Here is a 71,714-nt window from a genome sequence, read left to right as displayed (position 1 = left end):
ATTTGGGATTTTTTAATCTTGATTTGCAATTGTACATGAACCAACACAGTTTTGGGTAGGGGTGCACATTGGATTGGGTAAATCCGAGAACCGAACCAATTCGAAGCCTTTTGGATTGGATTGATTCAGATTGAGCATGGTTTAGTTCGGGTGCAGATTGTATATAAAAAAATCCGATTGATTTGGTTCGGTTCCGGATTAGGGGTATAATAGAATCGAACCAATCCGAGAACCGAACTAATCCGAAGTATATATATATATGTTTATTTATTTAAAAATAAAATCCTTTCTAAGTTTCGTTCTTCTATTATCTATTTCTCTCTTCTTCAACTTCATCTCCTCTATTTTTTTTTGACAAAAACTCATAAAAAAAATGTACACAAATCCTTCTCTCAACTCTCAAATGGATCAACCGATTCATAGAAAAACTTTTTTAAAAAGTTTGATTCCTTATTTTTTTACGAGAACTTTTATGCCGTGTTTGTTAGATGAAATATACTAGACAAACCAAGACTTAGATTCGTTAATCTACTATTGATGGATTAGTTTCCTCACTAATCCATCCAAAATATCAATTTTAAAATTGTAATTTTTCTTTTAGTCTTATTGAGTTTCTTCTAATATTCAATTTATACAGATTTCAGTCAAAATTTAATCATAAAATCATTTTCATTTTAAAAATAGGCATTATTTATGATCTGATCCAAAGGGTTCTTCTTTTTAAAGAAAAAATACTAGTTTTTCTATTTTGAAAGTATGAGAACCGAGAACCGATCCAAACCAATCCGAATCAAGGTTGGTTTGGATTGGTTTGGTTCGGTTCCAATTTTCCAAAAATCCGAACCATGTGCACCCCTAGTTTTGGGATCTTGGTACTCTTGAAGATATTATGAAAATGTGCTTTATTTTGCACAGTATGATCGTCAAAGATGACAAGATGGCTTTAGGGATTTTGATTGTAAGACATCGGACCATAATTTGTCAATAGTAGTTTTGTGAGAGTGTAACAATGAGTTTGGATATTCCGTGTCTCATCATCTAAGAATTGGAGATAGGAATGCCTATCACACCCTTTGCAATAACTTAGTTGAGCATATTTGGCAATATCATGGAGAAATATAGTTTTTTTTTTCTTAATGATTGTAGCTTTTAAATTTAGTTGGAACAAGCTGTTGCAGTATTAGAATTTCCAGTATTTCATTTATTGAATGATAGAACATTACATTCATTAATTAAGAAAAATATTAAATTAGTGGAAAAAATAAGACAAGATATTTCTAAACATATGTTTTTTGAAACTTATTGTTTGTTTATCACTATTTAGAACAATGATTCGTCATTGGAGCTCCTTTTAGTGGGATCTCTACTTAGGAGTTAAAATTGTTTATGTCCATTGACATGATTTTATAATTCTTATTTCTTAGTTCTCTCTCATTCATCATCACTAACATCTGCAGTTATGTCGTTCCCTATTCAATCAGACTTCGATGATCTGCAATATTTTGTTAATCTCGTTCAATGCTATGGGAGTGGGTGGATATACTTGTCAACACTACAACAATTTTAGTCTGGTTGACTGCCAAACCATCAAACCTAACATCATGAATCACCTTCTTCATTTGTGAACTTTTTTTTTCAGCCTTATTACCAATTATTTCGTTTTGATTTCTCTCTTGAAGACTTTTCGTCCATATCTATGTTGGAGTTGAGGGAGTCGAAGGTTATGCAGTTTGGACTACAGGTTTCTTGACGTGTGTTCTAATTTCATCTCACTTATAACTAAGACACAATATTTCCGTAACATGTATCATATGTGAAATATCTTTTTGAATAGCAAGATATATGAATATGGTCTCACCAATCTGAAAATCAACCTGCCCCCCCCCCCAAAAAAAAAAAAAAAAAAAAAAAAAAACAAAACAGAAATGAATATCTAAAATTTGTAATATTTTTTACCTTGTTTGCTTGTCAAATTCCACTTTGTTGCCTCATATGTTCTTAGTTAAAATAGTTAGAAAACTTATTGACCGCCTTTGGAATCATAGACCAATGGTGAGACAAATAAATGTTAGTTTTATTTTGTTGGGAAGAGAAATAAAAGCAAACATGATCCAAGAACACCGCCATAATCTAGTATTGCCTATAATTGGTCTTGGGAGATGGCCAACCAAGCTCTACAAAGTGCTTCCTCTTCGTCCATACTAGAGTATTTCTACTTTGTGAGGTTCCTTTAAGCTTTGAGAATCCTCAAACATCATAATCATCCATTGTTAAAAGTGAGAAGATTTAAAAATAACAAGAAAAAAGAAAGAATTTAGGACTCCACAAAATATAGAGCTAAAATAAATCAAATTTTGGGAGGAAGAATGCTAAGAAAGTGTAAAAGAGTGGAGCTTATGGAGTTCAAAAAAATCTTCGAATATATGACCGTTGCACATTCGAGACTAAGAGAAGGTCTCCCTTCACTTGAATAAATGATGATAAATAGTTTTGCTTTATTTTTTATGACGGAACTTTCTTTTTTCCCTTTCTTTTTTATTCTTTTTCCCATGTTCCAAATTACAGTGCGTGGTTCACACTAACTCAATTTGTTGTGCTGTTTTCTTATTATGGATTTTTTGTGGATGTGTTTCTCTTTTTTGGTAATTTGCTTATTGATGTTAAACCCCACCTTCACATCGACACCTTTGGAAAAAATATGCTTATTTATGTTTATTTGTCTCAGGCAGACCTACTTTTGTCATATGGCTACGAAGATGACCTGAAAGCGCTTACTCCTCATGTATCTCGGCGTTGTCAATGCCTTCTTATGTCTGCAACCTCAAGGTAAAATTATTTTCATGCCCTTCTACACATTATTAATAGCACTTGTTATTATTTTTACAGTTTTTAGCTCTGCCAATAGTATCATGGCCCTTTTGGCAACTCTAAGCATTTGTGGCTGCCATTCCAGGGCATGCCTATCAGTGTATCTTTGTTCTCTATCTGATACCCGAGAAACATAGGGCCTGTTACCATAAATTTATCGTAGATAATAGAGAGCTAAAATTCTCTTGAGAATGCTTAACATCTCACCCCACCAACTATAGTATTGGATGTATATTGATTGTTCCCTTTCAATTGTAATCTTGTTATCCATTTCCCTGTCTCTATTGTATTAAGTGAAGAGGGGTTGGTATTACTTCGGCCATGTAGTTTTCATATGTGTCTACCTTTCTATGCTTGCATTTGTCTAACACCACTGGTTTTTATTCCTGTAGCTGTCACTCCAGCCTGCCACTGCAGTGTGTTTGTTGGAACTCCCTTCCCTTTTTGGTTCAATTATGGACTGCAGTTGTGGGTGCTGTAATGTAGAATTCCTAATGGATCCAATATAGCGACATGGGAGTAATATAAATAGTTGATTATAACTTCAACTTTGAGGTTATTGTGGATTGAAGATGTGGACTTGACATTATCAGAATTGTTAGTGGACCTGTGAAGTTTCTTGTGTCCATAATAACCTCCATCAATCTTGAGTAGCTTCCCATCCCTAGGATTGTCCTTGTTTAATACAATGCAGCGTGCACATATTCTATTTTGGTCCAACTTTTCTTAAAGCCCTTAGTTTGTAAGGGCATAGTTCTAGCTTTGAATTCACTCTCTCACCAGTTTCATCGACCAATGTTGGTATAATGAAAGTAGTTTGGTGATGGGTAGACAATATTAATCAGACACTTGCACCTTTTTCGATTACTTCTTAAAAAAGAATGAACACCTTAACAGGCTTGAGATTTAGTTATAAAATTGTTTTGCAAAGTTTTAACTTCATTGCATTCTTTCTTTCTAAGGTTGATTTGTACCAATTTCTTCATATTGTTTTGGCAGTGCTGATGTTGAGAAGTTGAAGAAACTTGTGCTACACAACCCATTCATTTTGACTTTACCAGAAGTAGGAGATGTTAAGGATGAGATTGTTCCCAAAAATGTTCAACAATTTTGGGTAAGAGTCACTATCTAATATTTACTTAGTCAAGAAATTGTGAAGTGTTAATGCAGGTGTTTTTTCCTCTCTTGTACTTTTCCTCTTTCAATAAATTTTATTATTACCTGTAAAAAAAGCAAATGCGTACTTCCACGTTGTTCTGGCTTAATTGTGCATAGATATCTATCCTCCAAGAAATTTCTCTTGTGATGGTAGTTACTTTGTCTCCCATAAAATAGTGATGCTGCCCATCTTTTGTGTGCAAACTCACTAGTTTATGGAATATTATGTGATCGACATTTACTGATCAACTCAAAAGAAAAATATTATGAAAGGACAATACGAGCAGCCATGTTATGGAATTGAATGTTGGGCGGTCAAGAAACATGTCCATGGAATGAACATGGACATATTTAAGATTAGGATGGTGAGTTTGGGTGTTGAAATGGTGCATCTTTCTCTCACACCGTCATCTCTATGATAAACAAGACACCGTTTCCCTTACATCATAATAAGCTATCAACATCAGGCCCACCTACCTACATTTGGCCCCAACCCACGACAAGCAATAACCTATGCACAAATCACAACAACAGGACAAATGAGGCTTGCGGCTCTCCATAAAACATACAGTTGTGAGGAGAGAAAAAAACATTTTATAGATCGGCACTAGAGGAAGGTTCTAGTTTCCTAAGGATCAGTCAGGTTTTCTAAAGATACATTTTTTCTTGGGAAATCTCTACGAGTATACTCCCATCTCAGCTGCTTGTTTAATCTCACCTCCATTCTGTGTTATGTTCAGATTTCCTGCAGTTCTCGTGATAAGCTACTTTATGTCCTCGCTCTCTTGAAGTTGGAGCTTGTTCAGAAAAAAGTGCTGATATTTGTTAATACTATTGACATGGGTTTCAGATTGAAACTCTTTCTGGAACAGGTATGGTTACATCTAATACATCTTTTGTGTACTGCATTCTCCTGTTGTTTTCTAGTGGGTTTACCCAATTAGTCTCTTTGTATGCTTATTTATCTTTTATCCTAATTGTTGTTTCTATAGCCGTACAAAACCATAAATAGTATAAAATAGAAACTTGATCTTATAACAGATATAGCAGTTGTAGATGCAGTACATTTTACCCTGATTATAATAGTTGCACTGGATCTTTTGGTGCGTCTAATTTTGAGCTCAATGTTGTTTTAGGTGCTCCAGTCAAGTGCCTAATCTGATACTCATTTGCAAAATTTCTAAATATGTCAAGTACTGATCCTTTCATTTGATCCTATACAAGTGATTTATGCTTGTTGGGACCATGAAAAAGTGAAAAGAAAAGAAAAATAGAGTTCAAAGTTTTTGAGCAACACGAGGATTAATATGAACCTAGTTTATTGGGCGTGGAATGAAAGTGACATGGTATAACATTTAAACTTGAAACCAAGTGTCGATGATGAGTACATTATCTATTTTTAAGTATCTTGATAGACATATATGTGGATATTCACACATAAGGCAATTAGGTAAGATACTCAACTTTCTGGTAGGGTAAAAATATCTCACCTAGATTTGAGAGAACTGGGTTTCAAAATCTATCTAGTCATTCCAGATGAGTTTATTCTATCAAAAATAAAAAGATATATTCATGGTAACCTTTTATCTATGCAAGATGGGTCTTTAGACATTGAAGCAGAGGCACCTAGTTGTATGTTTCTCTAGAAAGGTTTTGTTGAACTCCTGTATTGGTTTATGCATATTTCATTTGTGTGTACTATCATTCATTCCTAAATAATTTGCAGAAATTGAGGTCTGAACTTAAACCGTAATCATAATTTACCACTACTGAAAATTCGATCAGGCAGTCTAGTTTAGTTTAGTTTTGGGATGACAAGATATTTCTTAGGTAGTAAGCAAGAAAATGTTATGCCATATGAACAAGAAAACTTACAGGTTGTGTATCATGTATTTGTTTCACATCTTAGTGTTGGAGTTTCTCCATTTCCCCCAATAATTGACATGACCATTTATTTATGGCAGTTTGGAATAAGATCAGCTGTTTTAAATGCTGAGTTGCCGCAAAACTCACGTCTCCATATCCTTGAGGTATGCCATTTTTTATTGGTAAATTTGACGTTTTAAAACCTTTTAGGTGTGTTATTTAGTGATTCTAATTCCATATTTTTTATGATCGAGAAAGAATTATTTATTAAAACACACTGTTTTTGATAGATTTGTAAGGAATGTATTAATGAGAGAAAGAAAGGAATACAGCCTAATGGACAAGAACTTCCTCAAAGAAACTATACAAAGATGCGGGTTCTCTTACATAGCCATTCACCGAAAAACAAAATAATTTAAACTAAGCCTTTTACAATCCTTTAAGATTTATGATTCTAGACCATCAAAACAACACTTTGATCTTTGGGACCAACAAATCAAAAGACTTCAATTTCTTCAAAAACCCTCTTATTTCTGTCTATGAATTCCCCAACAAATTTTGAAGGGGAAAAGTTGCTACAGAGCCTTTCCAAGAAAGAGGATGCATGACATGACTAACTGCAAAAGGTATCTTCCACACTCCTTACATGATCCAATTTTTTTTATAGGTATGGATTAGTGGTTAGCAAATGAAGCTGGGTTCAAGTGGTTTGAGCCTAAGATGTGAGAAATGATTTGTTGACTCCCTGCTTCATTTGCACATTCCATAATAATAGAAAATAATTTTCTTTCAAGAAATGAGTGTCGATAACTCCATATTCCCTATTTTCTCCAAGGAAGCCGTCCAAGCAAAAAAAGGGCCTTATAGGGGATTGTGAGAACCCCAAACATGGAACTAGTACCATCAATTGGCCTGCGCTATGGTTGAATTGAATGATCTATCTCCCAAAGGCCCAAGGTATCAAACTTCCAAACGTTCTTATACACAAAAGGAACAGTTGTGGAATCTCCAATGGTAACAAGAAGACTCAGAAATATGTCCCACCTTTTAATTGTTCAATTTAAAAAAAAAAAAAGAAGCAAATCCAGTATGATTCTTCTTCCCCTGATTCACAAAAATATTTTACAAGGAAGCTTTCTTTACTCGACAAAGCATACATGGAAGGCTCGACTTCCGTTTTGATTAATGAAGTTACCTTTACCTATCGAAAAAAAGCATACATGGAAGGGAAAGAGACCTTCAAAGGAAGATTGTTGCACCGAAGAGAGGATTCCTCTTCTAAATTAATTTCCCGCATTTGAGATCCTTTCATAAGCAAAAGTGGATCTAGTACATATATATATTTTGATAATTCAAAGATCTTTATTAATAACATGGTTGAGGAAAAGGAAAGCACAAAAGAAGACGAAGCTCTAAGCAAACTACACAATGATGCTACACACCCAGTCCCATTTGGCTATGAAGTCTTCAAAAAAGACCCCCTTAGACTCGACGAAAATCTTGCCCAACAAAACGATTGACCCCAAAATAGAACAAATAATGTTTTGAACTGAGGATTCCTTTCCCTCCAAATTTCCCAACAAATGGCAAAGGGGGTAATGCTCCAAAGTTTTCTCTTAAATGCTGAGAAGCCAACCCCTATGGCAAACCTTTCTTCCACTAAATTCTGAAAAGGAACCTGGAGCCCACAACAACTCCACCCCCAAAACGTCTTAGAAAGTAGTACCAAATCTCGAAGGCCACCTTGCAATGAATGAACAAGTGATCTATAATATCTTCACTATACCTCATCATACATTACTCCCATAGTTAACCCGACACCATCCTCTGCCAAATAGTCTGCAAACTGTTGTAACAAGATCCTTGGCATCATGATTCTAACTACCCTACCAAGGATGCTTCAGCAACTAGTTTCAAAGTTGACCTGGTATTATGGATTGAAAATGTTAGTATTTGCACATTTTCATCATGTTGAGATTTGATGTGTATAAATTAAATGTTCGATGCTTACGGTCTTATTCACATTATGGTATCTCCGTAGAAATAGGAGTTATGTTAATGTTTTTTTTGTTTGGTTTTGTTTTTGGTGGGTAAGCTGGACTTGAACCCACGACATCAAAGTTGCTTTGCAAAGTGTCAAAACAAATGAGCTATGAGTTATGTTAATGTTATTTATTAGCTTGTGATGTTTGATGTTTCCTTTGTTCAGTCCCATTTTGATTCTTATTTGATGATAGAATTTTCTGGCTCTGGTTTTTCATGGTGATTACAAATATAATTCCTTGTACATAACTGGTTTTCATCAGGAATTCAATGTGGGACTGTTTGACTATTTAATAGCAACTGATGACAGCCAAATAAAAGATGAGCAAGTCAATGAGGAGAGTCATGTTGCAAGTAAGAAATCTAAAAAGCATCTCAGGCAAAAGTTGGACTCGGAATTTGGAGTTGTGAGAGGAATCGACTTCAAAAATGTGTACACGGTATGTAAATAATTTGGAATTTTCGTTTTTGCTGGAAATCTTTTTGGTTATCTGACGTTGGAAGTATTTGAGGTAGTTGGAGTGAACCTGGGAATATGTTGGATTCCATATGATCAAATAGCGAAGCATCAGTTATACAAACAAATAGGCCAGTTCTAGACTAGGAGTTTAGGCTGAAAGTAATATCCTGACATATTCTTGAGTTTCAAAATTTTCTTAACCAGTATGTTGATGATATTACCTCTATTTTAAATCAGCGAAACAACATTCCTTCAATGTCCGATGTTAGCTTCCTGCATATAAAGCCATAAAGCCAGATTGATTAGTAGGGGTGTCGATTGAGCCTGCTAGCTCAGCTTGGTTCACCTGACAAAACAAAGGTTAGGGCCTAAGTATTGAGGCTTAAAGGTAGGGCCTCAATAATTTTCAGCCCATCAAATTTGGGTTGGGCTAGGGCTTAATAGTGCCCGGCCCGGCCTGCTACAATATCTTATAGATATATTCATAATATATTTAATTTGATGAATATTTTTTGGTAAAACTTATAAAAACATTAAATAATTGTATATTTACAATTTAACTCTCATCTATAACCATTATAGGTTAAATAAGACATTACTATCAAATTCAATTGGGTAACCTTGCAACACACAAAAAAATTATTTTAAAAGTACATTTTTTCGTTAAAAATATTAAATTGTAATACTTTTATTTGGCTCGAACCTGGCCCGAGCCTGTTAGGGCCATACTAGGACTTAGTTGACTTAGGCCTGATGGGGGTATAGGGGTAATCTAGGTAGAACCTGCCTCTTTAGGACCCAGTTAGGGCTCAATCAAACCCCGCTTGAACATGCTCATTGACGGCCCTATTGATTAGTGAGATGGGAGTACTTAAACCAGGTTCTACTTTTGGTGTCATTTAAGTCTCAGTTCTTCATATGCTAAAATGTTTCATTCCTGTTCTTTTATATTATCAATTATCTTACGTTTAAAGAAGTACTAGTGTACATTATCTCAAGTGTGCAATGGCATGACACAGGTTCATGTTACCAAGGTGTGTTTGGACTATTTTGTTTGACTTGGCTGTTATCCAAGCCAATTAAATTCAACTACAAAACTCTCGGACCTTTTTCTCTTTTTTCTTGACAAGTAACCAAACTCTAGGATGTTTGTATTGCCTTGCAAGATATTTTCCACTATTTGTCGTACATTCTATGTTTTGGTGCTCTAAGCATAAAATGGGCAGACTTGACCCGAAAACTGTCTTTAGCAGGTTTGTATTCTTGAAGTAGTTCAGAATTTAAAAAAATGGGCTGAATATGGCTTAAAGTCCTTAGACCCACCTGGATCTGAATCTATATTTTGCTTTGTAAACTATATTTTTAAGTTTTTCAATATATCCTTTTCTATTACTTTTGTACAAGAAGAATTTTTCTAAAATGAAATAGTATAATGGTAAAATAGAATACTATTATGAGCTTGCAAAGAAGTAAAATAAGTTAAAAAAAGGGCAAACATTCAGAACTTATCCAACCCAACCGGAGTCGGATCTCGATCTGAATCAGTATAATAATATCTGGATCTGAGTGTGGATTTACTTAGATCCAACACGGGGTTGACCCATTTTATGCCCTAAATTTTTTTGACAGGAATTACTGAGAACTGGGAAGGTTTCCCGTCAGGAACCTAGATGGGAACCTAGATGATACTTGGGAAGCGTTAAGTTCTACAGATCACCAACAAATAAGATACACAAATATGCAAACCTATTAAGGAAAAAGATAACACAAATCAGTGAATCTCGAGTGATTTATATGGGGACATGAGATGTTTCAACACCTGTGTGTTTGATAACTGTGGGGATGGTATAGTATTCCTGAAGCATATTACCACTAGAATTTGTTTCGGAGAAACTATTCCTGACCGGAGTTTTTTTTTCTTTTGCCATTTATAGTGTACCCATTTCTTTTACTTGCTACTTGTTGTCTACTCGAAATTGAATCTCTCTTTTTTTTTTCCTGACTGTATGTTAGTACTATATTTAACAAAACTTGCTCACATCTTTTTGACAGGTTTTAAATTTCGACATGCCTAAGAATGCTGCTGGATATGTACATCGAATTGGACGTACTGGGAGAGCATATAATACTGGTGCATCTGTTTCTCTTGTAAGTTGTATACAATTAACTTACTATACATTTAATTCGTGCTCAAGTAAAGATTATCCACACAACAAAGATTTTAATATCTTAAATATCAAAATTTTCACTGGGAAGAAAATCTTTACTGTATCAAGTATTCTTAAAATATATTTAGCATCGACTTCTTTTTGTCTTGAAGTACTTATTTGTAAAAAAATTGATAATGCTGGATCTTTGATAATATAAGGGGAAATTTGACTTAGATATATATTTGTAAAATATGTTTTAGTTTGTATTTTTACCTTCTGTTAAAATAATAAAGTATCTGCTTTGATTTTTTATTTTTTTTAACAGAAGACAGAATTTTCATTCTTCTTTTATTGGTAATTGTCTATTGTAGCATTCACATTAAGTGATTGGTGATAATATTTGTTATCAGGTTTCTCCAGATGAGATGGAAGTTTTTGATGAAATCAAAACCACTTTGGGGGATGACAAGGACCGGGCATCCTCAAATTTCATCGCACCATTTCCTTTACTTACTAAAAATGCAGTAGAGTCATTAAGATATAGAGCTGAGGTAAATGTTTTGTTATTATCATACAGATAAATTCTATTTTATTTATCTAATACTTAATTATGGGAATGGAGTTATTGGACTCTCATTATACATGTATATGGTATGCTTTTACGTAAGGTAGATAATGAACTTCTGAGCTTCTATAGATTAAGTTCCTTATTCTTCTTGGATTAAGAAATACATATTTTCACCCCTGAGCTAATTTTACAATTTCCAGTGAGATGGTGGCTACTTTTTATTTCTTTCTTTCTTTGGGTGGGTAAGGTGGACTTGAGCCCATGATCTCATAGTTGCATTGCAATATGTCAACTGAGCTATGATGGCTTCTTGGAATCAAGTTTGTGTTGAGATACATTGTTCTACTTATATAAATGTGATTCTGTTCTGTAGCTTCCTTCCAACTAACTAGGATGCCATCTTAAGATGTTGTGATCTCCAGTCCCCTGGTTTGTGTTTACAAACTTGCCACATAATCAGTCTTTGTACACTCTCAACCAAGCCCGATCCATCCATCCTACCCTATGTAATAGTTTCACTAGGACCTTTAAGAGAGAATTATGTAGTTAATTTTGAGTATGCCATTGTATTTGTATGCAAGTTCCTGTGTATGATTCTTAGAAAATGTGAATTATCTTCTAGTGTTTTTAATTTTTAATAAGTCAGATTCATTAACTAAAAGAAAGGAAAAGGACATCGGGGAGACTCGCCTAAGGTACAGCTCTATGTTTTCCTTTAAACAAGCTCCTAACTAAAAATAAAATCCTCGAAAAAGTGGTTCTTGCACTCATCAAAGAATTTTCACCAATACAAAATAAAGCCTTAAATGGTAATACCGGCCTTGTGGTTCGGATACTCCTTCCCATGGAAAACATGCCGATTTCTCATTTTCCAAATATCCCAATAACCTACTAAGATGGTCAAACCCCATAAGACCCTTTTTCTCAAATTAAAAACTGTCAACTTGCTAATTTTGAAAATGATATAAAATCAGTCGAGGAAAGATCCAGTAATACCAAAGAGAGTTTTGCAATGAGACTAAATATCACAGGAGAAATTGTAAGATTCTCCACTAACTTCACATAAAGAGCAAAAGTCAAATAATTATACCACAGAGAAACATTGTAGATTTGTAAGTTCATGATTCTATGCCCTGCTAGCGTGCTTGTTTTTCTCATCCTAAATTTCAAAGCTTTAGAATATATATCTACTTTAAGCGAGCAATCTTGAGACTGTGATATAGTGAATAGTGTACTATTTGTGAACTCACAAATCATTGATGACTGGCTTTGCATTTTACAGGATGTTGCGAAGAGTGTAACAAAAATTTTAGTACGAGAAGCACGGGCTCGGGATCTAAGGAATGAAATTCTGAACTCTCAAAAGTTAGTATTATTTCTCAGCCTATTGATTATTTTTTGGGACTACAACTGTTACATTGTCAGTTCCTTGTCCTGCTATCCATCCATTTTCTTAAGTAAGTATGAGTGTTTCACTGACCAATATAGTCACCATTGTCCAGGTTGAAATCTCATTTCGAAGATAATCCGAGAGACCTTGGTAATGGAGTTTATTGATTGGATTTTTTTTTTTAGGTCTTTAAAATGCTATGTTTTGCACATTTTTTCTAGCTTCTACTTGTGAATTTCATTTATTGAGTCGTGCTGGTGATTGAATAGATCTACTGAAGCATGACAAGGTACTGAGCAAGAAGGCTCCTCCCACGCACTTACGTGCTGTGCCTGAGTACCTCTTGGACCCAACAACACAGGAAGCCAGTAAGATCATTAAGATTGCTAGGGCTGCAATGGGGAACACTAAATCAACTCACCGCCTGGGATCTAAGGGGGGATTTAGAAAAAGTAAAGACCCTCTCAAGACTTTTTCTGCTGAGGTGTGCAGCTCTTATCTTTCCTTTTTCTTCCTGGTAGTGAAGATTTGTTACAGTTGAAGTGTGAATTTAATACACAATTTTTTTTTGGGTGATTAATATACTGTATGATCTGTAGAAACTTCTTGTTTTATGGTTTTGCATGATGTTTGGTTCAGGCATCAAAGAGATCTTTCAAGAATGGTAGAAGGAAAGGCAAAGACACAGGAGATGACAGCCATAAACATAAGAAGAGAAGGTTTAAGGATGCTAACTGAGTCGTGTCATATACTGTAAATCTTTTCTTTGATAATCTATGAACTGGGGATGGCAATTGCCCCAACAGTTTTGTTCTAAGTTACCTGTGATAAATGTCCAGATTCTAGAGTTCACTTCATTGTTAGTTACACCAAAAAGTTTTGTTTATTGCTAAGAACCACAGCTTAGTTCTTTTAGGTGTAATTTTATGTGCTTTTTTTGGCTTGATTCACAACTGTCAAATTGCCCCCATTGAATGTATTTTCATTTCATTTGCCCCAACTCTTTAGTGAACCCTTGGTTTCCAGATTTGAAGCAACCCCCTATCCACAAAAGCCATGCTTAATGATTCCCCATTTAGGGCATCAAACTGATTGAATTGATACAGGACTAGTGAATAAGTCTTGGCAGCCACTTTCAAATGTACCGTGCCATTATGAGATCTGCTCTTGTGGATTGTTGGAAAACTTGGTTTTGACCAACATATGCCAGTGGGCTTGGGAGATGCACAAGGCCAACAAATATCATCAACCATTTTCTCTGTGGCAATTCCATTAGAATCCCAGCATTAATTAAATTGAACCATCATAATAGACAGCTTTACCTCAGAGCAATAACAGCAGGAAAAATGAATTGTAAACACTTGTGCCTATCAGAGCAGCCACAATGATGACGGTGAAGGATCGATCTTTGGTTCTCAAACGTGCTGTGGTGGAGATGGGGTAGAGGAAAAGTAGACGATAATGGAGTGAAAAGAAGACGGTGAAGAATCGAAGTGGTGGGGATGATGGAGTGAAAAGAAGATGATTGAGGTTGGACAGCTTGTAGTTGACTCTCACAATTCACCAAGTCATTAAGTAAACCATGGACTAAATGTGGGTCGCCTATTACATCATCCGTTGGGTCTAGGAATCTGAAGAATTTGGTCATTTTATGTTTATTAAGTTGCATTGGTGTGCACCATGTGGTGGACACGAATGCAACATGTGGGGATGTCTTTCTAAATGCACTGAGTTTTGGGTTTGTATCTTAACGACCTATTCCGTTAAATCTTTCTCACCTTGACAACTCAAATCATCAATCTCAGCATTTGAATGTTGATCTCCATGATTCATGTTCGAACATCAGGATTGATCTCTCTGATTTGAATTGTGGATCTTCACGATTTGAATCATCCGTCTCACCCAATGAATGGAAGGGGCATTAAAAAAGAAAAAAATTTATTAAATGGACTATCAAGTTATTGGAAAAAAAAAATTGGACATTTAGAGAGAAATCCCTCCATCAGGGTATTTTAAGTACTTCTACCTTAAATAAAAGAATTTTGTGTGTGTGTGTGTGTGTGTGTGTGTGGAGTGGGTGTGGGTGTGGTGAAGGGAGAGGAAGTTGTCATTGAACAACTAATTAAATGCACTAATGTGAAGATGGATGTTGTCAACAGATCCAAACAAAACATTTATTTGAAAAAAAAATAAATAAAAAATAAAAAATAGAAGATTGGGATCAAATGCTACAATTAGCACAACAACAAAAGTGCACAACAACAAAAGTGCAAATATATGTAAGTAAAGAGATAAATAAAACCAACCCTAGATTTGGAATATAGATTCTAGGTGAATGTGAGATACTATTTCAATGGATATTTTTCAAATTATCAGAGGCAGTAACTATGACCTTATAATGATAAATAAATCAATGGAACAGAAGCTAAACTGAAGGGGGAGGGGAAAAAAAAAGACACCAAGAAGGCATCTTTCTTTAAAAAAATCATCATGAAAGTATATTTCTTAAAATTAGACACACATAACCATGATATAATTTAGATAATAATATTGTTTGGATCTCTGGATCTTGGCTTGTAATGAAATAATAATAAAATAATTAATAAACATAAAATTTACGTGATTCAATAAGATTGGATATATCCCTAGGTTGCTCATGGTGGCAAGTTTGTCGGGAATAATTCACTATTTCACTTAAAGCTCATAACACAATAGTTATTCAGTAAATGACATCGATGATGTACAATAGCATAACTTGAGATAAGAATGATTAGTTTAAGACACATAGGTTATCCAAGATAATTATGCAACTATTTAAATTTGAGAAATACTATTGCCACTGCAACTTTTACTAATGCCACACCAATTCTTTTATAAATCACCAAAAAGTGCACATAGTTGGTGTCATTAATAAAAACTGGTGTGTCAATAGCAACTCTATTAATTTTCCCTATTATTTTAATCTATCAAGACTATAATGACCAACGTGCCCTGACATTTATTTGAATAGCTATGTTGTTATGTAATGTGCGCTTTCTACTTGACGAAGATGGAAGAAAATGAAATACTAGGAAAGACTTCATCATTGGATAATAATCGTGTTAGACGATTTCACATTATTATGACCTAAACTTAATTAGTATCAACTCAAATCCATTAATTTCATATCGTTTTCGAGTCGGATTCACTGGTCGAGTTAAGATTGCCACCCATATTGCGCCAAGTGATGGTCCACCACCATAGAAAACAATGTTTGAGGCTCTCCATCAAGCAACGGGTTGAGATAGAATATACTCTTAGATATTGTTGATAAATACGTATCTCAAGAAAACATGTACTGATATCTAATAAACAGCTATTGGTGTCTTAAAAATGTATTTGTTTTTTCCTCTAATCTAAACAGTAGAGGCTAGAAATATCTTTTTATGATAATAAGTGAGAATATTTATGGTATAAGAGTTGGGTGAGTCTGTATGAGAACCCTACAAATTACAAAGTGTAGCAGTGATACCTGGCAGCACAAAATTTTAGGTCTTGGAGAGAACTTTAAAAAATAAAATAAAAAACAATAAAATTGGTGCCATTATAATAAGAAAACAAACAACAGGTACGACAAGCCATATGACTCCAATAATAATCTATTGTTCTTGGATTCACCCACATTTTTCATGTGTTAATAAATGGATTGGGCTTAGGTAACTGTAGGCCCGATTGAAAGAAAATTTGTTTTAAGGCCAGACCTAACATCACCTCGTCTAGGCCAGCCCATCTGACAGATTCCTTATTCATAATATTTGATGTGTGGGGTGGGGGTGGGGGTGGGGGTGCGGGGGACTCTAATCTCTTATATATACTGGACCAGATCCCTTGAATTAACTTTTTTTTTTTTTTAATCTGTTGGTCAGGAGAATGCCACATCGACAAAATCATAAAATCATTCTATTTAAATTTGTAGAGATTCTACTGCCACACTAAACATATCTTATCTTGGGGTTTCGTAGTTCAGTGACCATTCATTTTCGAAGGCTTTGATTTTTTTTTTTTTTAAGTAATTAATTTTTAAAATCTTATATCTGCCATGAAGACTAAAGGTGATATTTGGTTCAACGTGGCAACCTCTCCACTGTGGAAAAATAAGTACAAAGGATCTATTCGCCACAACAACATACGATGAACCTTTCTGATAAAAATAATGCTGAAGTGACGACAAGATTGTACCTCACATCGCACATCTTAATGTGAAAGTGTGTAGGAACCATATATGTTTTTTGACTTGTATATTGATGAAAAGCATCTATGATTCCTACAAATTTTTACGTTCAGTCCAGTCCAGATATATGATATGAGATAAAATCTTGAGGTCACTCCAACACAACTCTTTGAAATAATATCATTCAAATAACATAACATTTCATTCCAAAATGACACTCATATTATAAACATTTTAATATCACACTTACTATTTATAATAGCGTTTGGACCACAACATTACCTTGAAATTAGATTTCTTGTGACAAACAATATATTGTATTCAAAATTGCTGATACAATTATTTTATCTGCGGATGTATTATACAAGAGTCATGATAATCGAACTACCCCACATGGCACACTCAATCACTCTCCTCTCCTCTCTTGATGCGACAAGTTCAAGAATTGTAGATTTGTTTGTTTTGTATCTCAAAATGTACAGATCTATGATTCCCAAACTTTTCACGTCAACAGATTTGATTGAGTGTGCCATGTGGTGTAGTCAGATTATGATAAATCATTATACAATTTTTAGTTAAAATTGTTTTTTTTTTTTCTTTTTAAATCTGATCTAAGTCATGAAACGTGGGAGGCCAAGGTGTCTTTTTTCTTCCTTTCTTTCTTTTTCATTACCAGTGTGAAAACTATTACAGATGATATGCTCCCCACTACTTTATATGACAGTCTTTTGTGAAATCATGATTCAAATCACTGTCCATTAATCCAAAATGACTAATACCATGAACTTCTAATATTACTATTCTTTATGAGTAAGATTTCAAAAATCTGTTTGACGTCGCGCCGTGTCTCGTTCACAATCAAGACCGATTTGTCTCATATGAGTCTTCTCGACTTGGATGAGACAATGCATTTAACTCGGTTTTCAAATATTTATATAAAATAATGATAAATATTTTTATGAAATAGGTTAGATTAGAAGATGTTTGATCACAAATTCATATTTTATTACTAGATAATACATATTAAAATTCTATAAAAAAATAATTATTTTAATAAAAATATACAAAATCCCAATTGACTCGGTCAAGTTATACTGATTCCACCGAGATTTTGAGCCATATCATTCATCTAGTGAGAGATATGTGAATCCTGAGGTGTCGTATAAATATGGCTCGTTAGTACACAATACTGAGATGACTCAAGTGAGATTTAAAACCTGTTTATGAGAGTTTTATTATTTGGTGTAGACCACAATCTGTCGTTCCTTGGATTCGAGTCCTCCTCCGAAGATAATACCGACCATCACACAACAAAGTTACCTATTTCTTTTTTCTTTATTTATAATTTCATGTCGTTATATGTAAATTAACCTTATTTACTCACTAAACATCTATCTTTTCCTCACTATTTCAAGTATAATATTTTATTTTAAAATCTTATAATTTTTTGCTTAGCTAAGCAAATGATATTAATGATAAAAAAATTAGAGGTGAAGGCGGTGACCTACCAACCTCAATACTGTAACTTAAAATTGTTAGTTGGTACGTCATTAAAATAAAAAGAATAATGATGAATACACATGGTAAATCTTACGCCATTTGTACGGGGCTGAAGTGGCAAGGGCACAGATCATTTTCTTTGTGTATCCCAAAGAAAAAGATCTATGATTTTATGTCCTTACCACGTCAATCATGTATGATTTATCGCATGCATTCATCTTGACTCTAAACAAAATTTGTTATAAATTTCTTGGCGAATTCTTTAGATCCATACAATTCATAAATATTCTACTTAGTAAAAACATTATCAATTATATGGCAGAATTTTTTTTTTATAATACCTTTAAATTTCACTTCTTAAGACAAATAATATCGATTCAAAACTATTAATACATTTATTTTATCTGTGGATTATTATACAAATTTTGTTACTTTTATTAAAATAAATATTATAAACAAAAAAAAAAAACTCATACTAAATATATTATTTAAATTATAGAAATTATGCGTTTTTAAATCCCTAATTGTAGAAGATGAAAGGATAATAGTGATCTAATGAGATTTCTTGGAATATGATGGTGGTTGGTAGCTTTATAATCGCCACGTGAGGATCCAATACATCGCTCTCAAGTCTCAATTATATGAGAAAACGGTACCTACCAACCCACTTTTCCAATTGGCTGAACACCTCTCACACAACCTACCCCTTCGTAATTAATGACAAAAATAAAAAATAAAATAAAGGACAGAAAGAGAAAGACATCAGGTATTGCTCTTGTCATCCGCATGTGGCCGACAAGGACTCGCGTGACGTAATTCTAAAGTCAAAATATTTTTACCCTTCTACTAGAGAGATTTGGGTATCCGGTTCTAGTAGAACCTCTGAACCAAAATAAGCCTGCAACATCACCCCCCCTCCCTTTTCAATTTTTTAGCTTTATCACCCTCTATAAAATTGTAGAATTAGGGGTAATCCCCACAAAATGCTTTAAATTTTCAAAATATTTCTCCTAAAAATAATTTTCAAAAATGAAAAAATACACTCTTTTTTATTTTTAAATGATAGATAATATATATATATATATATATATATGAAAAAATAGCACGTTTAATTGGTAAAATCTTTGGGTGATAATCCCAAAGACCTTAGTATGAAAATATCGAAATAGCAAAAATAACACAATCGTACAAAACACAAAGATTTATGTGGTTCAGTAGTGTGCCTATGTCCACGAAATTGAACAAGAACAATCACTATTTTCTCATAAGTTTTACAACCCTAAAGATCTTTATTTATATAGCCAAGAATTATTAAAATATGTAAAACTCCCTAAAATAGAAAATTCTTTAAGAAAATAATATATGATTGTTCTTTTTAAAAGAACTCCCACAACTCTTCGTAGCGCAACAGAATACAAAACATTTACACAACATTGGGCTTATATCCCACCAGCACCGAGTTATTGAATACATTAAAAACAGGCTTATCGATAAATAAATAAATAAATAACTTTTATCATTGGATTAGATCGAGTTCTCCAATCTTTATCATATTCTTCAACGAATAAAATTATCTTTTCCTTATCATAGTCAATAGAAATGATAACCCCAAGGGGTTGGCTCAATGAGAATTCCAAACCGATACGTGGTTAATATTTGTAGGTTGTGAGTTTGATGCCCAACATGAGCATTAATTCATCAAAGGCCATCAGTGAGGGTGCACTCTCATTTACTTGGTGCGTGTGATGTGTGAGCATTGCACGTTGTTCGTCCATAGATTGATTGTAGTGATGATGAAGATCGCTTGTAGCTCTTATGGTTTTCTGAACAAACAAATTATAAACCTTAACTTGATAGGGCAAGTAAGGGTCGGTCCACAAGGAAAAGATGACATAATTTCTAACATAGGGATGAATATCCAAAACCTTTTTGAAGTAACTAATTTTCTGGAAAAAAAAATGGTTGAAAACTAAGATTTTAAAACAAAAACTAATGAAAACTAGTAAATAATTAAAAACTCTGAATTGAAAAATGTTTAAGGAGATTGAATCCATCAAGGATAATTAATTAAAATCAATTATGTTCTTAAGTTCTTTTTTGGATAACTCAAATCAATAAATCAACAAACGTTTTTAATTCAAAAGTTTTGACAATAAAAATTTAGTTTTTATATCTACTAATTGGCTAAGATTTCCTTCACCTAAATGGTATTATAACCCAACAATCCTACATCACAGCGAGCATCCGATATAATGAATTTCTCCAATAGTAATGGATCACACCCGAGATGAAGGATAAGGAGATATAATTAAATTATTTTAAGAAACAAAGTATTAATAAGAGAAATCTATTAAACGTAAAACTTTCAAGAACATTAAAACCACTAAAATAATTAACAAATCTTAATTTTTTTCAATCTCCTTAAATTGGGAGATTAGCCAAGAATTATTCTAAATAATAAAGAGAAAAAAAAATATGAAATTGATATTTAACTTTATTGAGTTTGAATGAATCTTAAGACAATATTGTTGTAGATACCCAAATTTTATAACAAACCCAAATTTCCAAAATCTCAAGTTGATTTCGACTAAAGGTTCAAAATCCTTCAACGGGTCCACATTGCATAAAAATTGCCCCTTTGGCATATTTTGTCATGCATACGTGCACACATGCATTATTTCATATTTATTTGCATGCTCAAACCTTATCCTTTACAATCTCATACCTACTCCCATAACCCATGAATCGATCCAACTTCATATCCAACCCATTATCCATTATCTATCTCCTAACCCAATATCAAGCCCATTTTCAAATCTAACCTAAATATCCAAATCCAAATAACCATGAGCCTATAACCCAAGTCTAAAATTAAAATCCAATGCCAATCACATTCTCTTAAAGGGAACACATGGTGGTCTCTTATAAACCCCCAATGCTCAATGCTATAACCTAATTGGAGAGTCATCTCCCCTCGAGAAAACCCAAGAGCCCCATACTCAAAAAAGTAAAGTCAAACTAAAAATGTACTTTGGTCTTTGATAAAAATCAATAAAGTTGAGACAGCTTCCAATTCTATCCTTAAAAGGTAGGAATCTTCAAATGCATACATAGAGCTCTCTTATTGATTCATTTCAAATATATATATATATAGGGAAATGTTCAGCACCCTAAGTTTTACCACACACTTTAACAAACGTTTTTTGTCCTACATGGGTTAGAAGTTTTGGAATGAGTTGATTTTTGGTGAGGATGATCTCTATGATTAGAAGATCATCCTCCCCAAAAATCAGCCCATTCCGAAATGTTTAGCCCCATGTTTACACGTTGAAAAATCGTGGACCGTCCATTTTTTGTAAATCAATTTTGATGGGGTTAGAAGTTTTGGAATGAGCTGATTTTTGGTGAGGATGATCTCCTCACCATAGAGATCATCCTCACCAAAAATCAGCTCATTCCGAAACTTCTAACCCATGTAAGACAAAACGCGTTTGTTAAAGTGTGTGGTAAAACTAAGGGTGGCGAACGGGACCCATATATATATATATATGGGTCCCGTTCAGCACCCTAAGCTTTGCCATACATTTTAACAAACGCGTTTTGTCTTACATGGGTTAGAAGTTTTGGAATGGGCTGATTTTTGGTTAGGATGATCTCTATGGTGAGGAGATAATCCTCACCAAAAATCAGCCCATTCCAAAACTTCTAACCCCATCAAAAATGGTTTACAAAAAATGGACGGTCCACGATTTTTCAACTTGTAAACATGGGGCTAAACATTTCGGAATGGGCTGATTTTTGGGGAAGATGATCTTCTAATCATAGAGATCATCCTCACCAAAAATCAGCCCATTCCAAAACTTCTAACCCATGTAGGACAAAAAACATTTGTTAAAGTGTGTGGTAAAACTTAGGGTGCTGAACATTTCCCTATATATATATATACATATATATCATTGCTTTTAAAAGGAAATCCAAATCTACTTTTTTACTTGTCACTTCACATTTACACATGTCACTCCCCTATTCACCCTCCCAAATATATTTTTGTTCTCCTATCTCTATTGATCAAAAAATCAAATATCAAATATGCTTTTAGGATTTAATCTCACAAATTCCATCTTTACCATCATAAAAATGAAAAATCCAAAAAAATAATAATTACAACCTCATATCATTTCTCTTTATCTTTAGGATTGGACCATTTTATCTTAAAAAATTCTCTAAAAACTCTATAAATAGTCTCATTTCCTATTAGTAATTCATGCTCTCCAACCTCCATCTTTCAATCTTAAACTCTACTAAAATTCCTATTCAACTCAAGCCCTTATCTCTCAACTTTCAAGTTCTCAAACAAAAATCATCACTCACTTCTTACCTTCAACTATTAGTAAAAACTTTCAACTTCAAATTCTTCTGTTCAAAAAAATCTTATTCAAGACTATCAAGGGATAAGGTGGGTTAAGACTAGTTTTATTTCAAGCATTTGCATTTTTTTCTCCCATCATTCTTTATTTTTTTATTTTTTTTAAATCCTTAGAATGTAATGGAAAACCCTCATTCATCCCGAGTAGGTTGAATCTCATAATTGAGCATGAAATGTTTGAGGTGATTTGATCAAAAGGATAGAGGTTGAAGACCTTTTTAACCTACTTATCTCACATAGATCATAATGTACGCTATGCACACATATTACACATGCTTGGTCATGATGAAGAAATGTGTAACTCTCTTGATAGGATTGAAACACAAAGTTTCTAGTCAAGCATGTATGCATTAAGATTGTAGATATAAGGGAATTTCATCTATGAAATCTCTTTAAAATTCTAAACTAATATTTCAAATCATGTAAAAGGTGATGATTTCATGGGATACTTTCATACGACATTTCCCATGTCAACACTAACATTAAATCCATTTTCAAAAAAGATACATATCTATCATATGCACATACTCATTTCATGTATCTCATGTATTTTTGTTGTTTTGTTAACTATTCAAAATGGTCAAGTTTAAAAATATAACCACCCTAGGTGGAGAGAATGGGATGTCTAACACCTACCTCATTCTCTAACCGAATCCCTTTACTTAGATTTTAGGTAGATCACATATTTTTTTCATAAACGAAAATCACTACAATGCCATGAAAAATGATTTTTTTTTTAAATTTAATTCAGGTGTCCATTTACACCCATTTCCAAAAAAGAATGGTGGCAACTCCAAACAATATAGTATTGAGGTTCTACGATGAACATCTCATATCTACAGTTGTCTTCCAACTACAGAAAATAACAAAATCTAAAATTAAAGAAATAAGAAGAAAAATGAGAGACAGATTCCAACTAAAACAAGAAAATAGAGATTGGTCTCTATTTATGGACTTGAATAATTTTTGATAAATTGGTTAGTGTTCGGACTTTGTTCCACATGTTTTTTGTTGATTAAAATCATACACGAAAAACTCTTCTATTAATTTTTTTACGTTCATCCTGTTACATATAAGTTCATCGCACTGCGGTCTTCTTTGCACATTTGATTTTAGATTTTTGTGGTTTATTCTAAAGCTTTGACTTAATTACTTCTTAAGCTCATGATATGTTTACTTGGTCTCCTCGAATGTTTACAAGACAGGTATTACATGAATCAAATTCTCCAAAATTAAATAAAAAATATGCAATATGACCTAATTAACCCAAAAACTTATTTCACGGATTTATTTATTAAAAAAAAAAATATTTTTAGATCAAACCACTATATAAAGTTGTTAGAAAGATATTTCAGGTATTTTTCTTAAATTTAGTTTTCAAAAGATCCTTAGTAGATTAATATTTCATCAAGTAGGACGTAAATGATTTGTATTCTTTACTAGTGGACTATTTGGTACATATTCTCAATAAAGAGTCCTTTACCATCATTGTTCTTATAATCCATGATAAAATGACGCTGTGACAGTAAAGTTGTTAAAAAGATCTATAATAGAGTAATATTTCATTAAATAAGACTTATACGATTTGTACTCTTTACCAACGGACTATTTGGTACATATTCTCAATAAACGTTAATGTTAACATAACGCGGTGAGACATTCATGTGACTAGTGCATACAATCACAGACTCTCTCAAAAGATCTCTAGAAAATATTTGTTCAAAATATTATTTTTTGAGCCGCCCAAAACGTTTCAGGTTAAAAAATTCCAAAGATTATTTTGAGTGAAATCCACGTGGGAATTATAATAAGTAGGAGTAGGCCTACTTGATTTCTTAAATCCAACGGTTAATATCGTCCAGCCCATAAAGTATTTTCATATAAGTGATGGGACCCAGTGATTTGAATAGTAAATCACCATTGCAGAGTGACACGTGTCCATAAAAAATAAAGATGAATCCGTCCTTTTCAGTGAATCAATATTTCCATTTTTAAAAAGTGCTGTCACTTTCAACCTTTACTGTACTACATTTTAAACAATTCTTTGTCACAATTAATGTAATCAGACAGAATAACCTTAACTATCATTATTACTATGCTCACACTCACAATAACGATAATAAAGCCAAAAAAAAAAAAAAAAATTCCTGTTTTATTTTTTACTTTTTAACGTACTTTTGGTCTTTTGACCATTTGAATCTACCAACTACCATTTGATCTGGTCCATCACTAATTTTAGTCATCTCTCTTTGTTTGGGGCGGTTAATGGATCGGTTTGGACTAGATCGGGTCAATCTTAGACCAATCTAATATGGATTGTACAAAATCCAATCTCAACACTAGGATTCAAATCTGGATCGGATCAACTCTAGTCCAATATAAAAAATCTATATTGATTTTATATACAAAACATAATTTACATAACTTATAACATTTTATCAATTTGACATATGGTTGATGCAAACTGGTTCAATAGGTTAGGAAATTAGAACCTTATTATAACCCAAATCCAACTAAAATATTCTTACCATTGTGGGGTAGGGTTCACACCCAAAAGTTGCGTGCACTAGTTGTGGGACACTGGGACTCACTGCCAGATAGATCCATAAATTATATAATATTATTAATTATTTTAATAATTTTTTATATTTTTTTTTTTTGGTTGAAATTGCTTGTCATGAAACATGAAGAATACACAGGTTCATTTGGAGATAGGTAGGTCATATTTATAGTAAATTTTATTTTTTTAAACATAAAATAGTAAAATATTTATTTTGACAAATAATTATTTATAAAAAAGTTGGTAATTTTTTTATATAAAAAAATCACTCATATTACTAAATAATTTTAAAGAAAATTATTGTAAAATATCAATAATTATAAAATTTTGAATTTTATGATATTTAATATCATGCATATATATGGGTATTGTACTATTGTTGAACTGTGCTTATGCCTTTTAGGAGCACACATTAAAGTACAATAAATACATATTGGGAATAAGCATCAGAGAATATTTTGATGAAAAAAAGATTTTTTAAAGGATATTTTCAATACAAAATACAAATTTTTATTATATAAATATATCACCTCGTTGATAAGTTAAATCCATATTAACTAACTTGTTGACTAATGATAACATATGCGATTTGTATTAATTGACATGACAAGTGCACAAAATCATTCATCTTTTTTCTTACATATCTCAAAGAAAATGATCTATGATTGTATGCCTTTATTGAGAGTCGTGCTACACTAATTTTATTGGACACAACGTTCAATATTGCATTGATGTGACTGTGAACATATAATCATAAATTTCTTTTCTCGAGATACAAATAAAAAAATAATAATTCTTTATACATTACCACATCAACATAGTGTGAAACACAATGTACAACGAATTCAGTCCATCATTTTTCTATTATCAATAACCTTTTTATTTTCCTTTTAGCAAATTAGTTATTTCTTCGTTTATTTGTAAATATATTGCAACTTGCACATTTATTGGTTGCAATTGCGAGACGTAATGATTTCGGATCCCGGACCCTTATTTTTTTTTTCTCCACTTTAAGATAGTTATGAAATATAATCCACGTAAAACCATTTAATACCTGCCACGTGTACTATTAACAATCTTGTTTAACGAAAACGAAATTTACCATTCACCAAACTTGATAGTTTAACTTCAATGTTCGTATTAAATATAGCCATAACGTGGACCACAACAATTTATTTTGTATCTCCTACCTACTTCACAGTGACGGCTGTTAGTAAGAGCCAACTAATGAATTGCTCGCTTTTATAGCCACTAGCCAATGCCCATACTTGCATTGCACAATGCAGCACCTAAGCTGAACGACATCACGTCTCGTTACCGTTAGATCAATATTCAACGATGACAACTGACTATCGGCGTTCTATAATTGACTAGATGTAAGCACGTGTGACTTTGAATTGTTTAATTTCCACTGACTCGGATCCCATGGTTACAAAGAAACATTGAAATCTTCTAATTTTTATTTATTTATTTATTATGGGAACTTATTTTAGATATGAATTGTGATAATATGATGCCCCCTTCTCTCACAGATGCCCCATCACAAAATCATATATTATTTACCTCGAGATATGTAAAATCACAAATCTTTTTCTTATGTATCCCAAGGCAGTTTATTTATGATTATGTGATATTGGGGGGGCGGGGGGTTCATCATATTATCACAGTTCTTTAGATATACAATACTTTGTTAAGTATTACACACCATTATGATGAGTCATGATAAAATGATGGGTTAAAATGTACGTGATTGACGTGGCAAGTACACAAAACCATAGATCTTTGTCTTGGGGATACACAAGAAAAAAGATCTATGATTTATGTACTTATCACGTCAACCATCTATGTTTTAGCACGTCATTTTATCATTAGTCCCATTATAATAAGAACATACACCAAATTTATAATTTTTAAGACTGCACAACACTATATTATAAAATAATATCATATGTGAAATTCTTTATTAGAGGTTATAAAACAACATTCTTGGGGTAATTTTAAAGATCCAATAGATGATATAATTTGACTCAATCATTGTGAGTGATTAATATAAAATGACAGATTTTTTTTTTTCTTGAAATCATTTGATTTTCCTCCGAAAATTCATTGTCTTAAACTTCTGAGTCTAATCTTTTTATCTTGTCTTCAATTTAAGGATTCTTTCTCTTTCAACCATCAAACCATGAAAATAAGATAAGATTTTAAGGACGGTCGAAGATTTTTGGAAGAAAATTCATATATTTACCAAAAAGATCAAAAATGATGCGTTGAAGAAAAGTTTGATGAGGTTCAATAGATTAAAAACAAACTCCTAAAGATAATGGTTTTGGAGAAAAGAAAATCAAAGAAATTTTGTTGTTAGGTTGGAGTGAGGGCGTTATCAGTTTATGTTTGTCACATATGCAAGAGTACTAAAGCCAAATGATTATGTCATCTAATTTTCACCAAACCTAGAGGGATACCTCCAAATTTTCCTATATGGTTATGGCCATTGTTCAAGTGGTGTATTTTAATTCTTTTTTTCCTTTTTTAAAATCTTCCAAAAATAAAATAGGGTGTATAGTTAGGACCGGCACCGTCTACTGTGAGACAGGTGAAGCATATACTTGTATTCATATCTGATTCTATATTCATATTCAATTTTGTAAGGGTATGTGTATCCGATTATTTACCTAGTTTTTCATGGAAGAACTCTATTTATTGGATTACCTGATTGTGAATTTACCATTTTAAACTTGGATCAATGGATGATTCGGTCGATATGATGCATATACACTTCCAATCCTAAATAAATTTTTAGGTAAACAATTATGATTAATTTTACTCTAGTTCTTGTACCTAAATAACTCACGTCGGATGAGTCGACTAAGTAGATATTACCTAACACATTGCCAGTCTTATGTATAGTCATGACATATCGGAGTTGAAATATAATCACCATTTTTTAAATTCACGACACATTCCCCTCAATTGAGTCTTCTATGAACAGACTACTCGAAAATAATTGATACACCCTTGTTGTCATCCTACTGTCAAAGAATAATGATTTTCTGACTCCCCATCTAACATGACGTGGCATGTGTGTAGAATTAAAAACTTTTCTTAGGATACACAATTGTATTTATTTATGAAGATTTGCAATTGGGTATTCTGAGAAAAGAATCTATGGTTCTATACCCATACCACATCAGGATAGTATGGGGTAGTATGTCAGATTATCACAATTCATTGCCAAAAGCCTCTTGAATTCCCTACATCATCTTTGACCTCTCCCATTTTCGGGTAAATCAATAAAATAAAATAAAAATATTTTTATTTTTTATTTTTCACAATTTTTTAAGATGAAATAGTAAAAAAAATAAAATCTAAGTAATTAATCAAATTGTGTACGGGCAAGTAGCCCAAGATTGAAGATTTATTATTATTTTTAACAAAAAATCAAGAGTTTTTTACAAAAAGGTTGCAGATGAGGGTCTTTCATACGTTCCATTTAGTTTTTTTGGAGAAGTCAACAGTCAAAGATGTCATCAGTTTGAAAATCTGGTAGGGGAATGTCAATAGGTGAATATAAGCCAGACTTGGATGAACCTTAGTCCGAAAAGGGTAGATTGTAAGGTAGGCCGTCTCTAAACGCTGACCTGGTCATAACAAATTCGGATGGACTTGGATTGATCTTTTGAGCTGTAAAAAATATATAATTCACTCACCTTTCTTAGCTGCTTCACTTGCTTGATGCTTTCTTTATAAAAAAAAAAAAAATGGGGGTCTAATCTCCATTATAATTATATATAAAATAAAAAAAAAGTTTGAGATGATAGTGAACTTATTATTTTATTATATATTTTAATAATTTTTTATTTAAAATTATCTAATTACACATGAATAATTGAATACCATATGGTAATACGCGAGACTGAATGGGGCTTGGCATTTTTATTTATTTTCAAATAATTAGGTATCCCTTATAGACAATGGACTGCACAAGTATCTAGACTTTGCTCAATATAGACCATGATCTTGTCCAGGGACTAGTTTCGGGACATGTTCAATGCCCGCACATCACAAGCACCAAGTAATTGGGTGCATTCTAGAGAGTGATCCCTAAGGAATTAATGCTCGTATTGGGTATCAAACTCACGACTTACAAGCATTTATCTCTTATCAATCCAAAATTGCCATTGAGCTAACCCCCAAGGTTAGGGCTTGGCATTGTTGGACTCCAATTCAAATTTAAAGGACTGAAAAATTTTTATATCAATCTCATCTTTGTGTGTTGATTTCAAGATATTAACATTTTTTTTTTTTTTTGAGATTGTTTGTTTAGGTGACAGGTTTTAATACAATCATCCATTCAGATCAACCGTGGGTTATATATAGTGTTTCTATTGCCACACCAACTTTCACTAATGCCATCCCAATATGTGTGGTAATTCTTTGGTGATTTACATATGAATTAGGGTGATCTTAGCAAAAGTTGGTGTGATAATAAAATCTCTCTAAATTAATCACAACTGTACTAGCAGAGTAGAAGGACCTAGATATTATAAATTTTAAACGGTCTTTATTTGAGGGTGGATTGATAATGACACGCAGCAGAGTTAATACAAATAGTTAGTATGCATTTGTTTATACAGGAACATTGTTAAAGCTCCACAATCACCATCCACAGAAGACAAGACAGTAATCGTAAGCCATTTGGAGCCGAGCCGTTACGAGTTGAGCTGTCATGTCTATAAAATGCACGGCCAGGCAGGCTTTTGAACGTGAAGTTGTAAAACGATCCAAAGACAGAGAGAAGCAGAGAAGAACCAGCGAGAGAAAAGCTCTTTGAGAAACACAGAGAGAGAAAGAAGATCTCTATCTCTCTGTTCATCTCTTATAAAGTTTTCTTTTCTCCCTATTTGAATTTATTTTCTCATTTGAAGATGATTGAGTATATTTTAGGAGGAATTGTTGCTTCTTTGTTGGGTTTTTTCCTCTTTTATGGTTCTATTGGAAAGAAGAACACAACTTCCATCGATAGCCGAGATGAATGCGTCATGAGCTCCATTAATGGTGAATGTAGGTCGGATAATAGAGCAGATCCCGATGTTATCATTGTAGGAGCGGGTGTCGCTGGTGCTGCTCTCGCTTACACGCTTGGAAAGGTTTTTTTTTTCCTTCAATTTTGAAAATTTTCTGAAATTTTGTTGAAGTTTTATGGAATTAGGAGACCTGATCTCCACTCATGAATTTTTTGAATTTTAAAATGTTATATTTTGGTTGATTTAGTTTTGGTTAGGAAACATAAGAGAAATGGTGAAAGATTTTGAGTAATTCATTTAAAGGATTTTTGGAGAGATTTGTGCATGAAAGTAATCTAAATGCATTTCTGAGGATTATTTATTTATTTTTTTAATTTAATTAATCTGGTAAAAAATACGAACTCTAGACCTCTAGTTTACAACTTCACATAAAAATCCTTGTATTATATTTTCTATACTTGCATCTTCCAATCTGTTTCCACAATTTTCAAAATAAAAATAAAAATAAAAATTGGAGCGACTACTCACACACCTAGAACCTATTGCACTCTGTCATTTGAAATCTCCCATGTATGATTGCACTCCCAAAGGAAAAAACAAATTTGCACTCCTTCCCTCTTAACAAAAAACTAAGAGATATTAAAAATAAAATAAAAATTCTCCGTATTTCCTTCAACAAAGAAGGAGATAGAGTGGTGTGCAACTCGTAGGAATTTAAGAATTAGTTTTTTTTTTTTTTTAGATTGAGAGTGCAAACATGGTTTTCAATCACAAAAAACCATCTCATGTTGATGATGAATGTACCGAGATCTTGTTACCTAGGATAAGACGACGGAAATTTTGCAGATCTGTGAACCAGAAAGAAGAAGAGGGGGGAAAAAGGTTAACTCGGTCTTCTGATCTCGACTTGTTCTCAAAACGATAATTAGCTCGCTCACTGAATTTTTTTCAAAACCATGGGTGCAAGGGAAACTTTTGATCTGCAAGTAGTTGCCCCACCCCCACCTACCCACTCCTCCCACCCACTTACACATGGGTAGAGCCTTGATTTTACCCATGTGGGGGCTACTAAGAGTGAAAACTTTTTTGTGCAGGCAATAGCAGCGGATTTATTTATCCGCTGCTGTTATCTGTTGCAATAGCTCATTAAACCTCAATCGACTTCAAAATTCTTGTGGGGGCAATTTCCCCCATTGCCCACAATGTAAATTCACCCCTGCCCACACACACAAGAAAAAGAAAAAGAGAAAGAAAATCGCTACAAGATGAGATGACTTGGGCAAGTCAACTTGGTATCAGTGGGGGGACGAGACAGAATACTAAGTTTTAAAATCATGAGGACCAGGTTGGGAGTTCCAATTAGAGATTTCGATTCAAAATCCACAATTTTTCTGTTGTGTTCTATAGTCAATTGATTTCAAGGAGCTGTGGTTAAGGAGATTTTTGGAAGTACAAACTCAAGAAAATTCCTTTTTTTTTTTTTTTTTTGCAATTACGATGACTATGATGTTTAAATGGACCTCCAATTTAGTCTCAAATTTATATTAATTTGGCTATCATCACAAATGGAATTTGAACTGCAACTTTCTTGGTACTGTTGATTGTAGGATGGTCGCCGAGTGCAAGTGATAGAGAGAGATTTGACAGAGCCAGACAGAATTGTTGGGGAACTATTACAACCAGGAGGCTACCTGAAACTGATTGAGCTGGGCCTTCAGGGTATGCGTTAAAGTTCGAACTTGTCAACTTCAGTTTGACTTTTGTAGTGACTTTAATATATGAGGATGCATTTGCATTGATCTACAGATTGTGTTGAACAAATTGATGCTCAGAGAGTGCTTGGATACGCTCTCTTCAAGGATGGGCAAAATACTAGACTCTCATATCCCTTGGAAAAATTCCATTCGGATGTCTCTGGAAGGAGCTTTCACAATGGGCGTTTTATACAACGGATGCGAGAGAAAGCTGCAACCCTTCCCAAGTACATCTTGTTTCCCTTACCTTGCAACTATGTTTTGTGTGTCATACTTCTTCGTAGTAGATCTTTGATATGCTTTGAAGTTCTACAATGATGCTTGCTACTGTTTAGTTATACAGAATAACGGATATGGGCTCTTAAATAAGAAAAATATGTTCTATTTTCTTTCTGTTGAACTTTTTATAGTGTTGCATTTGAAAGTGTGAGCCGACTCTTTCTTGCTGATTACCATTTGATTATTCTAGCTGAATGGATATTTTTGAAAGGTGTAATTATATTCATAATATCAAACAACTGTTGGTCGAGATAACCAACAGAATGGATTTTGCTATTGTTCTAATTTGGAAAATCAATCATACTTTTCTTAAAGGATTATTTGTTTCTTTATTGGGTCCTTACCCCTCACAATGCATTTTCAATTGTTCCATGAAGACCCATTCAAGCACAACAAATGTTGTGTATCAGTCACCATTTTATTTCTAAAGAACTCAAGTTGATTACTCAAGCTTGTTGATGTCTTACGGTAATTTTGTTTCAATGGTTGTAAGTCTTTTTATGAACCTGCACTTTCTAATTTTTCCAATTAACTATTTTTTTTATGGGTAAGCTTCCCAATTAACTACTTTTTCTCAACTAAATTGCTCAAAAAACTCGGCAAGGTACTGAATTTTAAAATTTTTGTCTGGGTCAGACTTGAAAACTCAAGTCATTGCTATGAGTTGAACTTTTTCTTTTTCTTTTTCTCTGAACTCAATTTTACACCAAAAACATTACTGCTGTTGAGATTTGTATGAAAACTTGTTTCTTCTTGAAATATGTTCTAACTTATGTCCGATTCTGCTGGTCTTCAGTTGGGGAAGACTTCATAACATCTTATGAGAAAATTTCATCTTTTATGGGACTTTATACTCAGATTTAGTTATAAATTAAATATCTTCTACCATTATCAGTAGTTTGACAAAATGCATTCATGTGTCATTCATTTTTCTCACAGGATTTCTCATATTGTTATTTTTACCTTCTTTTGAGGGACTCTATTTTATGGATTAGCTTATTATTGCTTCAATTTTCTCTTTCAGTGTGCAATTAGAGCAAGGAACTGTTACATCTCTGCTTGAAGAAAATGGGACAATTAAAGGAGTAATGTACAAGAATAAGTCTGGTGAAGAACTAAAGACATATGCTCCTCTTACAATCGTATGTGATGGTTGCTTTTCAAACTTGCGGCGCTCTCTCTGCAGTCCTAAGGTGAAGTTTTCATCTGTTCCTTGTCAAAAAAGGCACGTTCTCTTTAATCAAATAATTGGGGAAACATTGGTTGGTAAATAATCATTGAACAAATTAATCTGCTCAATCTTTAAAAGCATGCCAAATATTGCCATCTATATGTGTTTAGCCATTTTGATTGTAGATTTTGGTGTATATGACAATCCATTATCTTATGAAGCAAAGTTGAACTTATATCATTCGATATTCTTCAGGTGGAAGTTCCCTCCTGCTTTGTTGGCTTGGTCCTAGAGAATGTTCAACTTCCACATCCAAACCATGGGCATGTTGTTCTGGCGGATCCTTCACCCATCTTGTTTTATCCCATCAGTAGTACGGAAGTCCGCTGTTTGGTTGATGTGCCTGGACAAAAAGTACCTTCTATTTCTAATGGTGAAATGGCCAAGTATTTGAAAACCATGGTTGCTCCCCAGGTATCTATGAGTTGTTGTACATGATTTCATAATAAATTTGATTTTCTCTTAGTCATGCATTGCTAGAGTTGTTTAGGGATTTCGTCAAGAACACGTGTGATCTTCCTACTTTTGAATTGCCTTGGGACTTACGGCAGAATTTTTTTTTTCAGATCCCCCCTGAGCTGTATGATTCATTCATAGCTGCAATTGATAAAGGAAGCATACGAACCATGCCAAATAGAAGCATGCCAGCTGATCCACATCCTACTCCAGGGGCCCTCTTAATGGGGGATGCGTTCAATATGCGTCATCCTTTAACTGGTGGTGGGATGACTGTGGCATTATCTGATATTGTATTGCTACGGAATCTTCTTAAGCCTCTGCGTGATCTGAATGATGCATCTTCGCTATGCAGCTATCTGGAATCTTTTTACACGTTGCGTAAGGTAAGCTGTATTCATTTGCCACTACTTGTTAACTTAGTAGTCAAATTGTTGTGGGAATTTTTGTGCGAAGCTAATTACATGAATTTTTTAATCTCTAGCTTTAGGGACTAAAAAGGGAAATGACAAAACAAAAGCTATTGTGAAATGGATAACAATTAAGTGAAAAAATAGGTTTTGTGAAAGATGGACTCTTTACATTAGATTTAAAAAATAGAGCTTGGGCCGATTTAAGTCATGGGCATAGTTGAGGAGATTTGCCCCTGTAATTTGAGCATAAGCCTCAATTTTCTTTAAAATGCTCTAAAAATTCTTAAAACACCATGAAAATCCAAACGATAAACAAAATACACATCTTAGCTCTTCTATTCTGATTATTTACATTATTGAAAATGACATTTTCAAGCCAAATACCTCATATCAATGCAGACCCAACCCTTAAAGATACATAATTTATGAATCAAATCTTAGATATAAACCAAAAATTTATATAACAAATTAAAAGTTATATAAAAGTAGCTAACAAGTAACAAACTAAAAAAACAAACAAACTTCCAACAGTTCCAAAATCCATATCTTATTCACATACTAACACCCCTTCATTATAAGTTTCTAAGTAACAACAATGGCCTTATAGCTCAATAAAATTCTTCTCGGTTGTCCTCATTGTTGTCACTTTTCATGTCATCCAAAAGAGTTACCATTCTAATATGATTGTTCTATCATCTCCATATCCATCGTTTGCAAATTTCAAGTTTAAATTTAGATCTAAAGGGTCCTTTCCGATCATCTTCCACTTATATCTTGCAATAGTTCTCTGTGTCTCCAAGTGTGCCACTGCCAACCTAACGGGGTTGACATCAAGCTCATCCATGTCATTATGCGATGATGATGGCTCTAATTTTATCATTCATATTGTGCTTGTTGCTCCTCCCTCTTGTCCCTTTTCAACAAACTACTTATCATCTTATATCTAATATATCAACAAATAGTGGATCTTCTTCATCATTCCATATGTCCCCTTTCAGGTATACAAATACATACCAAAAATTGAAAGAAAGAACGGAATACGAAGCAAACCTCAACATTAAATTTTATATTTGACCATAGAATTTGTTAGTGAGCTCGAATGAAAAATCAACTGCAGAGATATTCATTTTTTCTATTATTTTGGTCTTATTTGCAGCCAGTGGCATCTACTATAAATACCTTAGCAGGTGCCCTCTACAAGGTGTTTTGTGCTTCACCTGATCAGGCAAGGAAGGAAATGCGCCAAGCCTGTTTTGATTATTTAAGCCTTGGAGGCGTTTGTTCATCAGGACCCGTGGCTTTACTCTCTGGACTCAACCCACGGCCACTGAGTTTGGTTTGCCATTTTTTCGCCGTGGCCGTGTATGGAGTTGGTCGCCTATTACTGCCATTTCCTTCACTCAAACGTTTGTGGCTTGGATTTAGATTGATTTTGGTGTGTACATGTTTTTTTTTTTAATCTGATTTAATTCCATATATTCATAATAATTTGATTTTTTGTTTTAATTTAATAACACCTTTGATCTTATAGTGCATTTTCTTTTTCTTTTTTTTGCAGAGTGCCTCTGGTATTATTTTCCCCATTATAAAGGCAGAAGGAGTCAGGCAGATGTTTTTCCCTGCAACAGTTCCAGCACTATACAGATGTGGCTTGGATTTAGATTGATTTTGGTGCGTACATGTTTTTTTTTTTTAATCTGATTTAATTCCATATATTCATAATAATTTGATTTTTTGTTTTAATTTTAATAACACCTTTGATTCTTATAGTGCATTTTTCTTTTTCTTTTTTTTTGCAGAGTGCCTCTGGTATTATTTTCCCCATTATAAAGGCAGAAGGAGTCAGGCAGATGTTTTTCCCTGCAACAGTTCCAGCACTATACAGAGCTCCTCCTGTTAAGTGAAGAAATAACAGAAAGGAAAATCAAGGTGGTTTTGGATCTGCTTAGCTTGCTGTGTCAAGACAAGTTAGGTTGTACTCTTCCCTTGTTTATGCTTCAATAGAGAGAGAGAGAGAGAGAAGAACTCTGCAGAATCCATCTTAAATTTGCTATTACTAGTTCTTCTTCAAATGTTGAATAATGTACTTGAATTTGTTAGAACACGTTGGACTTCATCTTTGGGCATCCATTCAACTTCCAACTTCAATACCTGCTTTCTACCTAAATGATAAATGAATTGAATCCCAGGGCAAGCATGGACTGATTGTTGTGCGAAAATGCAGAAAACTGTCACGATTATTAGGCACAATAATTACACACACACACACACACAAATCAATCGCACAAATAGATTATGATGGGTGGACTCGCTCTATGCATCTCTTATTGTTGGTCCAGATCCACTTCATGCCACTCAAAAAACCTACATAGTTATTAGATTGTACAATTTTTCATGACTGGTTTTTACCCATTGTTGTCATTTTTTTTGGTTTAAGCAAATCTAGTGTCTGTGCCTCAGTAACCAGCAACAGTAGACTACAACAGATTTTTGGTATATAAACAAGGGATTTCTATAAGAAGGTGAAGAATGGGTCATTTGCAGTTTTAGTTACATCTTAAACTAAGCCCAACTATCATCATTTTCAGAGTTCACCATCGAAAATCTATGGTGCAGTAACCCCGTTAAATGTCCCTTAGTGAGCGAAGGGCAATAATTATCAAATCTAACCCCTAATAGCTTGGAATGATAAAAGCAACGAAGAATTTGAAAATCCAGAAAAGCTTCATACAAAGCAATGTTCGTCCCCCCCCCCCCCAAAAAAAAAAAAAAAAAAAAAAAAACTCTTAATAGAATTCACTTCTTTAAGTTCTCCGGACTTTGTATATAATGAGGCACAACGGTATCAATCCCCCCCCCCCCCCCCACGGGACTTTGTATATAATGAGGCACAACGGTATCAACCCCCCCCCCCCTTGAAAATGAATGAGAAGAAGCGTTCTAATTGAATTCTTTTGAACATCTATATGATAAGACACAACGGTTGTCCCCCCTGTGGTAATCTTTATTCTCATAAAGAAATATTGGAATATTTAATAATGCGTTTTAAAGGTAATTTTTAACTTTATTGTCATTTTTCTTTTCTCCCTATCCAAGAATATCCTTCCAACCTTTTAGTCTTTCCTTCTCTGCCTCTTTCTAATATTGTTTTGTCTTTCCTCTTCTTCCCCTTTTTAATATCACCTTTCCAATTTTGTTGTCTTTCCTTTCCTCCCCCCTCTCCTCTCATTTTCTAATAATACTCCATACTTTATTGTATCTCCTCTTCTACCCTTTTAATCCCAAAGATGATGCTCACATCGGCAAACTCTATTTTATAAGAGCATCTCCAACGATCTTCTCATCTACTCCCCCTTATGTTTGGGAAGGAAATATATGGCTTTCAATGGCCTTTTCAAATCATTCTCCATCATGATCTCCCTCATTTGCTATCCTAAATTTAAGTTTGTTTTTACACAAGCTTTACAAGTCTTTTCAACCCTCAAATCCTATAATATAATCATCTTGCTACACTATTCATTTACATTTGTGTAACTTGTCCTATTAATAACATTGTTAATCGATAAATGATAGAATTTACAAGTCTTTTAAATCCTAATATATTATCATCTTGTTGAAGTTGTCATCTCAGTGAGATGGTAAAGTCTCTGTGATTGTACCATAAACTTGGGATCGAACCACTTTCATTAAAAAAAAAAAAAAATCCACGGACTTCCCACATTTTTTACTTAGCAAAAAAATATTACTATCTTGCTACTTTATCTTTTGAGTCATGATAATCTGACGCCCCCATCATAGAACCGTAGATCATTTGTCTCTGGATACACAGGAAAAATATTTATGGTTCTGCATATTTGAGGCAAATGATCTACTGTTCTGTGATGTGGGCATAGGTTTGAGGGGGGAGTTAGAAAATCAATATTCTTACCTTTTTTTTAAAAAATAACTTTTGCATAAGAGGATGAGGAGAGTACTAGGGCACCCACCTTTTATAACTTTCTCATGTAATCGTTTTCCCCTATTTTGAGGATAAGGAAGAGGAGACCAGTGGAGATGCTATAATGGAGAGAAGACACAAGTATTTGCTATTAGTCGGAGTTGGTTGCCCGAGTCCAACTCGACTTTTGGTTAGCAATTGGTAGGGGTGCAACTTGGTCGGGTTCAAATCAAGAACCGAACCAAACCAATGGCTTTGGGTTGGTTTGGAACAAGTTGCAGTTTGGATCTGAGTTAAGAAATGGAGAATTGATCAATTTAGTTCGGTTCTCGATTCAAGACTTGTATAGAACTGAATCAAATCGAGAACTAAACTCATAATGACTTACTATGATTATTTAGCACATAGATTAGACTTTATTTTATGGATAAATGAATGACATTTTTTTATAGATCAATTAATAACTTATTATAGAAAATTTCATATTAATTACTTATTTGTTTTTCATTTTCATTAAAAATATGTTGTTTCGAAGTAGAATTATAGGATATTAGCAAATCATAGAATCCAACAAACCAACTCAACCTTTGATTGGTTTGGTTTGATTCTATGGGCATTTTGGTTCGGTTCTAGTTTGGTTGGATAGGTCAGTTCCAATTTTGCTACAATCCGAACCAAGTTGCCCCTAGCAATTGGTACTCAAAAATTGAACCCGAAATGCAAGCTGAAGTTCGACCCAAATTTGGAATGGGCCGTAGCCCATTGGGGCTGGGACTCTTACTGTTGCACGTTGCGCCCCTCCAAGGTTCCAACTCTAAAAGATAAAGTTTCATAATGACTAGAATACCCTCATCTTCAGACAAAATACCAGTTATACCCTTAGGGTGACCTAATCAGCCCTAATCTTTCCTCGAAATGCCGAAAGAGTTCAATTTCCCCAAGTGTCCCTCTGTGTTTCTCCTCCTCTCCGATCTTCTTTTCTCATGGCGAAAATCTCTCTTACGTTTGCAGATTTCCATGGCGTCTCGAGATCTAAATCCCCATCTCTTCCAGTTTGAATCTTTTTTCATATTTTTTTTCTTCTTCTGGCAAAGAGAGCTCTGGTGGTGAAGACTGAGAAAAAGCTTCTGAGGCTGATTTTCGGGGTTGGTTTATGAGATTTTTCAGAGAAATTAAAGATCTCACGTGAATTTTCTACTCTATCTTAGTTTTGATTTCCACTTTGTTCTTATTCTGTAAGTAATTTGCTTAGTCTCAGATTCATTCAACACTTTCCCTGAATTTTTTACTTGAATCAAGCTCTGTTAGTTTGATATCTTTTAGGGTTTCGGATCATTTTGTATTTATGTTGAAGATTATAGTTTAATTGCTTACTTTTGCTTCTGTTAAAACTAAGATTCTATTTTATTTTCAATTTGTTTGGTTGTAGTATCAACTATTATTTGTTTTGCTTTTTTTGTTTATTTTTTCTTTCTTTCTCTCTCATCGTATTTTGGGGAAAAAAGAAGTTGACGTTGATGTTTATGCTTTTTCATTTTGAGCCATAAATGTCCCTTTTTTTTTTCTCTCTCTATGGAATTAGATTTGTTTTTGATGGGAGGATGTCTGGATTGCTGAGAATTGATTTTCGAATAAAAAATATTGGGTTGTGTAGGAGTATAACTGGGTTAGTTAAAATGATAGCTGAAGAAGATTTGGAATAAAAGGTTTTATAATTTTAAGCACAATTCTGCGACAGAGAGCTGTAACCGTCTCTGCTGTGATTCCTAATACAGTAGAATTAGCAAAAGCTCTAAAATCGTAGTACTCATTCAAAGAAACCAGGTTAATTGGCATGCTCGACGATTACTTTTGCACATTGAAAAAATTCATTTGGATTTTTTTCTTCAATTTGGGTTAATTAAAATTACAGTATATTAACGAATCTCATGAGTAATATTAGGAATTATAAATATAGTTAGGCAAATATACAAGCGTTTGATTTGTTTACCTCGTTTGGACTGTTTACCATATTTTCACCAAGTTTCCAAAATATTATGATAAATATTTGATGTGAAGCTTGCTGGATACTGGTTTCACAATCTCACTTTCATGTTTGTTATGGGGCAGTGGGAGCAAGTTTTAACAAGTGAAAAATAATTGAGTTTTCGGTGGTGATCATTGGCTGTTATCCACCATTACACAGTTCTAACAGCCTTTATAATGGTAATTTTACTGAATTTTTTCTACTCTTCTACTATTTTAAAAAAAAAAATGTGATGTAATACATACTTTCAATAATGGTGATTACATAAGGGGCATTGTTTACATATGTGGTATGACCCAAGACCATTGTAATATTATTCTTTAGTGATAAAAACTTTGGTACATCCTCTATTGGAGAAATCACTCGTCGACCGTTAATATTTCACGTGAAATCTATTGTTTGTATGGCTAATGTTTTGCTTCTTGTTGCTGCTCCACCTTCATTTTCTCTCAGGGTTTGGCCCAAATTTTCATTTCAGCAGGCTTTCAAATAGAGCTAAATATATGTTACTTGGGGGGAATCTACTTGCAGGGAGGAGGTGAAAGGCTAAAGTTTCAATAGAAGAAGTGGATGAGTATTTGACTAAGTTCATGGAGGACTACAATTTTGCTGTTGGGCAAGAATTTTCCGATGTCAAGACTTTCCGGAAGACAATTAAAGAAGCAGCAATTGCACAACACTTTGAGCTTCGGATAATTAAGAGTGATTTAATTCGTTACTTTGCAAAGTGCGCTACAGAAGATTGTCCATGGCGCATCCGTGCAGTTAAGGTCCCCAACTCCCCAACCTTCACAATTAGGAGCCTTGAAGGGACACATACTTGTGGTAAAAATGCACAAAATGGTCATAACCAGGCTTCTGTAGATTGGATTGTGAATTTTATAGAGGAAAGGTTGCGGGACAACATGAATTACAAGCCAAAAGATATACTGCAAGACATCCAAAAACAATATGGAATTACTATACCATACAAGCAAGCTTGGAGGGCCAAAGAACGGGGGTTGGCTGCAATTTATGGGTCTTCTGAGGAAGGATATTGCCTGCTTCCTGCTTTTTGTGAGGAAATAACGAAAACAAACCCTGGTAGTATTGCCCAGGTGTTCACCATTGGGGCAGATAACCGGTTTCACCGACTCTTTGTTTCTTTCTATGCATCGATATATGGGTTTTTGAATGGTTGCCTGCCTCTTATTGGGCTCGGTGCAATCCAGCTGAAAAGCAAGTACCTTGGTACCTTACTTTCGGCCACATCTTTTGATGCTGATGGTGGGTTGTTTCCACTTGCTTTCGGTATTGTCGATGTCGAAAATGATGATAGTTGGATGTGGTTTTTGTCAGAGTTACATAAGCTGTTGGAGATGAACACCGAGAAAATACCTCAGCTCACATTCTTGTCAGATGGACAAAAAGGCATTGTGGATGCTGTAAAAAGGAAATTTCCGAATGCATCTCATGGGTTTTGCATGCGCCATATGACCGAAAGCATTGGCAAAGAATTCAAGAACTCGAGGCTCGTGCACCTTCTTTTGAAGGCAGCCTATTCGATTACAACTATTGGGTTTAAAGAAAAAATGGCTGAAATCGAAGAGGTTTCAGCAGAAGCAGCTAAATGGATTCAACAAATTCCACCTTCACGTTGGGCAGTAGCATATTTTGAAGGAAAACGATTCGGCCACCTATCCTCAAATATCGAGGAATTCAATAAATGGATTGTGGAAGCACGAGAGCTACCCATAATCCAAGTGATTGAAGTAATTCACAGCAAACTGATGGCTGAGTTTGATCAACGACGTATGAAAGGTTTGGCATGGATGTCAATACTTGCCCCATCTGCCGAGAAGTGCATGTTGGAAGCAATGAATCGTGCATCTGCCTACCATGTCCTTAGATCAGATGAAGTAGAATTTGAGGTTATATCTGCTGATCGATCAGACATTGTGAATATTGGGACTCGTTCGTGTTCTTGTCGTGATTGGCAACTTTATGGCTTACCATGTTCCCATGCTGTTGCGGCTCTTCTTTCATGTAGGAAAGACGTCTATGAATTTTCAGAGAGGTGTTTTACGGTTTCTAGTTATCGTGAGACATATTCCCAAGTGATACATCCAATCTCTAAAAAAATTGAATGGAGTAAGGCAAGTGGTGAGGGTCCTGTAGAGGAGGATAACCGAGTTGTGCGGCCACCCAAGTTTCGGCGTCCACCAGGACGCCCTGAAAAGAAGCGGCTTTGCATAGAGGACCTTAATCGTGAGAAGCATACTGTGCATTGTAGCCGGTGCAACCAAACGGGACACTATAAGACAACATGCAAAGCAGATATTATCAAGAGCATAGAACATTTCAAGAATGTGGTATAATTTATACATCTCCATAAATACTAGTAGTTCTTATGTCTTGTGAAAGAATATTGTATGTGTGTTGAGGGCATGCTTACACATCATGTACTGTAAAATGGGAATCTTTACTGTAATCTTAACTTTGTTTGAATGGACTATAGGAATTGGAACTACTTTACAACCAAACAGTTTATCACCAAAAGCAATTTGTTCCATTCCTTATGCTTGCAATGCAGTTTTTTTCTGCTTCAATTCGGATTATCAATTTTAGGCTAAATGATCTGTGCAGAGTTATACTTCTTGTAGGCACAGGAATTTCTTAAAAAACTTGGCTGCACTAGAACAAAGTTTACTAGTCTACTTTTTGGTAGCTTGGCCTAATATGCTGATTTGTGTCCTTTATTTGCAGGGTAACTGCTGCTACTTTTTTGGTTCATAGCTAATTAGATTTGTGATCGAGTATTCTTTGATCCAACTCCTCCAAGCATTTTGTGAGGATGTCACTTTCGTATTTGTACTTCTAATTCTAATAAGACTTCTTGTACTTCGAGCCACCCTAGTTCAATCCTCTCCACTCTCATGACAACATGTACTTGGGTGGTTAAGCTGTGAGATTACCTTTACATTAAATTCTTTGTTTCTTGGTTTCTTTTGCAGATCTGTTTCATGGTTGCTTGACAACTCTTTAGAACACGTATTTCATTCATTCAAAGATCCATGGGGCATGTCTGAATAAACTGAACATCAACTGCATAAATTATATTCCATTTGGACTAAGATTTGTTTTATCAGAATATGTGTCAAATTTTGTCAGTTTGAATTTAGAAATTGGGAGCGAGTATTCAAATAGAATCCAAGTTTACTTGTGAAAGCAACTAACTATATTGTACTTTGTTCTTTTTTTTTTTTTTTTTTACTTTTTAAATTTTAATGTCAGATGATAGCGATAGCTTGTATCATATTGTGTGAGCATCTGCAGGGACCATCGAATGCTTTGTTTTAAATAAGTAGTCAGACGCCCATTTTTCTTACCAGTTCTGAGTTGCTTGTTGGACATCCAGGGAAGACCCTCGAAAGAGTCTTTCCCAATTCATTCCTTTGATTGGCACACCACGACCCACTATTTTGTCGTGAAAGTAGCTTGAGCATTTCATTGATAGTCGATGGATTTGAGATTGGGACTCCTGTGCTCAGTCTCAAAGCCAATATTTTTCCAGAGGTTATGGATCCATTTTGCCTACTTCCCTTACACGTACATTTTCCATCGATCAAAGGTTGCACATTAGAGACCTAAAGCAGTTATGAATATGATGAGGCATGGGAGGCACTCGATCCTCCAGATTATTCGTTGTCGTGGGCACACTAGATACCATGCTACCATGGTGTTCTTCCAACAACCGGCCTACCTCCGTCTGAGTTATTTCTAATGTGGGTAAATTGTTAAATAGAAAAGATTACTCTTCCCGAGGCCCTGATGACGTCTACACTCCTTGACATTGTTGTTAATCGTCATGTCCCGATTAATTTTTTTGTAACTTGATTCCCTTTTAAAGCTTGCTTTTGTGATGCAAGCTCTTTGATGGGTTTTCACCATCTATAGGGGATCATCTAACCCAGGTGCAAGTATCGTTCACAGGATCTTTCCCCTCTTAAGCTTCAAAGTTCTCATTTAAATATTTGTTACTACCACCAAAATCTCCACCGACTGAAGTTCTGCCCAAGTTCACATCTTAGGTTTTACAACTACCATCGTGCACTCCTCATCAGGGCATGACAATTGCCCCAATAATCGAGTATAGGTCGCACACTTCTGTCAACCATTTTTTGGGCTAGTTGATTCAGAGGGTGAGTTGTTACAAACTTCTTTACAGATTTTGACTTCCATAACCACCATCCTTGTTGTATTAATCAACCAACACCTTATGTGGGTTCTAGATTAATATGCAATTGGACATCTTAACCAGACAATCCAGACTTCCAGTTCATGTCACATTACCACCCTGCTTAACAAAAATGACCCACTTGGTGGACTCTCATTCATAGAAGATTTCTCTTGGTTCACCTATATTTGTTTTACAAGGCTTAAACCTCCAGTTTTGAACATATGTTCCGTCCTTCCAAAAGATGGTCCAGACTCATTCTCATTCTTTACTATCTTTTGGAGCAAAAGTTTTTTTCAATTTCATTCTACAAACTATTTGTGCAAGATACAATTTTGTCCAAAAGGACTACAGGCAGTTAGAGCAACAAAATTATCAGATGGGACATGATCCATGCCAAATAGGTCAGAAGAATTAAAGGGTGCTCATTTGATCAAACGGAAGCAAACACATTCGTAGCTGGGACAGTCTTTCTTTAGGTATCAAAAGTATACCCAGCAAATGTCATCTTGGTGGACCTGCCCACCAAAAGTCAGCTTTGATCAGTGTTTTTTTAAGTGGGTTAGGCCAAATTTTTCTGTAGTCCAGACCAAGTCCATCTTGTTTTTTGCCTTCAATAATCTACGATTATGTGATAGATACATTTGTGCCTGATAAAGAACATTCTATATATTCTGGAAATCTGAGTTAAATAGATTTTAGAAAGTTTGGGCAGCCATGGATATATTTGTGCCTGATAAATACATAAGCAGGGCAAACTTGCTGTACACTTTAAGTAATGGTAGTCCTTTAATCACAACTTTTCAATCAATGTTGCATCAATCATCCCGAATACTCAAATCGACTCCAAAGAAAATGCCACAGAAGACTCAAAACATTTAATTTGGAGACTAAATCCATCAGTGAAGAGAAGGTGAGATGCACCATAAAAAAAAATGAGCTTTCTTCGAAATTATAGAGCTCTTTGGTGATTTTTAGAAGATAAGGACTTCTAATTCTTCCTATCTAATTTAATGGCCTCATAGGACATCATCACCTCTTTAAACTTTGCTTCAGCAACCTCTGCAACAAAACACGCCAAGCACACAATCAGTCAACCAAAGCAACAACAACAACAAAAAAAACAGCTGAAGGCACAAGAGAAACCAATTGCGAAATGATTCTGTGTAATGTGGATCAATCCACACCTTTATTATCCTGGTTTTGATCCGGGTGGTACTCCTTTGCTTTTAATCTGAAAGCTGTCTGCAGAAAACAAGGAAAGATGAATGTCTTCTTATCATAAATTTGTGACAGAATCAAAGACCTGTATTAATCTGTGCAATTAACGGAAGTATTAAGCTGGGATAACAATAGCAGACCAAAGTTAGCAAAATAGGACCCGACGAACAAGTAACCCTGAATTTTCAGTCATTTAAGAATCCCACGGAAATGACAGTAAGAGTTGAGCATCAGGAAAATGCCACCATTTCTTTTCTTCTATAAGCCACCATTTTGTTCCGACTGTACGTATGTCTGTGTGTGGTTTGTCATAATTTTGCGTGCATGTGGGTGCACACCTTACATATCACCACAACAATGCTAATTCAGGAGGTAGGGTTGGGGTTTGAACCCAGGACATACATCCCCCCTTTTTACTCGGTAACATAGCTTTTATGGCCCTATGATGAACCGTTGGAAACCTTGCTAAATTTTAATTGTTCTATTAAGTTCGCAATTTTGACTCTTGTTTCTAGTTTCCTTACTGTAAAGGGCCTAGTGTTGTGTTCTAATTATAGACTTATTACAAGCATTTATACTTTTTAAAAATAAGTTGCCACAGGAGCACCATCTAATCTGGGAAACATCAAATGCAACAGTGGATACCCAAGTATGGACCATTTGGTTCAACAAAACACATGGCTTGCTGTAAGAGACAACATAAACATCTTGGAATTTGAGAAATTGCTAAATTATTCTAATGTATTAAGGAAGCAAGATAAAAGCAAAACATGTAATTGTGCATGTATTTGGGACCAGAAACTGTCACACAGATACGTGGAAAATATAATATTCAATAGCAAATTAACTTCTAAAACCTGATAAGGTAACTTACGGTTCAGATTCTCTTCAGACAATAAAACACACATACTATTTGGGCAATTTCAACATAAATAAATTGAAGAAATTTAACAGAAAATACCTTAATCTCAGACTCCGTGTATGGCTTTGTTCTCCACCTATTAGAAGGAGAGAAGAAAACATGTCATGCATTTCAACAAATGCACATTGGACTTAGATCCATAGCTCAGTTGGTTTGACACATTGCACAACTTTGAGGTTTGTGGGTTCAAGTCCAGATTAGATGAGTAATGTATTACATATTTACATCCAATAATTGCATTAGATTTTCCTGAGATGCAAACAGGAATCAGTTCTGAACTAAACCCTATTATAATCAAGAACAATCACTACATAGGAAAAGAAGAAAGTGCAAGTTTTGATGATCTTAAGGTTGAAAGTAGGAGAGGGTGAGGACTATGGAGTGACCGTCCGAGAGCAGAGAAGCAGCTATTGCAACAAAGTTTTGTTTTGCTTTACTATCCCAACATTTTCTAAATGGTATAGCTGTTGCTGACTTGTAAAATTTTCCATCAAAGAATATATCCACATTAACCACCCAATTCTAATTCTATGGGAAACATCCTCTTTGCGGTCTCTTTACGAGCAAGAAATTATTTGTGTGCACCATAAAAAAATTTCATAAGAAAACATATACTCAAATACATGCTCCTAAATACCAATAATAAAATAAAAAAGAAAAATCATGATTTAGGGAAAAAAATAAATTTTTTTCTTCTAAAATCAATGGACTCCGTGCAAACAAGAGAACAGAATCTGTTCATGCGTTTATCTTCATAAACTAATTTCTTTTATAAGTCATACTATCCTGTTAACATAGATAACTCTGAAATCAGATTAAAAATAAGGGTCCAACATGTCGGCTTCTATGAGCAAAACCAATAATCTCCGATAGATGATGAAATCAAAAAAGACTATTGAATATTGGTTTTGAAAGGGAAAATAATTCAATTCATTCTACACTAGAGATGAAAAATAGATGGTCAAGATTTTCCTAACTACCCAAAAAGTTGTGAACTTATATTTATTTATTTGCCCATCATTTCTGATTGTTCCGTTCCTTTATTAGTTCAGCTTATAATTATGGTTTGAGATTTCAACAAAAAGAACCAGGGTCTGGGCCGGAAGAGTCAAACAAGGATTAGTTCAACCATGGTAACTTTGCATGCCACCATACAAAGATACAAGGTTCCTTACCAAGCTATGAAAGTTCTCATACTATCTCACTCTTTCTCAGCATACAACTACCAACCTCCTAGTATAGTGGCAGTCACAGAGTAAGCAATCAACTAACTCTACTCTAGTTCAGCTGGAAAGCAAGAGCAGTATTTAAAGAGGGAAAAATGGCATCCAAAATTATAATAGATTAACAAGAACACACTTGAGGCACACCATATGCTCAGGTACCAAGGGAATCCATTCCCAACATGCAGACACGAGATATAAGCATGGTCTGAAGCCCCTGGTGCTTCTCAGGTGAACACTATTATAGTTCTATACTAATATATGTAGTTAAAAATTGTAACAAAGATAAGGACATGCGTACCAATGTTTGACACATACAATTTGTCGACCACACTGACCATGCCCAATATGCCAACAACTTCATACAGTTTATTCCATATGTGGACAAAGATATTTATTAAAAATACTTAAGTTCATGTAAAGTACAAGAGAGAAATAATGTATTAGATAAGTTAATAATACATCAAAATCATATAAACATTTTGAATAATCCAGCTCATTTAAAAAAATTTATATATATATATATATATATATGATGGAATGTGCACACGCGGACATTGCATCTGCAAGTCTTCTTATTTCATAAAATAAATCAATTTCCACTTTATTTTCTCTAAACAAGGCCAATTCAACCACACCAATAGTGTTGCAAGCTTGGCCTCCATCTGGTCTCTAAAACACTGATCATTACCTGTCAAGACCCAAAACTGAGTAGTGATGTGATAGAGAATAGCTTCCACTGTTTCTGGGAGTTGCCCCAGAATTAGCTCTTTGATCTTTGTAAGATGTATCAGCATTCCAATACCAATCATCTTGCTGGAAATGTTGATGATATGCACCCGGTCCATTTTCTCTCCAGCTCTCATAACTCCTCTTATATTTATTTCTCTCTCTGATGAATTCATTCTGCATACGCCTTAAACGGGCCTACAGAAAGTGTAAAACCAAGTCAACATAAATGAATGGGGGATAAGTACACTTGTGGAAAGTATCCAAGTAAGGACTGAGCATGAAACCAAGATAGAGATCTTTGCAAATTCCAACATAGGTTAAGATTAAAACGTGACAAGCTATTGGACAAAATATATGTGACACTAGGAATACAAACATAAATCCCAGAATATCAACAAAAAAAAAAACATGGGGATTTTAGTGAAGCAATAAAGAAGAAACAGATGAGGATCAGCAGATGATTGAGAATTTATGATTCTGGGCAAGAGAAGGGTTTCTATCTCTAGTGCTGTGGTAAATGTAACAGCACAGCAGCATCCATACAATGAACAACAGATATCCCGTGAAGGAATATGTCCTTTTCCTGGTTTTGTGAGACCACCTAATAATTAGTTGATGTACAATGAACACTTGGAGTTGGGTGTGACGAAGAAGAAAGATGAGAACTTACGCTAAACAAGACTTCTTCCCAAGGTCACACACTTTTGAGTTAACATCAATGATGCTCCATACTCCACTTATCATATCGGTAAATAACTTGAGCAGGGGAGTGGTTTAGTCCCCTTAACTAGGATTAGTATAGCATGTATGCCAAGCCTAATGCCCGGTCGGTGCACTATGGGGCATTATTACTTATTTACAGTTTAGGCTAGGTGATGATCTTAGACCAGTTCAAGTGTGTGTGAAAGAAAAGAGGGTCAGCTTAGAGCTACCATAACCAGGGAAGATCCTGAAGTATAAAAAAAAAAGGCACTTTTGGAAAAGTAAAGTAGGGGTTTGTACCCGAACCAGGAGGGATACGCTTTTGAAAAGGGAGCTCTATCATCTGGGGGATACTGACCAGACCAGGGTTACCCAATTAGTTAGAAAGGTACCGAACCAGTTTGCTGTAAGGTTCGTTGTGGGTTCATGAAATGCAGTGAATCTAACATACACCATTTTACTTTATTTTTTTAAATCCCCCCTCCATATGTTGATAATATCTGAGATATCCCCCTAAAATTTCAAACTGATAACATGCCCCCTGGACCTTGGTCTTTATTAATAGACTAATGAAAAATGACCAAATACCTTCATGTTCAACATATAAATAAAAAAAGGCTTGATTTTTTTCCCCCAAAATCTGCCATCTTCAATCTATTTTTACCATACTCATTACTTCAACCTTCAAATACCCTTATCTCTGTCTACCACTACAAACCGGGTTCACTCTCGAGTGATGAACCGCGAACCTGAATTTGAACTAAGTGAATCCACGAATCAGGTAACATATGACCAGACCAAGCAATACACTTATTTACTGAACTAGTCCATGAACATCGGCTTGATTTAATCCCTCATCTTAGACGTGCCAAGCTTAGTACTTCCACAAACTGTCATATCGGTTAAAACATAAATTCAATACTCACTACTGATAATAAGAACACCATTAAAATTGGCTGAGCCAAAATCTGCGACTCCGTAAATAGAATTGGTGGCTGATATAAAAGTAGTCCACTTTCAACATCTGAATCACTGGTTATAATCTCACTAATGGTGTTCAGTATCCTTTACATTGACTATTTGGATCAATAATTTTGTTTCAATGTAACTCATTGACCATGAAATGAAGCTATTTCAACTTATCATCATCAATGAAGCCTGAGTCTGGATTTGACTAAATGAATGTTGTTTCTTCATTCAATTCTATCCAGAGCGACGTCTTTCGTTACTGAAAGTGTCTTCATATTTGCTTTCACTATCTCAATCCAAGTTCTTTTAGGTTTTCCTCTCTCTCTTTATAATTTCAATTTGTACATTCCTTCTAACCAAGGCTGTAATGGATCTTCGATAAACATGCCAAACCATCTCAAGTGAGTTTCTCTTAGTTTATCACCTATTTGACCTGAACATTTTCTCAAAAGCGTTTATTACTAATTTTATAGTTCCTGATTTTTCCACTCATCCATATCAACAACCTCATCTCTGCTACATTCAATTTATTAAGATGATGCTTGTTAACCACCCAACATTCAGCTCCACAAGGCATGGTTGATCTTACCATCATCTTATAAAATTTTCATTTTTGTTTGATTGGTATGAGTCCTTTACCCAGCACTTTAGAAGTGAACCTCTATTTTAACCATCCAATTTTAATTCTATGGGCAACATATTCCTCAATCTCTCCATCCTTACATAAGTTGTTTCTACTTAGCTACAATACATAATTCTCAATCTTAGAAGTGGCGATGAGGTGCCAAATATTGCAATCACATCAGACCAAAAATATGAAAGCACCTATCTAGTTGCTTCTCATATAATGAGTTCAATAGATAAACCATCAACATGGGGCTTTGAAAAATATTGAGTGAAGGAACAACATTCATACAACTGAGTTTTGGTATAAGGCTTCCATGATGATGATGAGATAAAAATAATTCTAGTATATAAACATCAACTATATAATAATTTGATAAAAAATTATATCTATATATAATAAAACACAACGGTGGGGGTCCCACTCCAATTACAGTTTTATGGGTTATAAACGTCTCACTCCAGTTACAGTAGAGTGGAGTCTACACTACCCCACTTTATTGCCTTTCCTCTTCACCCCCTTCAACTTTATTACTCCCCCCCCCCCGCCTCCCCCAAATAAAATCTCTCCAATTTTACTATCATTCCTCTTTTACCCCCTCTTTCAATCGTTAGATTTTGTGTTTACACGATCAAGATCTTGTGTCATATCTTGAGTCATATTCCTTGAGTTAATAGAACCCAACCCTATATATAAATGAAAAAACATAAAATCTATTTGGATCAACATTTTTGCATCAAATATTTTTTGAAAAGTGTTCACATGCGAAAATTATAGTTGTTTGCACGTTCAACTATATAGACTCAAGTGTGTAATTTGGAGAATGGAATGTCTTCATTCCATAGATTTTCTGATAAACTAGATTATTTATTTTTCCCCTACAAAGTTTTGCTTTTATAAACCATGTATTAAATTTTGGTTTCGAAGTCTATATTGTTGAGTCTGGCAATAGAAGGAATATTTCAATCAAGGTGCAAATTAATAAAAATTTCATAAAAATGGTAGAAATATTGAGAAAACTTTATTTGAAACTGCGTAAAATGGTAAAACAAACATGAAAGTGCACATCAAATTGCAATAGCATCCATGTGGAGTGAATCTAACTAATTTTATTTAGTAGCATTTTTCTATAAACAAATAAACTATTAGTGATCCAACTAATTAGAAGATGGAAGATTATACATGCAAGCTTATATGAATGTGCTAAAATGCCTGAATTGCATCAAAATAAGATGTTATATTGATATCTAACAAATCAAGATTCATTTCTACTAATAAATGAATTATATGTAATTTAAAAGTCCTTTCTACAAGTCATTTATTTAGTTCAGTCAAAATTTACAGTTCACAGAAATATTTCACGAATATATAGCAATTTTCATCAAAATACATACAAAAATGATAACATCGGTTGAATTTTGCGTAGAACCTTGTGGATATGGAAATGTGTTAAAATTTAATACTATGCTTGTAAAAAACAAGAAAATAACTAGAATAATAGGAGGTGAACACAAAAATCAGAATGAAAACCAATCTCACCACTCTCTCCATTTCTTCTGCATACTCCTCTTCCATTCGATGTCTGTATCGTCTCCATGCTTCCTCCTTGAAACTTGAATGATATGAACCACTAGAAGCACCCTCGCATGATGATTGCAACCTGGTCAGCTTTTATGGTGGAATTGCAAATATACCGTTAAGCCATTCAATTTAGGAAATAACATAACAAGTATAGTTCTTTTGGTGGAATAAAAATCCAGCATATAATGCATTGATGAGCAAAATATTGTTATAGGTGACAAACATGTTTTTATTATGAAGGTATCAAATCCAATAAAAGGTTACTATGATGAAGCTTATGCCTTCAAAATTATAATAAATTAGTTGTGATTTGTCATGATAATTTCATTTAACTAATTTAGAAAATTACAGAGCAAGTTACACTAATCTATACAAAGAGCAAATTCATGGCATTTGTCCCTTCTCATATTCAATAGACCACGATAACGATTGCAAGGAAGTGAATTTTCTTTTTAGTTCTCTGGAGGCCAGTTTTTATTGGCCAACAATTTCTTATAGGTCAATTAGAAGGCCATTTTTAAGTCTAGGAGCCCCTTCTTACCACTTAATTTTGGGAATTCAGTCTTATAATAAAGACTTGAAAAGATACCAAATGTTTGTTTTCAATTCCATCCGTACTATTTATCTTAGTTTTCAATCCCTTCGAATAATGCCAACAAGTTGGAAAAGTTGATGAGGGACTTCTTGTGGAGAGTTTTGGATAGGAAGAGAATTACCACCTCGTGAAATGGAAGTAGGTATTAAAATAGTAACAAATCATCTTACAAGGAGAGGAATTTAAAAGATATAAACAAAGCTCTTACGGGAAAATGGATTTGGAGATTTGTTCAAGAGGCTAGTAGTCTTTGGAGAGAATGGTGAAACATGAATCATCATCATTGTCTATACTTTATACCAATTACAGGGGTGGGCAACATGAAAAATAGTTTCCATTCAACTCTTAATAGGATTCGTGTTTTGCAAATAGTGGAGTCTAATTATGGGGGTTAGGAGAGCCACGAGCTTAAATCTTCAATGGGTATAGTGTGTGGAGATGTATCTAACTCAGAAAGTACATCCACTTAGAGGTTAGGAAAAGTGACATGGTACTTTTTTGGGGAGGATCTTTGTTGTGGGATACTCCCCTAAAAGTTGCTTACCTTGTTCAATAGGAATAAATCTTGTTCCTACATTCAATTGTGTCTAAAGCGATAACTAACATATTAACTAAAAGTACCAAACTAAGTTGAGTTCAGCTAGATTCTATCAAAGTCGTACTTAAATGCTAGAAATCATGATCAAATGAAGCGATGGTCAAGATGAAGCTTTAACCACCGATAAAAAAAAAAAGATGAAGCTTTACCTAGAATATTCATCATTAAAAGTGTAGGAGATATCAAATAGCAATGTTTTTATAGGATAAACTACTTAAATGATGGGAATGAAAAAAGGCTTAACAAATGCATATCAATACTAAGAAACAACAATAGTAATTATGCGTACTTGGGTGTAGACCTTATCAAAGCTTCTCCTCAATTGTCCAACCTGCCAGATCATTAACACTATTAGCTAAAGTATTTACAAGAAATGGTCCCATCAACAATGAATGGAGATCAATAATATGTTCCAACTATCTGCAGAAGGTCCACTCTTGCAAAAAATAAAGCTAACAACTCAACCTTAGAAAGATCAGGTATCCCAAGTTTTGATCAACATATTTGAAACATTCCAAATATTTGCAGCTCACACAAAATGTGGAGTGTTTTTTTTTTTTTGATTGGTAAAGAGGAGCAATAATATTAATAAAAAGAAGAAAAAGAAAGGGAGGCCATGATGGTTGCCCAACTACAAGGTTGGTTGTTACAGGGGCATATTTCACTAGGTTGGTTGTTACTGGGACATACAAAACCACACTATCACAATTCACAACCATCTTAGCCAAACCATTTTCTTATTTGACTTGCATCAGTAGTTAATTGAGTCTCATTTGGCTTGGCTTGGCTGCATGTAGCCAAACGGGTCTTGGGTTGGCACAAAAGAGCATGTTTTGAGGCATGTTGGTTGTCAAAATGGTATAATAGCACATAAATATTGTGGTAATGTGAGGAACAAAATTGATTTAATATGATTCCACACTAAGATTTTTCTTTTTAATGTTTTGCCAAGGTTAAGGGCATCAAAAGACCTTTCATATTCATAGCTAGCAACTCAAATCAAGTTAGTAAAGCAGCACTCTTGCTCACATAGTGTTCAATGTTAACAATGATATTATCATTAAATCTTTATCTTGAATATCGTGGGTGGCAACAAGAGCCCAATTTCAACATTCAACTCTCTTTTGAGTTATATTTTCATCAAGATATGCGTCTTGTTATTTTTTTTCTTTCTACCTTCATCCATGTCATTTTCAATCTTACTTTTTAGATCCTTCGACTTTCACCAAAACACTCCTTCCCAACGATGTCATGATTGGTCTTCAGTGTGCATTCCCAAACCATCTCAATCGATCTTCATTTGTTTTCTCTCCTATTGAGTTAATCCTAAATTCCCACAGATGTATTCATAATTTTGTCATTTTATTGTGTCTTACTTGTCGTCTATTTCACGCTCGACATGTTCTCGACCGTCGGACATTCAGCTTCCTAAAAAGCATTTTCACTAGGTAATATTTCCATCCATCTTGTAAAATTTCCCCTTTTAGTCTCATTGATATACTTTAAAAAAAAAAAAAAAAAGTACCATACGAATTTAAGAAATTTCACTCTTTCTACCTCAGTTCCATCTATACCGCAAAACAAAGCGTGAATTCCAGTAGAGTAATTCAGATTAAAACATAGCAGTGCTACTAAATTATAATTAAAATAAATGGACATGAATGGGAAATTAAATTACCAAAGTTTTCCCCAAGCAGAGACCACAATTTCAACTACAAGATGCGAAGCGAAATTGAAATTGAAAATTTAGGAGAAAGATTAAAAGAGGAATGAATGAATGAAGTTAGGAGAAGTAGAAAAAGATTTAACGTACAGCGAAAGTGGTGACGGTGGCGCCAATCAAACCGAACAAGAGAATTCCCCAAGCCCTCATCCTCTCTTCTTCTTCTTTTTGGTATGATCGTCCGTTTCTGTTAGGCCATGATGATGATGATGACGATGAACCAGAGTTGCTCTCGTTGTTCTTCTCATCTCTCCTTTCTTCTGTTTCGGAGAACATCCTCTCGATTCGATTCTTGTGTGCCATAAGAAATTGTTGGCGCTTCAATATAAGTTCTCCAATGATATTGCATTTTCCTTTTTTGCCCTTCAATATCTTTTATATATATATATATCAGCGAATGGAACGTGAGCGCACACGAGACTGAAAGGCAAACTTGTAGAGAGGTTTCGTTATCTATCATTTGTGGGAAGACCAACTTTGAGTACCTCCACCTCTCAATGTTAGTGCTTAACGAATATCTCCCTCTTATCCTTCATAAATCATACCTTTATTTTAATTGACTTACACCCAATCATCTCTTAAAGAAGCTAATGATGCATCCAAAACCTCAGATTATCTACTCTTTTAATTGACTTACACTTAATCTACTCTCCTAAATATCATCATAAAGATCATCCTCACAAAAAATCTGTTCAATCCGACTTTTAAACCACATAGGAAAAAGTGTTGGCTCCCTAACACTGACTGCCGAATGCCACCCTTGTCTTAAAACCATGTTTCATACCCCAAATGCAAGTCAGTCGAGACTTATACTTAATGGAAGTGAAATCTTGCATAAAAACGAAATGGATGCTCTTCATAGGAATTCTTATTAAATTGTGTCTTTCTGATTCAAGTCTAAAGATTCCAAAAATTCAGATATAAAATGAATTAGATTCAGCTTTGAACCTGTACTTTATTACTTGTTGGGCAAATAATGATATACACCACTGACGGCCTTATAGAATGAGAACCCAAGATTAAGACCATCAGAACTCGAGATTCGTATGTAGATGTAGATATTGTGTATTATTAATGGTTGATCACTTGTTCTTAATGTGGGACAGAGAATAAAAACATGTAAGGAACGTTCTATGGCCAAAGATTACTATAATCAAGTTTATTAAATGAGTTACAACCACGAAAATAATCTATAACATAGTTTATGGATTCAAGATTTGATCTTAAGGACTTAAACCTTTTACCTATTATAAATAATGTTCCAACGCTAATCCACTGACCCATCCAACATCAAACCAAAATAACTTATTTCTTCACTAACCTTAATAGGTTAAAATATAACAGCAATCGTCTTAAATGATGAATCTCGATGTGAAACCCTTTCCTTACATAGTAAGATTTTAAGGCTTACTAAGGGCCGTTTTGCTAAAAAGGATGACCATATCAAAAATCCACCACTACAGCCCTCTTAAGTTTCATAAAAAAAAAAAAAAAAACATAGCTCCTAAAAAATAAAAAACAATTTCTTTTAAACTAGATCAAAGGTTTTAAAAATGGATGACTACTAAACTTCCTCTCAAACTTAAAAATGAAATTCAACAATGAATACTAACTTTTTTTTGAATTTTTTTTTTCAAATTTTATGAATTTCGTCCTCTACAACCCTGAAGCATCGGCTCATGTTTTTAGATGTCAAGAGGTGAACCCAAAGACCCATAGTAAGGGTGAAATCCTTACTTGGTAATGCTTAGGGGGACTCGATCTCGTTAAACAAGTGGCAGTCCACTGTTGATTTAACAGCTTAGAGACCTCAATCCCTAATTGCAAAGCCAAACTCCACCTTATGACAATATTATCTCACAGCAATCTACTAAAACAAAGTAACTTTACTTTCTTCCTGCCCAAGAAGCCCACATTTTTTTTTACATTAAATATCTTTAACATGTAGTTAGTAGTTAGCACATATTCTGGGAGGTTTTTTTTTTTTTTATTAAACATAAAATGTCTTGAACCAGTTGTTTGTACATCTTCTATGAGTTTTTTTTTTCCCAATAAAATGTTTGTAACAAGTGCTTGGTACATCTTCTGGGGAAGAAGAACCTGTGTTATAAATCCTCATAGTGATGATCTGTCTCATCAAAGATCTCCTCCTACACAGTTGCAAAACCAATGTCCACAATAACAAGATGCATTAAAATCTTCAAAAATATGGAGAGAGAAAAAATCGAAATATATTTTTAAAAAGAGAGATCTTCTTCCCCACCTGTAGTAGCTCTTCAATGACATCTTCCATTGCAATAATGCCAACAGCTTCTTCATCATTGAATTTAGGTAGAGGGTAATCATCAATCTGCAAAACATCAGCATCAATTTCTCTTTCCCACTTCTTGCTCCTTGTCAAATGGGTGCCCCTATTTGAACTATTAGCACGGTTAGGAAAACTTTTCCACTTCTGGATCAATCTCTTGCCCTTTATGCTTTTCTCTTGGGGCTGCTTTTCACCATCAATGTCCACCCTCACCTCACCCATTAAATCTGTGTGGAGCAAAGAAACAAGCTTACTCATCAGAAGAAAATATCTCAAGAGGGAAATCTACAGTGCTCTAGTTACTCTTAAGGATGGACAGAGTGAGGAAGATGTTGCCCATAGAATCAGAATTGGAAGGTTAAAAGTAGAAACACACTTTTGGAGTGTTATGTGACAGATGCATGCCAATCAAATTAAAAGGAAAATTTTACAAAACAACAATACTGGCAGCCATGTTTTATGGAGCTGAATCTTGCACAGTCAAGAAGCATCATGTTAATAAATTCAGGGTGTGTTTGATAACCGAGAGTTCACATGAGAGTTGGACTTCCTGAGATTCAAGTCTCAGTAGTTCAACCATTGGAAGTTGATGGTGAGAGTTTATTATAGCTTTGGTGTTTGGTGCTTGTGAGAGATCAAGTTCAGAGAGAGAGATGGGACATTGGGGAGGGGTTGAAGAGATTTGGAGAGAGAGGCTTTTAGAGATTAGCTTTTGGCATCTGGGGAGGACATTGGGGAGGGGTTGAAGAAGAGATTTGAAGAGAAAGCGAGCACGAGAGAGAGAGAGAGAGATCTGGTTAGGGTTTGCAGAGCTGCCATTATTAGGGTTTTTGTCATCATTAGAGAAGAAAAGGTTGGAGAGAGAGAGAGACCTGGTTAAGGTTTTCGTCACCATTAGAGAAGAAACGGTTGAAGAGAGAGAGAGAGAGATCTAGTCAGGGTTTTTGTCACCATTAGAGAAGAGAAGATCAAAGAGAAAGATCTGGTTAGGGTTTTTGTCGCCATTAGAGAGAGAGAGAGAGGGAGAGAGAGTACTTGTGGTCTATGGAATTATTGACGGAAGAGAAAGTTTCTGGAGTGTTCTCAACTTTCACCTCTTAAGGTGAATGTTGAACTATGCAAAAGACAACAGACTTTGGAAGTTGGCGAGTTATCAACTCGCGTGAGTTGTCTTCACAAACGCACAAATCTTAGAAACCTGTGCGAGTTGTCAACTCTCACAAACCCGGTGGGTTGTCAACTCTTACACACAACTCCCAACTCTTACACACAACTCTCGGTTACCAAACAACCACTCAGGGTAGTAGAGATGAATGAGTGTAAAGATTAGGAAAGATAATATTAGAAACGAATGCATTCGAGAAAAAAAAAATGTAGGAGTAGCTGCAACAGGTGATAAAAGAGGAAGTCACCTAAGGAGACGGTGAAAGAAAATATGAACACACATTTCAATAACAGAAGATGTGACTCTAGAAATGGTAGAATGGAGGAACAAGATTTGTTTAGCAAAACCCCAAATCTTTGGGATAAAGCTTTGATGATGATGATGCTAGGAAGTTAACAGGGTCAGTTTGGTGCTTACCATCAGCTAGGATCTTGTTCTCTGGCTGATCCTCTGGTTTTTTATGTGGCTTTACAACAACAGCCATGTGACTGTGACCTTTTTGAAACTCATTCAAGATATCGTACAAAGGCATGTTCTCTGTAACCCTGATATACAAACATATGTAGAAACAATCAATTCATGCATTTACCCCTTGCAGATTTGTCTCATCAGAGAGAATGGATGCCATGGGAGAAAGTATAAATATTAAAAAGATCCCTTATGCTGCTATACATGATAAGAGAAAAAACCACAAGGCAAATACATAAGACCAGGTTAATAGTGCATCAGCATGCATGGAAAATTATCCTGTGTATCCATCAGGCAAGAAAATTCATCTATCAAAAAAAAATCGGGCTAGAAAATTCACTGTTAATTGCCTCAGAAGGATAAATGACGTTTCTTAGCCCAAGTAGCTACATTTTACAATTAATCCCTCCCCCCCCCCCCCCCCCCCCCACCAAAAAAAAAAAAACTAAGAGAACTTTGGGGCAATGGTGGTGCAGGTGGTGACCACGGTGGCAGAAGAACGGGTTTTGCAGCAAGGGTAGTTGTGCCTATCCAGCCAATCCATCTAACTCAACCAAACCTAAAGAGATGGGATTGAGTTGAGGGGTCTGAAGATCGAGTAGGGCTTGGTTTGCCCCTACCTGCCAGAATCAAACACCTAACAAGATTGTTGACAAACCATTTACCCCAAAAGACCGATCTAATGGGGAAGGCGCATGATGCATGGGTGCGTGACACCCAGGAGCAGAGGAGGATAATACAACACTCCACTCCCCCTCAATCATAAGGGTGGAAAATTCCCTTGAGGAGACTCGAACCTGTGACCTATACGAACCCAGCGCTCTAATACCATGTTGACAAACCATTTACCCCAAAAGACCGATCTGATGGGGAAGGCGCAACTATGAATATAAGAGGGTCACAATATGTGAGCATGTAACACCCAGGAGTGGAGCCAAATAATACAACACTCCACATAGATAACCCAACCAATTTAGGAATGAAGCAACTGTAAGCATTGAGCACTCAAATATTACCACATTGTGAAAACTTAACTTTCCTTTGGCCAAGATAACATACCTCGGAATCCTGCGAATAGTGACATTCTTAACAGGTACCTCATCCGCGGGTTGGATTGTTAATAAATTCTTCACCTACATTCACAAGGAAGAAGTAATAGAAGAGTTTAAAAAAATGTTGCATTGCAGTGTAATAATAAAGATATTACAGAACTGTATACACTTCCCAAACCAAACTGCTCACTTTTGAACATGACCAATGGATGAAAGTGCAAGAATTCATAAATTCATAAGTTAGTCCTATAATTCCTACTTGGTGTTATAGACCTGTTACTAGAATGGCACCAAAATTTTTGGGTTAAATGGTAAATCGGAACAGTTTTCCGCATGGTTTCCTCATAGGCCCAAACATTATCCAATAGCTATCTTTGAAAGATGAAGCTCCACAAACTCGCCCAACCAAGAAATGGACTCCAACGTATCTCAAACTCCTCCAATCCTCATACTAAGTTGTGCCAAGTGCAACTCACTTTTTCAATTCATTCTCCTCCAAACTAGACAAACTGGATAAGTACCATTTGACAAGACCAACTTATTCAATTGGCCAGATACTTATCACAAGTCAATTTAAATGGACTAGAAGTCAGTATCTGAACCAGAACTGGATCCATGAAATACTAGTTAATATATGTCCATTGTCCAATAATAGACAGCCTCATGCACTAATATGATGCAATATGGAGTCTCGCTCTCTATATTAGCCTGGGTACAGCATAACTTAACCCCTCTACAGTAACCAGATATGCCAAAGACACGGCCAAGATACAAAGTTCATACAAGTTCTTTTTCCCCCTTTTTTGGCAATGCAAATATTCCATGAAAATATTTTAATTAGTCTGGAAATAACATAGAACTTTAGAAATTAAAACTATATTATGGAACCATAAAAAATATGGGAAATATGTTTTAAAGTTTACAAAGTGATAAAATGAGCACACTCATAGGTCGTGGTACTACAATCAACAACCATGTGGAGTAAAGTTCAATAGCAATAGTTACCTGCCAATACCATTATTTAATATTTGGACTCTCGAAATGTTTATAATCATGTCATTTAAGTAGATAATCAAAAGCAACTGCCTTACAAGACTAAAAAATAATGTACCTAATATTTTCTAATTTTTAAATTTAATTATAAAAATTAGATTATGAATGAAATCAACTCATTAGATTTTTATACATACTAATTAGTTAAGAGCTATAGGCAATAGTTTGTCAGTGCATGTCTTATTTTTTACTAATTTATTTTTTCTATATATTATATGTAATTTATAAAAATTAATATATACTTTGTGGAAATGGAAACGTTCCAGTTTCACTTCTGTCTATATGAAAAAGGAAATAATTTGACATATTTTGTGAAATATATTGCAATTTAATACCTATCAAACTCTTTACTATTTGCATGAAGAGTAACTTGATCATACATTTAAAAAAAGTAAAGAGAAAATATATAATTAAAGCAGATTTTCAAATATACCATATGGAGGAGAAAGAAGAAAGAACTTAATACAGCAGAGTCACTTAACAGGTTCAATATTACATTTGGAACAAAACAACAATAATTTACCAGAATAAGTCCAATTATGTTTGTAGGTTGCTCATAATAAACCGGCACTCTGCTATGCCCTTCTTCCAAAATTAGTTTCATCAAGTCCCTGCAAAATAACAGTTAATGAACTCAACACAAGAACATATAGAAGATGACTTAGTTGCCACTAACCTTTGTAAAAGGTAACAGGGGCAGAGCCAAGATTTTCTTGTAGTGGGGGCAAACTATGGTTAGTTGTATAGTTGAAGAACTTGGATGGTGGGAAAATTATTTGTGCTGGAAAATACGATTGGAGGGATGTGAGGGTGTGGGGGCAAATGGGGAGGGAGGTGAGGGAGTGGGGACAAATGGGGCATGTAGTTAGTTGAAAATATAAGGGTGTCTCAAAGTTCTGTGGGCGCAATTGCCCCCACCAGCTCCTTACTAGCTCCCCCCCTGAAAGGTAACATACCTGTCGAGCTTTGCATTGATATCAATTGAGAATGCATCAGATATAGGAGTCATGGCATCCCCAACTGTTTTCGCTGTGAGCTCGAGGGCTCCCGTAATGATGGTTGTTTCATCATGGGTCAGTTCTCCACCTTTCCCAGCCTGCTTACAAGTCAATGGGAGGATTATAGCAAAAATGGTAACAGAAGAAAAGAGGAATCTTCAAGGAACAATATTAAATATAGTTAGTAAGAAAAAACTATCCACAACAGATCAGATTCAAAAAAGGAAGAAAAATAAAGTCCAGGAAGCAATAATTCTGCATCACCGACCTAAATAGATTTGATGTATAAGATTCTAAAAGGTAGTACAGAGGCAGAGGTAAATATCAGTTTTATTAAGATTTGTACAGATAGAGAAAACTCACCTCATTACCGTGGAAATCAACTAGAGTTTTCAATTCAGCTCTACGAAAAAGGGCTACATGTCCATCCCCCAACATAACATCTAATAACTAAAAGAAAATGGAAAACATTGATGGTTCAGAACACCGTCGTGGAAAGAAAAATAAATAACCAAAGGATTTTGATCAAAATGAATTTGATAGGGAGAAATTCAGAAACAAATGGAACATCACCTTGCTTATAGGATATGCAACAGGAAAGCAGATCCAAACAAGTACGCGCACAACAGGAGCCACAGATGCCCCAATTGCCAAACCATGTCGGGAACAAACAGATTGAGGTATAATCTAGGAAAGCAGACAGCCCATTAATGTTAAACACTTCCTAATAACATGTGGAAAAATCAAACAAATGCTGATGGTTCTAAAAGGCTATAGTTTATTGAACCATTAGTCCTTTTTTTTTTCAACAGTAAATCTCTTTCAAATATTAACAGGCCAAAAACTCACCTCACCAAACAAAAGTATCAAGGTCACTGAAATCAGTATTGCGCCCCAGGCTGTAACCAGGCCATCAAGGAAAATAGGGAGTGCCTGACATAAAAATCAAATTTTCAGATAGAAATTAATTTTTTTCTAAAACATGTTACCTAGATCAAAACGTCCTCAAGAGATTTTACCTCCATAGCAGCAGCATTGCAAATAAGAAGGGTGCACAGCAATAAATGTTGTTTTTTGACTACTGGCAGAATCTTCACTGTTAGAAAAAGATAAACAACCAGGTCATCAATGAGTCCAATATTTAATCATATAAAAAATCAAGAAATAGAATACAAATGGGATTTCATTGCTGCATAACTTGGGAGTATTAAGTAACAGAGTATATAGATAGAGAAATTGAATAGGATGTTGCCACTGAAATTGGAGTTGGGCAGCCAAAGTGGAGATGGTCTTCAAAAGTGTTATATGGTTGATATGTGCCGATTAAACTAAAGGGAAAATATTACAAGAAATCAATGAAAATAGGTAGGAGTTGTGGAGCAACATGTCTCTTGATGGTATAGCAGAGGCAAGGAAGTTGAGATGGATAATTGGAAATCCTAATTCCTAAGAAAGATAAAACTAGAGAAGAGCACATCTAAGTGAATCTACGAACATCCCCAGAAGGAGATAAATAAAGGAAAGTCGATTGAAATGACTTAGGAAGGTACAATGAAGTGAAGAGTGCTTTGATGGAGGTTGATGGCTCTAAGCAAAAGGATGAAATTGTAGTAGATTAAGGAATTACGAGGGGGGAAATTGTAAATAGTGAAAATTCATGTAACATTTCTTGGAATTTATAACTTAAAGACAAACAAACAAAAAAATTGTTTTTTTCTTGGAATCATCACACCTATTGATTTTGTTTTTAGTCCAAATTGACCAATATCTAACATTGAGATCAATGATTTTGATCACAAACCATGGGTACCCGATTGTACTTATTGAATAAATAATGACTAAAATTGTATAGAGAGACTATATCTTTCTTTTTTTGATAGGTAAAGAAGTATGGGTTCAAGGTTTGTGACTATATCTTTTTTGATATCGAGAGTCTATATCAATCAATGATTGCAGAGTTAAAAGACCACTTGTGTACGCAAACATGAAAAATGTCTCGGAAGGTGGTTCTTCTTCTTGTCAATATATTTAATCAAAAAATATTTATACATTAACCTCCCCCCCCCCCCCCCCCCCAAAAAAAAAAAAAATATATATATATATATATATATATATATATATATATATTATTTCATAGAAAAAGTCCAACAACATGCCCAAACCATCCCAATCAATTTACCTCTATTATCGTATCTTCTATTATGCATAGTTTAAACTCCCCCAAATTAGCTCGTTTCGAATTTTATCTTTCCCAGTCATACCAACTCATTCATCTCACCATCTTCAAGTTTACCCATGGTTTTAAAACTCATTTTAATGTCTCATATCATCCATGAATGAGACCGAGTCTTCTCAGACGAGTTTTCCGATACGCTTGAATCATCTTGTTCAACAATGAGAAAAATGAACTGTGGTTTTAAATCTCGTCCAATACGTTTGAATTGCCTATCAGTCTCGTTGGTGGACGATACCAAGATGTATTGGACAAGTCATCTCAGTCTCGGACGAGATTTAAAACCATGAGTCTACTACACTCATTAATAAGCATATTATGCCTTAATTGCCAACATTACAACCAACGACACATAACCAGTTTAAAAAAAAAAAAAAAAAAAACCTTTAATTTGATCAGTACATGTTAATCCCATAGTACTCTAGGATCAGTCTCCACAAAAACCACATCCACTTCAAAAAAAAATGTAGAAAACTAAAATAATACAAAGGACAAAAAAAAAAAAACCAATTCGAACCAAGAAAATTAAAAACCAAATTGCAGGTAAAATTCACGAAAACTGGTCACAAAACAAAATTGAGAAGCAAATAGACATCAAAGGAGAACAAACCCAACAAGGACAAAACATGTACCAGCGTGCCTTCGATCCGTGGGGGTACCAGATTTTGCAAGAACTTCAAGATCAACGAGACTCATTGACATGAGTCCCAATGTGAGACCAGACATAAACCCAGCAACCAAAACCAGCATAACAATTGCTAATATGTGTAAAAAGAAACCAGTGTCGCAGCATTTGTACTCCACCGCCATTAAACAAATCCTTCTCTTCTTTTTCTTACTCAAACCCTAAAATTCACTTTCGCAAACAACAACCAGAACTCCTCCAACAAACTCCATTGTTTCCAGAAAAAGAAAAATAACGGTTTAGTTCTTTTTAATCGGTATTTAATTTACAACAGAAGCCAAGAAACCAATAATATCCAGACAGAAAAAGGAGAAGACAACACAGTTTCGAATGACCGAAATTTTTCCCTCTTTTCGGATTGTATCAAGTGTGACGCGTGGCTTGTGTGAAGTTCGGTCCTTATCGTTAATCGCCCACCTTTGGATCTCCATTTTGTTTTTTTCAGTAGAAAATGTTTTCTGGGGGACTCCGACGTTGCAGAAACCCTCTTTATTAGATTACACGTGGCATTTCAGGAAGGAATTTTAATTTTAACGGAGAGATAGGGGTGTAAAATAAATTCAAAACGCCACGTGTTAAAAAAAAAAGGAGGATTTCTTCAAAATTTCGAAGCAGCGGCTTCAAAGTTTTTTCTTTTCTGGACTGGCACCACTGGGTGACCTTTTAAAATTGGACACGTGGATGTTTATTAACCCTACGTTATTATCTTTCGATCGAATCGGTTGGATTGAAAATGTCATCGAAATCAATAATGGAATATATTTTACAAAAGTTAAGTGGAGGATTGAATCGTATAATAGTTGTTTTAAAAGTTGCGTGGACATGTTGGGTACTGATAGGAATAAAGGATATTTAGGTTTTATATTCGATAATTGAAAATGCCTTAGTGTAATCTGGTTCTTCAAAACAACTATTATACATGGTTGATCATTTGTCTCGGGATATGTATAATAATAAATATATTTTTAATGTATCTTGAGACAAATGATACGGTTCTATGATGGGGGCGTCATATTATCACAATTCAATTGGAAATGTTATGTGTAATCTGATTCTTTCAAAACTTGGAAGTTGTGTGACTGTTTCAAAGTTTTTTTCCTCTTAAATCGATTTTAAAGCTGGCAAATTTTTGAAGGAATCCTCGTTTTTATTGGACATGTGACATTTTGAATTTATTTTGCACCCTTACATTTTTACAAAACTTTGGAATGTCTCCTTGAAAATGTCACGTGTAATTCAAATCCAATGGGGAGGGTTCTTTCAAAATTTTGAAACTCTCTACCCGCTTTAAAGTGTTTTTTCCCTCCAAAAACATTTGAATGTGTGTTTGACTTTGTCTAGTTGATTGTTTGACTAATTTAATCCTTAGATAGAGTTGACCCTTAGTCATTGTCAAGGGTACAACCCTACCCCATAGGAATGTCAATTGAACCCGACCCAGCTCGCCCAAGAAAAAATGGGTTTAGGACCTTCATCTTAAGCTTGGAAAGGTAGAGTCTAGCACAAGTTAAATATAACTAAAACGCATTGTAAATAATAAGTTTATTTTCATCTCTAATCATTATTTTCAAGTAAAGCGGAGATTAGACCCTTAGTTTGATGGGAAAAAAAAATTAATGGCTCTAATTTTTTTTCAAAAAAAAAAAATGTATGAATTTAATTTTTTAAAGCCCAAAAATAACCCAGTCTCGACCTAGGCTCCATAGGATTAGGTTCGAGCATTATCTATTTAGGTCCAATAGGAGGATAGGGCTTATCTAAATATTGTCAACTCTTTCGGGTGGATCAGATTAGGACCCAAGCAAGCTTGGTCCCTATTGCCTAGTTCGTTGGTTCATTCAATTTGAATTCAGGTTTGCAATTTGACGGTTTAGAATGAACCCAATTCGTCTAGGTAGTTTCATATAGGGTAGTTAGTTCAATTATTTTGTCAAGGGGTCATGTAATAAGTTTGAAAACACGGAGTATAGATCAAAACCCAAAATAAGTGGTATAACTAATATCAAATAAAGTGTGGGGTTACTCTAATATTGATCAAAATGTGATGGGTATCTAATATTAACCAAAACAGAGATGTGGCAAGGGTTCACCAATTCCACGAGCCCGTTCGCTTTGTATTGATTTCCAATTTGGCCTATTAGGACCAAATTCGGTAATACAGGTACAACCCTTTCAGTTTCATCATTTGGGGTGTGTTGGACCCAAAACTCCCCGACACAATTAATTTTACTCGCAAAGTGAATATAAAAAGAAAACAAAAGAGGTGGAATACAAACTAAAATTGGAAAAAAATAAAAATTAAATTAAAAATTAAAAAAGTTTAAAAAAAAAAACTCTTTACATTACATCGATAAGATCCCTACCTCCACAGACACACACGCACGTATATAACATTTAAAAAAGCAAATTTCTAGTTAAAAATAATTTCTTCTCTACTTCTCCTACTAGGATACTTTCTTAAAGAAACAAAATCACTAAAAGACAAAACTTTATTAAACATACAGATAATTATAGCTCTAGTAGAAAATTAAATAATATAATTATATTCTTAATAGACAATCATAAAGCAATTATAATATATTAAGAGTTGAGATTAAATCCCAACCCCTCTTTATGTGGGGATAAAGATTGAGACAATGGGGGAGAACAACCGTCATGTTAATTAATTATATAGACTAGAATTCATTGATGCCTACGATACAAATACTCTTTTTTATGTTATGGGGGTAAAAAGAAAAAACAATAAAGTTAGAGGGTGTTATTGAAAATGAAGGAGAATACGAGTGACAATAAAGTTGGACGTCTCTTATTGGTAAAACGAGAGAAGACAAAAGACAATATATATAGTTGAATGGTATTCTTAGAAAATGGGTAAAAGAAAAAATGCAATAAAGTTGAACGGGGGTATTCTTGAAAATGGGGGCAATAAAGTTAAAGTTATCCTTGATATTCATTATTTATGTGAGATAAATATCGAGAAAAGATGGGAGGGGGGGAGAGAGAGAGACAATCATCTTGTTTTATTATTTAGACTAGAGCATGCCCATGCGTATTGGCATGAGCATCCTCTTTGAGGTTATCATGAAATACAATAAATTAGTGGGACACTATTTGAAAGGGGTGAAAGGGAGAAGTGGAAATACAATAAAGTTGAAAGAGTATTATTAGAAAAATAGGAGAAGAAGAAATACGATATATATGAAGTTGAAGGATATATTTAGGAAAATAGATAGAAGATGAAAGATAATAAAGTTGAAAATATATTCTTAAAAATGAGAAACTAAATAAAGTTGAAAGTAATATTGTTCTATTACATACATAAGATGTTGTTCATGTCGTATGTTTGTGCCTATGACATGACCATCCTCTTTGAGGTTAAGGGGAAAAAGAGGAAAAACAATAAAGTTGAAATATTATTATTGAAAAAAGAGGGAAGAGATGAGTAAAGATAATTAAGTTTGAGGGTTATTATTTAAAAAAAAATGGAGAATGAGAAAATAACATACAAAGTTGATGGGACATATTGGAAAGGGGGTAGAAGATGGCATTTTTCGGTGTATTTTAAAATATGAGTATTTTTCACTAGAAATTAAATTAAGATAAAATAATGTATCATAATAACAAAAAATAATTTATTTAAATATAATTTTTTGCACTACCTCAAGATCTATAACACGTTGATGATTCTCCCCTTACTCCTACGAATCCTCATGTGTATATCTACACCACAGAGTCTCTGATGCCAAGTTAGCCACATAATATATTAGTTGAGTTTCAATATAAAAATTTGCGTACATTTACATCGTATGTGTGTTCCCTTTATAGAGAGTGTGGTAGAATTTCCCATTTTGGACGTCCCCTCCCCCCAAAAAAAATTAAAAATGAAAAGAATTCATTCTTATGTTGATTAGTAACATTATTTAGTTAGGATCTACTCCTCTTATAACTATTATCTATTTAGAATCCTTTAGTTACACATTCAAAATCCTAGAAATTAGGATTTTGACTTGACATGTGTAGGCACACTATCCAATATGATATTCCATTGACCTTGTCTCTTTTTGCTCTATTCTCCCTTTATATGAATCCTAGGCCACCTTTACCTGAGTTATGAGCTTAGTGCAACCTTATCGCAACCGACCTTATCATATCCCTAGGTGATATGTGTCCTCTTTTCTGGGACTTGTAAATTTAAGCCCCCACAATTTTTTTATTGCAAATTATAATGTGTGTTTGAATCATCCTCGACTGAGTATGCATGTTTTATGGGATGAGGGAAATCAGGGAGAGAGATTTTTGACTTGAGTGTACACATTTTTTGTGATGAGGGACATTAAGGGGAAATATTTTCATGAGATGATGGATGTTAAGATAGCAAAGTAAGGGTGACACTAAGAAATGAATTTTTTTTTATGGGACGAGGGGCTTTAAGATAGAAAGGTGGTAGGAAACTCAACTTGAATGCTCAGATTAATTAGTTTTTTATATTAATGGACGATTCAACAATTGATGCAATTATTTATTGATTAAATTGGTAGATCCTAGAAGCTTTGAATTTTTACGAATTTAGCTTAAAAATCAATTAATTTTGTGACCATTGAAGAGGGAAAGCAATGAAGTTAGGGGTATTATTGGAAGATGAGAGAAGATAAAAAAGCAATAAAGTTACCATCGAGATACTTCTTACATAGGGGGATAAGGATTGAGACAAAGGAAAGGAGGCATCTGTTATGTTTTATCATATAGATTTTATTTATTCACGTGCCCTTATGTGATTGGTTAACACGAATCTTGTGAGGTTTGTGATAAAAAGTCTCTTGATAATTTTCTTTTTCCTTAAAGGCCTCTTTTTTCTAGAATCTTTTAATATTCTAGTTCTACTTGTAATTTGCACTCTTGCTTGATTTCTATACATGCACAATCAAAACTAAGCAAACCAAGAAATAAACGATCTTTGCCTACACCTATAAACATGTTTTGTTTTTATTGCGAACCCTAATTCAAATCGATCAAGTCGACAAACCAGCTAACATAGGTCTCTGCACTTTGGAGTCTAGACTTGTGTTACCAAGTTTGCTCTTAAAGAACCGACTCTGAACCAACCAGCTCGCGGTCCAATTTGCTTTTGGCTCGTGAAAAATAGCAAATCAAGAAAACTCCATCATCTTGTTCTATATATATATTTTTTTTACATCACTATCCGCATGTTAATATTATTTGAGACATCATCCTAATTTTCAAACTGATAGCATGCCCCTTTGACCTTAGTATATACTAATAGACTTGTGAATTGACCTAACAACCTCTTCTTAAACTCGTAAAGAAAAAATCCTGATTTTTTTCTTCCCAAAATCTACCATCGTCAACATCTTTTTTTTTCTTACTCATCAGCTCAACCTTCAAATACCCTCATCTCTATCTAGCGGTATCAATGGATTGGGTCGTATCGTGTTGAGGTAAGGGTATCATGAAAATTTACCAAACCCAACCCACTTAATAATCTGTCAAAAACTTAAACCCAAACCCAACTCATTTATAAATTGGTATACCTGACCCGACTCATATATAACATGTTTAATAAAATTTTAATATTTATTGGAAAAAATAAGTTCTATTTACACCAAAAAAAAAAAAAAATACCATTATTAAAAATAAAGGCACACAATTGTAAATTAAGTTCAACAGTGAAAATTTAATTTCATTTGAATATATTTTTTTTCAAAGTTAATAGAATTTTGTCCTTTACAACCATGTGGCATCTGATCATGTTTTTAGATGCCATAAAGTGATATGATCAAAAAACCCTCCTTACTAACTTAGTAAGGAAAGTGTTATTATTATTATTATCATCATTTTTTATAGGTAAGCTGGACTTGAACCCACCACCTCAAAGTTGTTTTGCAACGTGTTAAACCAACTGAACCATGGATCTAAGCCCTTATTATTATTGGATAAGTAAAGTGTATTTCATTACCATTAGACATGCTAATCTTATTTAGTAAGATCCAAGATCTTTCTAAGGGTAGTTTTGCTTACATGAATCACCATATTAGGAATCAAACACAACATGCCTATAGATTTCAATGAAACAAATATAAATATGAATAAATAACTTGGTAAGGAAAGTGTTTTTTATTTTAAAACTAAAAGCTTACCATTAATTATTTGAAAAATAACTTAAAACACTATCTATGTTTTATAGAATTTAAAAAAAAATGTATTATGAAAAAGTTATAAGAAATTATTGTAAAAATAGATAATTTCAAAAATTCTAAAACAAGGCCTTGGTTGGTATGCTGTACAACATTGTACGATGTAAAGTTTTA

At 34.4% G+C, this 71,714-nt stretch overlaps 5 protein-coding genes across 15 annotated transcripts in view; 3 read left to right on the top strand and 2 right to left on the bottom strand.

Moving 5' to 3' along the window:
• Positions 1 to 13,503, top strand: part of LOC147406970 (P-loop containing nucleoside triphosphate hydrolases superfamily protein) — a 15,090-nt gene extending 1,587 nt beyond the window's left edge. The window contains exons 6-16 of the mRNA XM_086435337.1: positions 2,726 to 2,826; positions 3,868 to 3,982; positions 4,767 to 4,898; positions 5,991 to 6,056; positions 8,199 to 8,375; positions 10,448 to 10,543; positions 10,956 to 11,096; positions 12,396 to 12,478; positions 12,616 to 12,653; positions 12,773 to 12,987; positions 13,143 to 13,503. Of these exons, the coding sequence (XP_086291463.1) occupies positions 2,726 to 2,826; positions 3,868 to 3,982; positions 4,767 to 4,898; positions 5,991 to 6,056; positions 8,199 to 8,375; positions 10,448 to 10,543; positions 10,956 to 11,096; positions 12,396 to 12,478; positions 12,616 to 12,653; positions 12,773 to 12,987; positions 13,143 to 13,241 (1,263 nt within the window). The 3' untranslated portion in view covers positions 13,242 to 13,503. The remainder of the gene's footprint in view (positions 1 to 2,725; positions 2,827 to 3,867; positions 3,983 to 4,766; positions 4,899 to 5,990; positions 6,057 to 8,198; positions 8,376 to 10,447; positions 10,544 to 10,955; positions 11,097 to 12,395; positions 12,479 to 12,615; positions 12,654 to 12,772; positions 12,988 to 13,142) is intronic.
• Positions 13,504 to 29,956: 16,453 nt separating this feature from the next.
• LOC147406969 (squalene monooxygenase SE1-like) lies at positions 29,957 to 36,504 on the top strand. 2 transcript variants are annotated; one of them, XM_086435335.1, is made up of 9 exons: positions 29,957 to 30,346; positions 31,831 to 31,942; positions 32,030 to 32,204; positions 33,281 to 33,449; positions 33,683 to 33,901; positions 34,054 to 34,329; positions 35,513 to 35,791; positions 35,915 to 36,027; positions 36,156 to 36,504. In XM_086435335.1, exons 1-8 carry the CDS (start codon positions 30,125 to 30,127, stop codon positions 36,020 to 36,022), a joined length of 1,560 nt encoding a protein of 519 aa, XP_086291461.1. In that variant the 5' UTR covers positions 29,957 to 30,124; the 3' UTR covers positions 36,023 to 36,027; positions 36,156 to 36,504. The 2 variants fall into 2 exon arrangements, with proteins under 2 accessions (XP_086291461.1, XP_086291462.1); XM_086435336.1 differs by lacking the exon at positions 35,915 to 36,027.
• Positions 36,505 to 39,214: 2,710 nt separating this feature from the next.
• LOC147406968 (uncharacterized) lies at positions 39,215 to 43,367 on the top strand. 8 transcript variants are annotated; one of them, XM_086435329.1, is made up of 4 exons: positions 39,215 to 39,478; positions 40,403 to 40,498; positions 40,851 to 42,670; positions 43,065 to 43,367. In XM_086435329.1, the coding sequence occupies exons 3-4, from the start codon at positions 40,910 to 40,912 to the stop codon at positions 43,092 to 43,094; spliced, it is 1,791 nt and encodes a 596-aa protein (XP_086291455.1). In that variant the 5' UTR covers positions 39,215 to 39,478; positions 40,403 to 40,498; positions 40,851 to 40,909; the 3' UTR covers positions 43,095 to 43,367. The 8 variants fall into 8 exon arrangements, with proteins under 8 accessions (XP_086291455.1, XP_086291453.1, XP_086291452.1 ...); XM_086435327.1 differs by having other exon boundaries at positions 40,773 to 42,670; XM_086435326.1 differs by having other exon boundaries at positions 39,215 to 39,528.
• Positions 43,368 to 45,255: 1,888 nt separating this feature from the next.
• Positions 45,256 to 56,870, bottom strand: LOC147406967 (uncharacterized). 3 transcript variants are annotated; one of them, XM_086435333.1, is made up of 7 exons: positions 55,517 to 56,870; positions 54,005 to 54,034; positions 52,469 to 52,597; positions 48,593 to 48,828; positions 46,718 to 46,754; positions 45,723 to 45,780; positions 45,256 to 45,597 (listed from the first exon to the last, which is right to left on the bottom strand). In XM_086435333.1, exons 1-7 carry the CDS (start codon positions 55,727 to 55,729, stop codon positions 45,527 to 45,529), a joined length of 774 nt encoding a protein of 257 aa, XP_086291459.1. In that variant the 5' UTR covers positions 55,730 to 56,870; the 3' UTR covers positions 45,256 to 45,526. The 3 variants fall into 3 exon arrangements, with proteins under 3 accessions (XP_086291459.1, XP_086291458.1, XP_086291460.1); XM_086435332.1 differs by having other exon boundaries at positions 53,993 to 54,034; positions 55,517 to 56,865; XM_086435334.1 differs by lacking the exon at positions 46,718 to 46,754 and having other exon boundaries at positions 53,993 to 54,034; positions 55,517 to 56,869.
• A 519-nt stretch (positions 56,871 to 57,389) lies between these two features.
• LOC147406966 (DUF21 domain-containing protein At2g14520-like) lies at positions 57,390 to 65,749 on the bottom strand. Its single transcript, XM_086435331.1, has 11 exons — positions 65,336 to 65,749; positions 63,490 to 63,566; positions 63,320 to 63,403; positions 63,044 to 63,157; positions 62,834 to 62,920; positions 62,429 to 62,568; positions 61,996 to 62,083; positions 60,427 to 60,500; positions 59,317 to 59,444; positions 57,690 to 57,961; positions 57,390 to 57,576 (listed from the first exon to the last, which is right to left on the bottom strand). The coding sequence occupies exons 1-11, from the start codon at positions 65,511 to 65,513 to the stop codon at positions 57,532 to 57,534; spliced, it is 1,287 nt and encodes a 428-aa protein (XP_086291457.1). The 5' UTR covers positions 65,514 to 65,749; the 3' UTR covers positions 57,390 to 57,531.
• Between the last annotated feature and the right edge of the window lie 5,965 nt (positions 65,750 to 71,714).

Source organism: Akebia trifoliata, chromosome 3, assembly GCF_017979445.1.
Source record: "Akebia trifoliata isolate Shusen 1 chromosome 3, ASM1797944v1, whole genome shotgun sequence".
NCBI lineage: Eukaryota > Viridiplantae > Streptophyta > Magnoliopsida > Ranunculales > Lardizabalaceae > Akebia > Akebia trifoliata.
This window is presented reverse-complemented; position numbering and strand designations above follow the sequence as displayed.

What these genes read in the sequence shown, in the direction of transcription:
- LOC147406969 (XM_086435335.1), top strand. Translation starts at nt 30,125, where the DNA reads ATGATTGAGTATATTTTAGGAGGAATTGTTGCTTCTTTGTTGGGTTTT. An exon ending in TCGCTTACACGCTTGGAAAG is followed by an intron (nt 30,347 to 31,830) that starts GTTTTTTTTTTC and finishes TGTTGATTGTAG; the next exon opens with GATGGTCGCCGAGTGCAAGT. An exon ending in GATTGAGCTGGGCCTTCAGG is followed by an intron (nt 31,943 to 32,029) that starts GTATGCGTTAAA and finishes ATTGATCTACAG; the next exon opens with ATTGTGTTGAACAAATTGAT.
- LOC147406968 (XM_086435330.1), top strand. Translation starts at nt 40,910, where the DNA reads ATGGAGGACTACAATTTTGCTGTTGGGCAAGAATTTTCCGATGTCAAG. An exon ending in TAGAACATTTCAAGAATGTG is followed by an intron (nt 42,671 to 43,064) that starts GTATAATTTATA and finishes CTTTATTTGCAG; the next exon opens with GGTAACTGCTGCTACTTTTT.
- LOC147406967 (XM_086435332.1), bottom strand. Translation starts at nt 55,729, where the DNA reads ATGGCACACAAGAATCGAATCGAGAGGATGTTCTCCGAAACAGAAGAA. An exon ending in CCACCGTCACCACTTTCGCT is followed by an intron (nt 54,035 to 55,516) that starts GTACGTTAAATC and finishes ATGATCTGGCAG; the next exon opens with GTTGGACAATTGAGGAGAAG. An exon ending in CAGAAGAAATGGAGAGAGTG is followed by an intron (nt 48,829 to 52,468) that starts GTGAGATTGGTT and finishes CACTTTCTGTAG; the next exon opens with GCCCGTTTAAGGCGTATGCA.
- LOC147406966 (XM_086435331.1), bottom strand. Translation starts at nt 65,513, where the DNA reads ATGGCGGTGGAGTACAAATGCTGCGACACTGGTTTCTTTTTACACATA. An exon ending in CACGGATCGAAGGCACGCTG is followed by an intron (nt 63,567 to 65,335) that starts GTACATGTTTTG and finishes TTTTTCTAACAG; the next exon opens with TGAAGATTCTGCCAGTAGTC. An exon ending in TCATTGAAGAGCTACTACAG is followed by an intron (nt 57,577 to 57,689) that starts GTGGGGAAGAAG and finishes GCAACTGTGTAG; the next exon opens with GAGGAGATCTTTGATGAGAC.